This window comes from Nicotiana tomentosiformis, chromosome 9, assembly GCF_000390325.3.
Source record: "Nicotiana tomentosiformis chromosome 9, ASM39032v3, whole genome shotgun sequence".
Classification (NCBI taxonomy): domain Eukaryota; kingdom Viridiplantae; phylum Streptophyta; class Magnoliopsida; order Solanales; family Solanaceae; genus Nicotiana; species Nicotiana tomentosiformis.
In genome coordinates, this window is record NC_090820.1 from 94,258,303 (window position 1) to 94,330,391 (window position 72,089).

The following is a 72,089-nucleotide window of genomic DNA, read 5'->3' on the forward strand; positions in this document are numbered from 1 at the left end:
TAATTATGTAGATGACTAGTATATCTTCCCAGTGGATCGGGAGCCGGTGTTATCGGGGTTAAAAGTGTACATGGGCCTTTTAGCGCAAAGTGCAGTTAACGTGGGTCAAAGTGAATGAAGGCACACTTGAAAAAAATTTAGGGAAAAAAAAGGAATTATCGACATGAAATTTTTTGGGGTCAACTATGTGAATCCTTTGCATCCATTTTGCTTTCTTAAGGTCCTTTAGCTTTTAGAGGAGTAGTTATACTATTTTTACGTTGCTCTCAGCCTACTGCAATCCTTATCTCTTACGTAGGCTTGCAACGGTTGTGATGATGTGGAGGAATGTGTTAGAGAGATTCAAGGAAGAGGTAGATGTAGACCATACGGAATATTGAAGCAAATAGTTTTGAATTAGTTGTTAGATTTTTGTTAATTGGATATTGTTGTTGGCTGGTAGTTGTGTTGGAGCTATCTTACATGTTCATGTTTTTTGGGTGGATGTATATCCCGTTTAGTTAATGGTACTGGAAGGATGAATCCTACTTTGATTTTGCCTCTCAAAGTGAAAGAAGAGTTTGGGTTAAACCCCAAGGAACTGTTCTACGATTTGACTGAAAATAACTGGTTTCATTGATTGATGGAAGGTGTTCACTTAGATACAATTCAAGCTCTATCTTTTCGGTATTTAGTCATAAATCTTAAGCTTAACTGTATAGCTCACCCTAACTTGTTCATGGTTGAGGAATAATTGTTCTTAAACTTAATCACGGTAGTATAACATTTCTGAAAAGCATTTACTCCATTACAAAGTTGCATCTTCTGTACTTTTCTAATTTAAGCGAGTTCTCTAATTTCACGCTAGTACTGAGTATTTCTGTTGTAGCATCTATTTCAAATATTAAATTTTCCTGGTTTACATTTGCAGGTAAGACACGGTTTGTTTATATGATTGTTATTGAACTGATTTATTGTTGTAATTTCTGCACTTTCTAGGTATTCGCGCTCTCCTTCTCCTTGGGAGGAAAAGGCAAGATCTAGATCTAGGTCAAGGTCTAGATCATGGTCAAGGCCAAGAGGAAGATCCAGGTCCAGATCAAGGTCGAGAAGTCATGGGAGGTTCGTTGGAACTTGAGCTTTTCTCTGCCCAAGTCTTTCTTCTTGTAGTGCTGCTTAATATCCTATGTGTTATGTTTTCTTTGTATTAATATCTTGTTGTAAGTTGCTAAAATTTGTTCCTCCATAACTTATTCAGGGATGAACCATCTAATCCTGGTGTCACACTTTATGTGACTGGTTTATCTACAAGGGTGACACAAAGGGACCTTGAGGAGCATTTCTCAAAGGAGGCAAAGGTTGGTATTTACTTGTATGCAAGTTAGTTTCTTATTCATCCTTTTTTGCTCTACAAATTTCTATCCTAATGGATGTTAAAAAAAAGGTTTCCTCTGCACTTTCCTATTCCTACTTCATAGCTTTGAAGGTTTTTCAGTTTTCACTAACTGCAAAATAAAACTTTTTTGCGATATATTTTCTTTTGGTCTTTTTCTTCGAGAATAATTTCAATTCACTGAAAAGGCATGAATAAGCACGAAAACAAAAAGAAATTAGCTAGAGAGGATGTAGATCTGACAAATCTCAATATAAGGCTTTACTTTTCGTAAATCGACAATAATCCAATTTCAGATAGGCACATCTCGGTATCCAATCTCCCTGTGTTCTCTCTTGTCTTTTACTCTTTTTGCTTTTTCTCGATTGATATATGTCGTAAGATCTGATCAAGTCTCTGTCAGCTTATTTATTGTCGTTATCATGGAGAATACATGCATGTTGAAGTTGACTGAGAGTAAATGAACAATTACCACAACACCAACGGTATGCAATTAATTGGAAATAATATGATGTTAGAGTTGCTGTAAGAGTCGGGAGCTCCCAATATCACTCTCTCTTCTGTATCTGATTTTCTTAGCTCAGGAATAGTTCAAGAATTGTAGAAAATAATTCTTTTCTGAATTACGTTATCAACCAAAGAGAACATGAAGATGAACTTGGTCATACTAAGAACCGATCTCACAAGCTCAAGAGTCAGAAGTTGCATTCACTTTATAATCCTATTTGTGTAATTTTAATGTTTCCAAAGAAAGTTCTTTGATATTCTTGGAAATAACTGCTTATTTGTTTATTTAGTTTTTCTTAAGTTGATGATACGAGTAATGTCTTTAATATGTACACCAATGAATTGCGGTGTGGTGGCATTTTGGCTGGATTCACTTCCCTTTGTTCATCTCTCAAATATATGAACATGCTCTTAGTGTTTTCTTTTACTTTGTATCCACCAGGTGAAATCAGTTTTCCTGGTTGTGGAGCCGCGTTCCCGCATCTCTCGTGGTTTTGCTTTTATAACGATGGATAGTCTTGAGGGTGCTGAGCGTTGCATTAAGCACCTAAATCAGTCTGTTCTTGAAGGCCGCTACATAACAGTGGAGAAGGTGAGCTGCTTTGTATTGAGCTAGTGAACCATGTCCATTTAGATTGCTTTTCTGTCTTCTTAACTTGGAGGTTTTCTGGTTATATTCAGAAGACATTGCATCAGCTTTGTCAGCAGCGATCAAAGATGATCTGTTCTTCCCCTGCAACATTATATTCACTCAGCTTGACCAATGGCTCGCTTAAACAGCTTTCACATGCATCTGATCAACTAGACATAGCAACTATATTGTCCAACATCTATACAACCTCAGCAATTACTCTCAACTAATCTTCGGTCATTATCAACAATCTAATCCAGCATTGGTCTCTGTCTCCCACAAATTTTTGCTTGGATGGAACATGCCAAAATATCTAAGCTGCTTTACTGTACGACTAGCATGTTGTTTTACTTATTTATAAAGAACATAGTTATCTGTTTTGCCAACTTCCTTACCTAGCATGTAAGGGGAAGGTAAGCAACTGTTTTCTTTGCCGGATTTTAGAGAAATGTTATCTTCATGCTTACTTCAAACAAGGAGTATATTGTCTGGTCTAGATATTCCATCTTTTTCCTTGATGTAAATGTGAAAGTTTTTAGACTTCAGATTATGAAACCATGTCTATTTTTCAGTCTCGGAGGAAACGTCCGAGGACTCCAACGCCTGGTCACTATCTAGGGCTTAAGAACGCAAGGGGTGATGGTGAGTCTTTTTTCATTTTCTACTAGTTTATGTCATTTTGGGCTAAATATTGGATGTCCTGAAGGATTGTTTTTCTATGGTCAAAGGTTTTCGTGGTGACCGAGGTGACCGTGGTAGGTATCGCGGCCGTGATGACTACGGGCACCGAAAATCTCCAAGGCGTTCACCTTATCGAGGTGGACGAGATTATTCTCCTAGGCGCTCACCTTATGGGGGAAGGTCAAGAAGGGAACGATCCAGGTCATATTCCCCTTATGAAAGGAACTATGCTCGTGGTGCTAGATAGGAGGACGCCGACAAGGCATCTGGTACCCCAATTACTAGGGAAAACTGTTTGTAAGGATCTTTATGAGTTTGGTTGGACTAGATTTAGGTCTTATGCTACCAATCAACGAATGTATGTGTGCTGTAGCGCCTGATATGCTAGCATCTAGCTGACTGTTTAAATTATATTGTTGTTTATGTCAGTATTATTTGTGTTTTGCAATGTCATTTTCTTGGTTATGTGTGCCAGAGCCTTCTCTCTTACTCATGATATTGTGATTTACTTCCGTTGTTTTATCAAGTTAATCTTCAATGCCTGCATGCATATCTATTGCGCCGACGAAAGAAAAATGCTGTATTTCTTTTTATCTCTTTGGGTGTAATAGTAACCTCCTACGGCGGAAGAGGTTTAAAAATTTCTTCCAGCTGAATCTTGAACGGTTGAAAATTGATATTTTCATCAAAAGGATGGGTTGCTCCTAAAGTCTTTACCACCTATCAACACATTGACGTTGAAATTGCTGCAGACAAGGGTAGACTATTGTTATCTCCGTCAATTTTGACTAGCACACACACCGCCAGTTTTCACCTGGTGCACCCACTTCATTAGCTCTTGATTTATTCTGATTGCTGGCCTGAATCACCTTAACATCAATATATCTTTGAAAGTAGAGATTCAGACCAGGAATTTCTTGAAAACCATTGGTTTAAGTGAACAGAGGAGAAATATTTTAGTAGGCGTTTGGACATAAAAAATGTAATTTTTGGAAAAAAGTAATATTTGGAGTTAAGTTGAAAAATGATATTTGGAGTTTAAAATTACATTTGGACATGCATTTTACTTGAAAAAATATTATAGTTTTGTGAGTGGGAAAAAACTTTTTTCTGAAAGTTTTGATTTTGAAAAATTCATTTTCAAACTTTTTTCAAAAACTTGTAAAATTTCATGGATAAATATATTTTTGAATTTTTTTTTTTTTTTTTTGAAAAAAAGAATTTTTTTTATGAACAAATGAGGCCTTAATGTGGTTATTAATGAGGGGTGATGGTATAGGAGAAAGGTCTACAAAAAGGTGGTTGCTCAAGAGATTACCCAAGGTCTCGGTATTGGAGGCCGTGGAACAAGAAACTCCAGTAAATAAAAGAAGACAATAGGGGTCCTGTCAATAGCACACTTCCGTATATGCGTTTGCAAAAGGGGAAAAACTTGATTATCATAAATTAGACAATACACATGTGCAAGTTAATTTGCTTGGTTTGGAAGAGTAGTTAGGAACGAGAGAATAAGCATTTTAGTGGATATTCCTGCTACTTGATCAATTACTCTTCATGCTTTGTCGGCAGACATAGATGTAAGTTCACCTAAAGCATATATTTTTGCTTTTCTCTTCTTTAGCATAGGAGATGTTAGAAGTGAGAATGGTGACATGAGTTGGATAAAATTTTTACAATATGCAAAATATCTTCACTCTCAATCGTAACATACAAAGTCTATAGAACATAGAAAGCTGGAATGCCCATGACGTTTTCGTCTTTGGATGAACCAAATCCTCATTAAATTTGATTGTTCCATTAGATGGGGCTCACACATAATCCAATACCATGAATACTCCTCTAGCATAACAAGTTTTAAATACTCTAAATTCTGAATTCGCCTCTCTATTGACTGGTTCCATATTGGCGTCGGCAAAAAGAAGGAATTTTAGGAGTCCTATTAAAGCGAGGTGGATCTCTCTCTCCATCACCCCACAAAGCATAAGCTTCTTCTCCATGAACAGCATCATCCCCAATCACAAGATCATCCTCATGGAGTCTTAACTCAACTATTCGACTTATAAAAATACATATCAAACTCGTAGCTACAACATTCCATATTGTGATAAATGCAGCACCAAGAATCTGATAAATCATTTGGCGAACTCCACCCTTAATGTCTCCATCAATTATGCTGTAGAGAAAGCCTGGACCATATTTGTCTGAGCCATAAAACATTCTCAGAAGCTTAGGTTTAGCAAAGATTCCAGAGAGGATTCCTCCTAGGATGCCTGCAACTGCATGTGTGTGGAAGACTCCTAATGTGTCGTCAACTTTCTGGAAAAATGCTGATTTCTTGTGTAGAACCATCATGGTGAACCAGGGTATTGAACCTGATGAGATTCCCATGAGTATTGCTGCCCAGGACTCCACTATACCTGTCAACAGTAGCGAAACCAGCAAATTCAGGAATTTTACTGGGAGGTGTCTAAATATAATAAAGTAAACACACGAAAAGCTAAGGGGATTCAACATATAGTATATATGCATAAATTCTTTTTTGACCTAGTTACACTATAATTTTCCTTGAAGTGGCGTCAATTGACCCCCTTATACCTGCCAATGTGCATTGTTTTAGGACATTTTGCTCATTCTATTACTTGTGTGCTAACAGGCTCATATTTTATTTTATGATATTAGGCTGAGACGAGCTTAACTGGAGTGGCAGAAATAATGAGGATTCATATAGCCGACTTCGACTTACTTTGGATTGAGGCGTATTACTTATTAGTAGTATTAGCTGTTGTGGTGCTTACATGCTCATACTTGACAAAATCTGAGCTCTTTATACTCGCTCACTCTAGGCATTTGCTGTCAAAGTACTGGTATTCAAGTTTTTGCTAATCTATAGTTACTTTGATGTGACAAAAAATGATTTTTGATTCTACTGTTATATTGGTTAAAGTTCAGCCACCATATATGAACTTAACCCCTAGAAGTCTTCCTTATTATTCCCTATTACTTGGACATTTTGTAAATTTAGGGGTTGTTTGGTTGGAAAAAAAGTTATTCCACCATTAATTATACCAAGATTAGTTATCCCAGAGATTGTTGTTCCACCCTCCCATAGGAATAAAAACAACACTACAATCCCGGGATAACTAATCTTGTGATTAGTTATACCACTATTTTATCCCAACCAAACATGGGATGTACTCATCTTAAGTTTAATCTCGAGATTAATTATCCCTTATCTCTTATACCAAACGAGCCCTAAGCTAAAGCACTTTCATTAGTAACTACTAACCTGCACCAGGGGTAATGCAAACAAGTCCAGTGATCATTCCTTGGACAGCTCCAATGACAGAACTTTTGTTGTAAAATATCATGTCCATTGAAAGCCATACTAACAAGCTTGTGGCAGTGCAAAGATGAGTGTTGAGAATAGCTAATGATGTGATTAGATCAGAGGCTAATGGAGATCCACCATTAAAACCAGTCCAACCCATCCAAAGAAAACCTGCACCTCCAAGCATGTGAATTATGTTGTTTGGTGGGAAATGTTGTCTATCATTTGAATGCCTTGGTCCAACCTATCCCAATGAAATCCCAATAATCATCATGTTATCATCCTAGGTAAGCTCAAAATAATGTTACAAGTGTTGTTTCTATTTGTTCTATTTCTATCTTCTACCAAAATCTTTTAGATCATTTTTCTTTAATATTCGAATTATAGGTCACGGGTTCGAGTCGTGGAATCAGCTACTGATGCTTGCATCAGGGTAGGCTGCTTACATTACAACCCTTTGGGGTACGGCCCTTCCCCGGACCCTACGTGAACGCGAAATGCTTTGTATATCGGGCTGCCCTTTATTCAAATTAGAGCTTTTTAATTGAAATAATTTCCTATAATTTGAGAAATCTTTTCGGATGCCATCTTATTTATTACTCTATTTGTTTTATTTTATACGTCAACCTATTTCCCTTTTGACCCGTTCTTAATAAGATAGATGTGTTTCTATATTTAGAAAATTCATAGATATAGCCTTTCCATTTTACAACTTTAATGAAATGCTTGTATAGACATGACATGCATAATATCACAAGATTCTAATGGTACTTTTGGTAAGTTATACAGACACAAAACCACTATATTAATTGATGGAAGTCGGATCAATTGAACCCACCTTTTTTACTTAGATCATAAATATATATGTGAAAAATCGTAAAAAGTAATCTAAAAGATTGAGTTTTGAACCCATATTTCCAGTAAACTCAAATCCTTGAACATATTAAATTTAAATTCTACACGCGGGCACACACATACATACATATATCCAGATATTCATTTTTTTCTTAAATTTAGTATCGAGTCAAATAATGTCATATAGACTGCTTTTTAACATTATGTAGAATTGTTATTTACTTGAGTAAAATTGTAGAACTTTTTTTTTCCTTTCAATTGTAGGACTTCTAAAAAACAAAAAAAGCCCGGTGCACGAAGCATCCTGCCTTCACATAGGGTCCGGGAAGAGCCGCACCCCCAAGACGTGCGATGTAGGCAGCCTACCCTAATATAAATATCAGTGTCTGATTCCCCGGCTCGAACCCGCGACCTATAGGTCACATGGAGACAACTTCACCGTTGCTCCAAAGCTCCCCTTCACACGGAAGAGCCGCACCCCAATGGGTGTGATATAGGCAGCCTATCCTGCTATAAGCATCAGTGGTGATTACGCCGCTCGAACCCGTGACCTATAGACTTCCAAGGTTCCATTCAATTGTAAGACTTCTATTTTTTCAAATAGAAAAGGTAAAGAGAATGTCTAGTAGAATTACCCAATAAGCAGCAGTAAATCCAGCAACTCCAGATGAAAGATGAATCACATAACCACCAGAGAAGTCAATAATAGGCTCAAGAAATCCAGAACCCCAAATACTATAAGCACCAACTGTATAAGAAAATGTAATCCAAAGTGGAACAAACAACATCCATGCATAAAAATTCATTCTACCAAGTAAAGAACCAGCCAATAAAATCACAGTAATAGCAGCAAATGCAAATTGATAAAATACATAATCTGCTGTTGGAATATAATATTTAGTGTGTTTTGTTAGCAAAAAATCTTGAGTCATAGCTTGTTCTGGTTTGCCTATTATAGATATTAAATGTGTACCAAATGCCATTCTATGGGCCCATAAAACCCAACAAATTAAAACTGCTGCAAATGCATAAAGGGCCATAAAAGCTGAATTTACAGCCCATTTCTTTTTAACCATTGATCCATATAAAATTACTAGCCCAGGTACACTTTGTAAGCCCACCATTGCTGCTGCTGTTAATTCCCATGCATTATCTCCTTTACTTAACCATTGTGGTGTTGATTCATCTGGTTTTAGACCTTGTGGAAGGTATGAATAATTTGGATCCATTTAAAGAATAATCTGCCGACCCCAACTTACTCGGGACTGAGGCGCAGTTCTTGTTGTTTTAGAGAAATATAAAGAGGGAAGGTTTTGGTAATTTTTTTTGAAAGGTTAATGGGGTAAGATATTTATAACAAAAGTTTGAAAAATTTGGAGCCATTTAGAGAAAGAGAAATATGGATGATTTTGGTTTTTTTTTGAAAAAGGTTAATGGGGTATTAAGATATTTATGACAGGGTTTGAGAGAAAATCAAGGTAGACATAGGGATAATCTAGGTTTTTGGATGTAATTAAGGATTCTCTGATATTCTGTAGTGTCAGTTTTAGCTGGATATGTTTGTTGATTCATCTGAGAATCCAATAACAGGACATTAGTTGATTCAATGTTTGTTGATTTTAGCATATTCATTGCGTAAGCTAAACAAATAACTATGGTGGGATTCTTGAAAATTTGATTGGGCTTAAGTTAAAGTTTTGTTTTCACTAGACCAAGAATAATTGGCAAATCCGTTAATGGGCTCGCGTGTTCGATAGAACTCAACGTTTTGGGATCAAATCCTATTTATTCAGAGGCTGATCCAGGATTTGAAGGTTACGAAAGTTACTACTTATAATGCAAACCTACCGCTAGCTATCGAGATTGAATTGAGGTGTACGTTCTAACTGGTTCAATCCATTTGATTCGGTTTGATTTACAATTTTTTTAGTTCATAATTAAATCATGTTTAATTATTAGCGAACGAGAAAAAGTTTGGTTTATTCGATCAAGCTCTCTCCATTCGATTCAAACATATTGTACGTAAGTCACAAGCAAATTGTCACTAGTTAATGATTCCATAAAAACAAATAAAATAAATAAATAAATAAACCCATGTTAAATACAATTTGGAGACAGTGGAAAAGAAAAAGAATATAATTAAATAAATGTAAAACATGAGTTGTATGAGACAGAGAGAGGGAAAGAAAGATGGAGAATGTAAAAAATAAATAAGGAAAGAAAGAAAAAAGGAAAAAGAAGAGAAGGGAAAAAGAGGGAAAATGGCACATAGTAGCAGGCATTTTGAAGTTTAATAGGCAAAATGCCATTGTTATATATATGTCTATTTTTGGAAAAATAGCTATACATATTATGAATTTTAGCAAATTGATCGGGCGGGTAGCGCGCCAGCCCCGACCTCTCTCTCTTTCTATATATATTCCATATCCAGTAATGTGTTTATTGTCACGCCCTTTTTACCTCGAAAAGATATGTAATATGTGATGTGGATTGTGGATTAAAGAGTTTTTTTAATTAAAGTGACAAATCCGAGTAAGGATTATTTTATTTACAGAGTCGTCACTTGAAATTGAGTTTTTGGGTGTTCCAAGTCACCTTTTATTTGAATCCATAGTCAAATGAAGGTTTGACTCTATTATTATTGGTGTGCGAAAACAAAGTCCGGGTAAGGAATTTTGTTGACCGGGGAGAAGGTGTAAGGCATTCCGCGAGTCCCGTGGTTCTAGCACGATCGCTTTATTGACTACATTTGGCTTATATTATTTTTAATAAACTGTGATTTATTGGTTTTCATGTTTTATCTATCTGCTTTTAATCATTAAAATATTATCTTTGAAACAAATAGCGCGTGTGAATCCGTTTTGTTTATTGCGCCAAAATCATGTCACGCGTATGTGTACAAAATTATTAGCGTTCAAGATTATTTTGCCCAAAGTTGCGCAAACGCATGCCTCGGTTTTAATTTTAAAAATCACAATTATGTCACGCGAACGTATACATAATCGCGATAGATTAATTAAAAGCGCACCTAAAGCATTCTAACGGTGTTCATCACAACCTCTTATTACATTCACTACGGAGCATGCCCCGGATAAAATATATACAAAATCCTCGAGGCATTCTCCGGATAAAATAATAAACTAGAGGACGACCTCTCACATCAAAACTAAAATATAAATGTCTTAAAAATTTGCCTACCCAAGCGTGGTTGGTCTAAATATGCTACTAGCGGTCCAAACAAATAAAACATAATTAAACTTAGTATTAAACCCAATTATAAGCATAAACTATGACCAAAGTCTAGATTTCATTTAATTTCAATTAACAAGATTCTCATCTTTTCAAATATTGACCCCACAACCCAATTTACTATTTCAAAGTCAATAAAATTGAAGTGGAGTTCTTAAGGATTAGTAGTCTCATTTTACTTTGGCGTGCTAGCACTAAAAATCAAATTCAATCACTAATTTAATAAAAAGCAATAACTAGACTAATTCATCTCAATCAACAAACATACCACAACGGCTATTCATCCGTGGAGATCAATTAAAGCAAGCAAAGAAGGACAAATCCCATGAGATAATTCTAAAAAAAACAAGAACAAAGGAAAGAGGAAAGAATGGACCTCAAGTGGCTCTAAAACAATCTCTGAACTTGGATTAACGAAAATATTTTTAGCCGGATGATTAACGAAAATATTTTTAGCCGGGTGATTAACAAGAACTCAGTTATAACAAACTACGGCGAACTAAATCCGACCGAAAAATGAAACCGCAGCAGGAGCTCGGACCGCGAACCACGGAATTAACCTCAAACGATACCCCGAATCAACAGCTAAAATAAAATTTCGATCCTCAACGGATCTCCGAACCAAACACGGGCTGCAACTCCAAACGAGCTCAAGCAATGAACTTCGATTAAAAAAAGAAAATCAAACTCTAACTCTGAATCTCAAACTATTTCAATAATAAAATGGGAAAACATTTTTTGGTTTAATTTTCTTTAATCTGGATTTGGAAAATCAAGGATTTGGACCCCGTCCTCTGTTCTTTACTATGTTACCCTCTCTGTTTCTAGCTCTCAATTCTCCTTTTTTCTCTCACTATATCTGTCCGTTCCCTCTTTCCCTCTAGCTCTCTCGTTTTTTCTCTCTTTTTCTAGATCTATCTTCCCCTCTGCCTTTTTTTTTCTTTTTTTCCTCACGTGTGTACATATAATAAGAAAAGATGAGAGGAGTGTTGAAAATGAATGATGGAAAAAGGGATAGATGTGACAAGTGAATAATGTAGTAGGTGGTTGATATGACAAGAAAATAGTATAGGAAAAGTAGAAAGCAATTTTATTAGATTTGGTCCGTAATTTAAAATAAATTCTTCCCCTTTTATGTAATAGACTTTGTTAAAAATATTACATATTCTCTAATAAAATCTACTAATAAAATAATATAAAAGTTAAAATATCAAGATTAGACCAAGAAAATACTAAATACAAAAAAATGATAAAAACTCAAATATGGTCAAAAATTAGGTGCTCACAACATGCCCCTATTTGCTTGGAAACATAAAAAGTTTTCAGGCAAAGAAACAGGTGAGCTATGTGACTGATTTTTACCATATCATTATTCAAAAGGGAAGAATAAGAGAAAAGAGTGAAAGAGTGCAATCGAGTCCTGGATTTGGACAACCTACATATCCCGGGTTATAAGGGAATCAGGTCGCGTGTAGTTCAAGAAGAGTGATAGAATGATGAGTTAGAGAGTCGAGTGAGGTTCCGTCGAGGCTTTGGTCTGTGGTCTTGTTATTACATAAAAATCAAAAGAAACTAAACAAGCCTATAAGCTATGAGTTACAAGATTCCTATTTATAAGTCTTCTAAAACTTGATCTTGAGTCTTGACTGGTTATTCACACAGACTATGATCTGAACCTTGATGCTTGCTCGCTGCATGTGCCAGTTCATTCTTCTACGTCCTCTTATGATGAAAACGGGAAATGCAATGCTCGTGATTTCAGTCATGTCTTGAGCAGTTCACATCTTTTCATCCGCTTCTGCATTCTGGATTCACTTCTTTTTGTTTTCTTTCCTTTATTTTGGATTGAGACTTCTTCTTTTGATCGTATCGAACCATGTGCCTCGAAGTAAAACTTACTCAGACACCAAAATAAATAAACAAACAATATTTTTCTGTCCCAGTTTGCACTGGGAAAATTTCGTCAATTATTGTAATAAAATTCTAAACTACTTCTTTATTGAAAGCAATAAAAGGTCGAAAATGGTGTACCACGAAAAAAAAATAAAAATAACAAAAGACTAGGGAATGGAGACCTTGTCTAAAATGAAAGAAACTAGGGATTGGTGTACCTTGATACCGGTAAGGAAATGTAACCAGGAGTTGGTAGCATGTGTTACGGAAAAAGAATGTAATCAGGGGTTGGTATCCTGTATTACTGAAAGAACGTAATCATGGGATGGTGACCTATATTACTGAAAGAAAATGTAATCAGGGGATGACACCCTGTATTACGGAAAAGAAATGTAACTAGGAGTTGGTGCCCTATATTACTGAAATTAAAATGAATCCCCTTGGCGAAAAGGTTCTACCTGGATTAACTGCGAAAAGCGATCCTGGGCGAAGAGTATTTCTACCCGGAATATGAGTTGAATCCCCTAGGCGAAACGGTTCTACCCGAGTTAAGCTACGTAAAACACCATGAGCGAAGAGTACTTCTACCCGGAAATATGAGTTGGATCCCCTTAGGCGAAACGGTTCTACCTGAGTTAAGCTACATAAAACATCCTGAGCGAAGAGTAATTCTACCCGAAACTATGAGCTGGATCCCCCTAGGCGAAAAGGTTCTACCCGGGTTAAGCTACGTAAAACATCTCGAGCGAAGAGTACTTCTACTCGAAACTATAAGCTGGATCCCCCTGGGAGAAACAACTCTACCTGGGTTAAGCTACGTAAAACATCCTGAGTGAAGAGTACTTCTACCCGGAACTATGAGAAGGATCCCCCTGGGTGAAACAACTCTACCTAGGTTAAGCTACGTAAAAATAACCTAAGCGAAGAGTACTTTTACCCGGAACTATGAGATGGATCCCCCCTAGGAGAAAAGGTTCTACTTGGGTTAAGCTACGTAAAACATCCCGAGCGAAGAGTACTTCTACTCGAAACTATGAGATGGATCCCCCTAGGCGAAAATGTTCTACCTGAGATAAGCTACGTAAAACATCCTGAGCGAAGGGTACTTCTACCCGAAACTATGAGCTGGATCCCCTAGGCGAAAAGGTTATACCTGGGTTAAGCTATGAAAAATAACCTGAGCGAAGAGTACTTCTACCCGAAACTATGAGCTGGATCCCCCTAGGCGAAAAGGTTCTACCTGGGTTAAGCTGCTAAAAACAACCTGAGCGAAGAGTACTTCTACCCGAAACTATGAGCTGGATTCCCCTAGGTGAAAACATTCTACCTGAGTTAAGCTACGAAAAATAACTTGAGCGAAGAGTACTTCTACCCGGAACTATGAGCTGGATCCCCCCAGGTGAAAAGGTTCTACCTGGGTTAAGCTACTTAAAACACCCTGAGAGAAGAGTACTTCTACCCGGAACTGTGAGCTGGATCCCCCTAGGCAAAAAGGTTATACCTGGGTTAAGCTACTTAAAACATCTTGAGCGAAGAGTACTTATACCCGAAACTATGAGCTGGATCCCTCTAGGCGAAACGGTTCTACCTGAGTTAAGCTACGTAAAACATCCTGAGCGAAGAGTACTTCTACCCGAAACTATGAGCTGGATCCCCCTAGGCGAAAAGGTTCTACCTAGGTTAAGCTAAGTAAAACATCCTGAGCGAAGAGTACTTCTACCCGGAACTATGAGTTGGATCCTCCTAGGCGAAAATATTTTACCTGGGTTAAGTTACGTAAAACATCCTAGGCGAAGAGTACTTCTACCCGGAACTATGAGCTGGATCCCCCAAGGCAAAACGGTTCTACGTGGGTTAAGCTACGTAAAACATCCTGGGCGAAGAGTACTTCTACCCGGAACTATGAGCTGGATCCCCCTAGGCGAAAAGGTTCTACCTTGGTTAAGCTCCGAAAACATCCTGAGCGAAGAGTACTTCTACCCAGAACTATGACCTGGATCCCCCTAAGCGAAAAGGTTCTACCCGGGTTAAGCTATGTAAACTAAGCATGGATGAAGAGTACTTTAACCTGAAAATATGAGCCGAATCCCCTTAGGCGAACAGGTTCTACCTGGGTTAAGCTACAAAAAGCAAGCCTGGGCGAAGAGTACTTCTACTCAAAATATGAGCTAGATCCTCTAGGCGAAAAGGTTCTACCTGGGTTAAGCTGCGTAAAACATCCCGAGCGAAGATTACTTCTACTCGGAACTATGAACTGGATCCCCCTAGGCGAAAAGATTCTACCTGGGTTAAGCAACGAAAAAGATATGTATGAATAATAGTGATACATGCTGAAAATAAAAGAAAATGGAGAATTTGCGGAAACTTACCTTTGGTGATATTCGTCCTTTAAGGATCGCCATCCTGCACTGTTTTGTTTCTGCTTCAAACAAAGAAACTTTGTGAGTTTTAAAAGTGGTGGTCAGTTTGTGCCCTTGATGTCTTTGGCAGCTTGGCTTTGTGCCCATTCACTTCAGGAAGACTGACTGTATTGGTAGTTGGCTACATTGCTGGTAGACTTTGTTGTTGCTTTCAAGAGACTTTTGCTCTCTGTACCAACCCTGATTGTGTTTGTGGCTCAATCATCCTTATTCCAACTGGAGATCTTTACTTATGTGACCTTTTCTGATATCTTGAATGACTTCTTGCTTTTTGAGCAGTTTATTTGTCAGAGAGAATCGCAACTGGGTATGCGTAATATGTGATGTGAATTATGGATTAAAGGGTTTTTTCAATTAAAGTGACAAACTCGAGTAGGGATTAATTTATTTACAGAGTCGCCACTTAGAATTTAGTTTTTGGGTGTTCCAAGTCACCTTTTATTTGAATCCCTAGTCAAAAGAAGGTTTGACTCTATTATTATTGGTGAATGAAAATAAAGTCCGGGTAAGAAATTCTGTTGATCGGGGAGAAGGTGTAAGGCATTTTCCGAGTCCCGTGGTTCTAGCACGATCGATTTATTGACTACATTTGGCTTATATTATTTTTGATAAACTGTGATTTATTGGTTTTCATATTTTATCTATTTTCTTTTAATCATTAAAATATTATCTTTGAAACAAATCGCGCGTGTTCAACCGTTTTGTTTATTGCGCCAAAATTATGCCACGCGTATGTGTACAAAATTATTAGCGTTTTATTAATATTAAGATTGTTTTGCCCAAAGTTGTACGAATGCATACTTCAGTTTTAATTTTGAAAATCACAATTATGTCACGCGAACGTATACATAATCGCGATAGATTAATTAAAAGCGCGCCTAAAGCATTCTAACGGTGTTCATCACAACCTCTTATTACATTCACTATGGAGCATGCCCCGGATAAAATTTATACAAAATCCTCGAGGCATTCTCCGGATAAAATAATAAACTAGGGGACGACCTCTCACATCAAAACTAAAATATAAACGTCTTAAAAATTTGCCTACCCAAGCGTGGTTCGTCTAAACATGCTACTAGCAGTCCAAACAAATAAAACATAATTAAACTTAGTATTAAACCCAATTATAAGCATAAACTATGACCAAAGTCTAGATTTCATTTAATATCAATTAACAAGATTCTCATATTTTCAAATATTGACCCCAATACCCAATTTACTATTCCAAAGTCAGTAAAATTGAAATGGAGTTCTTAAGGATTAGTAATCTCATTTTAGTTTGGCGTGCTAGCACTGGAAATCAAATTCAACCACTAATTTAATAAAAAGCAACAACTAGACTAATTCATCTCAATCAACAAACATACCACAACAGCTTTTTATCCGTGGAGATCAATTAAAGCAAGTAAAGACAGACAAATCCCAAGAGATAATTCTAAAAAAAAACAAGAGCAAAGGAAAGAGGAGAGAATGGACCTAAAGTGGAGCTAAAACAATCTCTGAATTTAGATTAACGAAAATATTTTTAGACGGGTGATTAACAAGAACTCGGTTATAGCAAACTACGGCGAACTAAATCCGACCGGAAAATGAAACCGCAGCAGGAGCTCGGACCGCGAACCTTGAAATTTACCTCAAACGATACCCCGAATCAGCAGCTAAAATAAAATATCGATCATCAACAAATCTCCGAACCAAACACGGACTGCAACTCCAAACGAGCTCAAGCAATGAACTTCGATTAAAAAAATCAAACTCTAACTCTGAATCTCAAACTATTTCAATAATAAAATGGAAAAATATTTTTTGGTTTAATTTTCTTTAATATGGATTTGGAAAATCAAGGATTTGGACTCCGTCCTCTGTTCTTTACTATGTTACCCTCTCTGTTTCTGGCTCTCAATTCCCCTTTTTTCTCTCACTATATGTCCGTTCCCTCTTTCCCCTAGCTCTCTCATTTTTCTCTCTTTTTCTAGAACTATCTTCCCCTATGCCTTTTTTTTTTCTTTTCTTCCTCACGTGTGTACATATAAGAAGAAAAGATGAGAGGAGTGATGAAAATGAATGATGGGAAAAGGGATGGATGTGACAAGTGAATAGTGTAGTAGGTAATTGATGTGACAAAGAAATAGTATAGGAAAAGTAGAAAGTAATTTTATTAGATTTGGTCCGTAATTTAAAATAAATTCTTCCGCCCTTTATGTAATAGACTTTGTTAGTAATATTACATATTCTCTTATAAAATCTACTAATAAAATAATATAAAAGTTAAAATATCAAGATTAAACCAAGAAAATACTAAATACAAAAAAATGATAAAAACTCAAATATGGTCAAAAATTAGGTGCTCACAACATGCCCCTATTTGCTTGAAAACATAAAAAGTTTTCAGGCAAAGAAACAGGTGAGCTATGTGACTGATTTTTACCATATCATTATTCAAAAGGGAAGAATAAGAGAAAAGAGTGAAAGAGTGCAATCGAGTCCTGGATTTGGACAACCTACATATCCCGGGTTATAAGGGAATCAGGTCGCGTGTAGTTCAAGAAGAGTGATGGAATGATGAGTTAGAGAGTCGAGTGAGGTTCCGTCGAGGCTTTGGTCTGTGGTCTTGTTATTACATAAAAATCAAAAGAAACTAAACAAGCCTATAAGCTATGAGTTACAAGATTCCTATTTATAAGTCTTCTAAAACTTGATCTTGAGTCTTGACTGGTTATTCATGCAGACTAATCTGAACCTTGATGCTTGCTCGCTACAGGTGCCAGTTCATTCTTCTACGTCCTCTTCTGCTGAAAATGGGAAATGCAATGCTTGTGATTTCAGTCATGTCTTGAGCAGTTCACATCTTTTCATCCGCTTCTGCATTCTGGATTCACTTCTTTTTGTTTTTTTCCTTTATTTTGGATTGAGACTTCTTTTTTTGGTCATCTCGAACCATGTGCCTCGAGGTAAAACCTACTCAGACACCAAAACAAACAAACGAATCAAATTTTTCTGCCCCAGTTTGCACTGAAAATATTTCGTAAATTATTGTAATAAAATTCTAAACTATTTCTTTATTGAAAGCAATAAAAGGTCGGGAATGGTGTACCATGAAAAAAATAATAATAAAAGACTAGGAAATGTAGACCTTGTCTAAAATGAAAGGAACTAGGGATTGGTATACCTTGATGCCGGTAAGGAGATGTAACCAGGGGTTGGTAGCATGTGCTACGGAAAAAGAATGTAATCAGGGGTTGGTATGCTGTATTACTGAAAGAATGTAATCATGGGATGGCGACCTATATTACTAAAAGGAAATGTAATCAGGGGATGGCACCCTGTATTACGGAAAATAAATGTAACCAGGGATTGGTACACTATATTACTGAAATTAAAATGAATCCCCTTGGCGAAAAGGTTTTACCTAGGTTAACTGCGAAAAGTGATCCTGGCGAAGAGTATTTCTACCCGGAATATGAGTTGGACCCCCTAGGCGAAACGGTTCTACCCGAGTTAAGCTACTTAAAACACCCTAAGCGAAGAGTACTTCTAACCGGAAATATGAGTTGGATCCTCTTAGGTGAAATGGTTCTACCTGAATTAAGCTACGTAAAATATCCTGAGCGAAGAGTACTTCTACCTGGAACTATGAGCTGGATCTCCCTAGGCGAAAAGGTTCTACCTGGGTTAAGCTACGTAAAACATCCGAGCGAAGAGTAATTCTATCCGGAACTATGAGACAGATCCCCCTGGGCGAAACAACTCTACCTGGGTTAAGCTACGTAAAACATCCTGAGCGAAGAGTACTTCTACCCGAAACTATGAGCTGGATCCCCCTGAGTGAAATAACGCTACCTGGGTTAAGCTACGTAAAAACAGCCTGAGCGAAGAGTACTTATACCCGGAACTATGAGCTGGATCCCCCTAGGCAAAAAGGTTCTACCTGGGTTAAGCTACGTAAAACATCCCGAGCGAAGAGTACTTCTATCCGAAACTATGAGATGGATCACCCTAGGCGAAAAGGTTCTACCTGAGATAAGCTATGTAAAACATCCCGAGCGAAGAATACTTCTATCCGGAACTATGAGATGGATCACCCTAGGCGAAAATATTCTACCTGAGATAAGCTATGTAAAACATCCGGAGCGAAGAGTACTTCTACCCGGAACTATGAGCTGGATCCCCCTAGGTGAAAATATTCTACCTGGGTTAAGCTACGAAAAATAACCTGAGCGAAGATTACTTCTACCCGGAACTATGAGCTGGATTTCCCTAGGTGAAAACGTTCTACCTGAGTTAAGCTACGAAAAACAACTTGAGCGAAGAGTACTTCTACCCTGAACTATGAGCTGGATCCCCCTAGGCGAAAAGGTTCTACCTTGGTTAAGCTACTTAAAACATCCTGAGACAAGAGTACTTCTACCCGGAACTATGAGCTGGATCATCCTAGGCAAAAAAGTTATACGTGGGTTAAGCTACTTAAAACATCCTGAGCAAAGAGTACTTATTCCCAGAACTATGAGATGGATCCCCCTAGGCGATACGGTTCTACCTGAGTTAAGCTACGTAAAACACCCTGAGCGAAGAGTTCTTCTACCCGGAACTATGAGCTGGATTCCCCTAGGCGAAAAGGTTCTACCTGGGTTAAGCTAAGTAAAACATCCTGAGCGAAAAGTACTTCTTCCCGGAACTATGAGTTGGATCCTCCTAGGCGAAAATATTCTACCTTGGTTAAGCTACGTAAAACATCTTGGGTGAAAAGTACTTCTATCCGGAACTATGAGCTGGATCCCCCTAGGCGAAACGGTTCTACCTGGGTTAAGCTACGTAAAACATCCTGAGCGAAGAGTACTTCTATCCGGAACTATGAGCTGGATCCCCCTAAGCGAAAAGGTTCTACCTGGGTTAAGCTACGAAAACATCCTGAGCGAAGAGTACTTCTACCCGAAACTATGAGCTGGATCCCCCCAGGCGAAAAGGTTCTACCTGGGTTAAGTTACGTAAACTAAGCATGGGTGAAGAGTACTTCAACCCAAAAATATGAGCGGAATCCCCTTAGGCAAACAGGTTCTACCTGGGTTAAGCTACAAAAATCAAGCCTGGGCGAAGAGTACTTCTACCCGAAATATGAGCTAGATCCCCCTAGGCGAAAAGGTTCTACCTGAGTTAAGTACGTAAAACATCCTGAGCGAAGATTACTTCTACTCGGAACTATGAACTGGATCACGCTAGGCGAAAAGATTTTACCTGGGTTAAACTACGAAAAAGAAATGTATGAATAATAGTGATACATGCTGAAAATAAAAGAAAATGGAGATTTTGCGGAAACTTACCTTTGGTGATATTCGTCCTTTAAGGATCGCCATCCTACACTGGTTTGTTTCTGTTTCAAACAAAGAAAATTTGTGAGTTTTAAAAGTGGTGGTCAGTTTGTGCCCTTGATGTCTTTGGCAGCTTGGCTTTGTGCCCATTCACTTCAGGAAGACTGACTGTATTGGTAGTTGGCTACATTGCTGGTAGACTTTGTTGTTGCTTTCAAGAGACTTTTGCTCTCTGTACCAACCCTGATTGTGTTTGTGGGTCAATCAGCCTTATCCCAACTGGAGATCTTTACTTAGGTGACCTTTTCTGATATCTTGAATGACTTCTTGCTTTTTGAGTAGTTTGTTTGTCAAAGAGAATCGCAACTGGGTATGCGCCTTTTGCGTGATGTGCATATTTCATAGTATCTGTTCAGTATTACAGGGAACCCGTAATCAATCTTGCGGTCTTTTCTTTGCTTGTTTTTGACAAGTAGGCAGACATAAATCTCTTTCGGGAACCTTTGTTTATTGCGCCAAAATCATGTCACGCGTATGTGTACAAAATTATTAGCGTTTTATTAATATTAAGATTATTTTGTCCAAAGTTGCGCGAACGCATACTTCGGTTTTAATTTTGAAAATCACAATTATGTCACACGAACGTATACATAATCGCGATAGATTAATTAAAAGTGCGCCTAAAGCATTCTGACGGTTTTCATCACAACCTCTTATTACATTCACTACGGAGCATGCTCCGGATAAAATATATACAAAATTCTCGAGGCATTCTTCGGATAAAATAATAAACTAGGAGACGACCTCTCACCTCAAAACTAAAATATAAATGTCTTAAAAATTTACCTACTCAAGCGTGGTTGGTCTAAACATGCTACTAGCGGTCCAAACAAATAAAACATAATTAAACTTAGTATTAAACCCAATTATAAGCATAAACTATGACCAAAGCCTAGATTTCATTTAATTTCAATTAACAAGATTCTCATCTTTTCAAATACTGACCTCATAACCCAATTTACTATTCCAAAGTCAATAAAATTGAAGTGGATTTCTTAAGGATTAGTAGTCTCATTTTAGTTTGGCGTGCTAGCACTGGAAATCAAATTCAATCACTAATTTAATAAAAAACAACAACTAGACTAATTTATCTCAATCAACAAACATACTACAACGGCTATTCATCCGTGGAGATCAATTAAAGCAAGTAAAGACAGACAAATCCCATGAGATAATTCAAAAAAAAAAAACAAGAGCAAAGGAAAGAGGAAAGAATGGACCTCAAGTGGAGCTAAAACAATCTCTGAACTTGGATTAACGAAAATACTTTTAGCCGGGTGATTAACAAGAACTCGGTTACAGCAAACTACGGCAAACTAAATCCGACCGAAAAATGAAACCGCAGCAGGAGCTCGGACCGCGAACCACGGAATTAACCTCAAACTATACCCCAAATCAGCAGCTAAAATAAAATTTCGATCCTCAACGGATCTCCAAACTAAACACGGACTGCAACTCCAAACGAGCTCAAGCAATGAACTTCGATAAAAAAAATCAAACTCTAACTCTGAATCTCAAACTATTTCAATAATAAAATGGAAAAATATTTTTTGGTTTAATTTTTTTTAATCTGGACTTGGAAAATCAAGGATTTGGACTCCGTCCTCTGTTCTTTACTATATTACCCTCTCTGTTTCTGGCTCTCAATTCCCCTCTTTTCTCTCACTATCTGTCCGTTCCCTCTTCCCCCCTAGCTCTCTTGTTTTTTCTCTCTTTTTCTAGATCTATCTTCCCCTCTTCCTTTTTTTTTTCTTTTCTTCCTCACCTGTGTACATATAATAAGAAAAAATGAGAGGAGTGTTGAAAATGAATGATGGAAAATGGGATGGATGTGACAAGTAAATAGTGTAGAAGGTGGTTGATGTGACAAGGAAATAATATAGGAAAAGTAGAAAGCAATTTTATTAGATTTGATGCATGATTTAAAATAAATTCTTCTGCCCTTTATGTAATAGACTTTGTTAAAAATATTATATATTCTCTAATAAAATAATATAAAAGTTAAAATATCAAGATTAAACCTAGAAAATATTAAATACAAAAAAGTGATAAAAATTCAAATATGGTCAAAAATTAGGTGCTCACATTTATGGGTTTAATAGAATTCAATGTATCGAAATAAATCCTATATATATATATATCTTGTTACACGAGTAGAACAAGAATCATTTGCGCGCAAATACAACAATAGGATCATGAGTTCGGTAGAACTTAATATATGTGGTTCGAACCTCATATATGTGCAAAAAGTGGCATAAATAGACTTAAATTTATATTTCAGAATCCACTCTTTCAACTAACAACACACAATCTAAATTCTGAATGCGCCTTTAACAAGAATATACTAACTTGTTTTTGTGTTGGTGAATCATATTGATCAATTGGTATCTGGTTAAATTTGAATATTAAAGAATCATACTATAGAAGGATGAACCAATTAATCATATGAAATGGTATTACAGTTTGCTGATGCAATTATGCATAGGAAATGTCAATTTCAATTACAAGGAATATAAAAGAATGGAAATTCACTTGTTTCTAAATTAAAAATTTAAGAAATTCTATTTAAAATCGCTTCCCTTAGGAAGCAATTTTAAATAGAATATTTTTCAAGCATTTATTGATGAACAACAATAACAATAAACCCAGTGTAATCCCATAATAGGAGTTTAGGGAGGTAAAAATACTATTTTTGATAGACCCCTGGCTCAGGAAAACAAAAAAGGAAGCACTGACAACAAACAACAATAACGACATGAAAATAAGATAACTGAAGTGCTCGATACAAGTAGTAATAGAGATCTAAGAAAAGGAAAATACAAAATAATACTCAATTATTGATGCAAAACTACTAATATAAGTATAATAAGTACTACATATAAATTCTCAATGTCAATGGAATATAGAAAAAAACAAGAAAGATCATAAAATCGGGCAAAATAATTATAGAAATCCAAAACAAAACTAATTTTATTATATCCAACGTAACATTTACAATTGCTTATCAAACCTTTGTACTATCCCAAAAGTCCAAAAACACCATGTACAAATTAGACTAGTGGTGACAAAAATTCAACCCAAAATTGTTCGACCCATCCAATTCGAATCAACCCGCATAATTTTAGTCCCATGAAATATGTTCAAGAGCCGTTTTGCATTATATCTAAGGGATTGCTTGATTCAGGGGATGAAGAAGCAATTTTACTTGATCATTATCAAATTGACCGTAATATTTTTGACCCGTTTTTCTTCGACCCTATTTTCAACCCGCCCACCCTGCTCACTCTTTCGACCCCTTCAACCAATCTTGAATTAATACCAAGAAAAAGAAGCAAAGATGGAAAAATTAAGGGAGAGAAAAAATATCAAATCTTGCTATGCCTATGCCAAAAGATGAGCATAAAAACACATCTTCTAATAATATAGAATCTTGAACGTTGTTCTTTGATCATTGCATAGCAACCTGAAGCAGTAGAAACTTTATGTTTCTTATTCCCTGAGGCTTCTTTTTTATTACTTTTTGATGATACTGAAACATCTTTATTTCCATGCCTCCAAGAAATTGCCCTTCTATTTTCTTGACATGCAAACGTAGAAACACATTGACCCATATTTATATTCCCCAAATACGGCAACGACGATGACAACAACAACAAAAAGCCCAGTGAAATCTCCAAGTAGATTTTGGAGAGGATAGTGTGTACGTACACAGATCTTACCCCGATCTTGTGAAAGTGGAGAGACTGTTTCGGATAGAATCTCGGCTCAAGGATATATTTCCTCAAACACCAAGAAGGCAAAACAAACTTTATTTCTCGGATCAAATTTTTGAAAAGAATTAAATTTCTCAAATTTTTTTGTGTGTGTAAGAACAATAACCACTTCTTTTTGTCTCTCTCAAAGGAGAGTTGAGAAGAAGGCCAATGGCACTTGACCCTACTTTTGAGCCACCCTTTTAGAGCACTATTTAAGACTTTTTTCTATGTTTATTTCTCTGTCTACGTGTACATGTATGTATGGAGAATAATAATTGTTAATAATTTTATTTAAAAATTATTTATATAGAGAATAATGTGGTTATGTTGTCAACTTCAAGCAAATATTTTGTTTTTTAAAATATACTAGTATATATTTGAACGTAAAGCAACTTTATCTACAAGCAACCGTTTCGCTTGTGGAAATTGGAAATAGGTTAGACTATTACCACCGTACGTTTCTGATTTAAATTATTTGGATAGGGATCAAATGCGTGTTACATGGCGTTTATATTTCTTGAATTTACTCTCAACCATTCAATTATTGGAGGTCAACTTTTGCTTCAAAAATGGAAAAAATTATAATTATGAGATTTTTAAATAATAATTTGTGAAGGTGACAATTTACTATCACTTTATCTAATATTATCGCACAACCGTTACCATCGACTACAATTGTATAATTATTATCACCGTCATTGCACAATAATCACCATCACTAGCCACCTCAACCCACCACCACAAGAACGATCATTACCATCGGCCACCACCATCAACCAGCACCGTCAGCCACCATCTCATGACCGTCATCCTAACTACCAAACATCGACTTTTACTAGCGTCACTAGCTTTTAGTGTGTGTGTTTAACTAAAATATTTTACAATATCGTATAAATTAAATTTTTCTCTAATATTTTTGTAAATATAATAGGAATTTTTAATATATATATATATATATATATATATATATATATATATATATATATAGTGAGAACAAAATATCAATCTAGAGGGCGTTTGGCTAAATTTATAAGTTGGTCAAACTGACTTATAAACACATTTTGACTTATCTACGTGTTTGGTAAACACCCGAAGTGTTTATAGGCTAAAATCAGCCATAAGTCATAAGTTGGTCACCCCCAACTTATGGCTTTTCAACTTATAAGTACTTTTAGTTTGACCAAGGCTTTTACTAGTTTATCCTTAATAATATATTTGAATTCACAAAATATTTTTCCCAAAATAAATTTTCTGACTTTCTCTTCATACTATATTCATTATTCATTCTTTTCTTTACAAAGAATTTTTTTAATTTATAATATCTTTTGTAAAGTTTTAAGGGTATTTTAGTCATTTTAATAAAAAATAGCTTATGAGCACTTTTCTACCAAACACATCAACTGCTTATTATCAGTTTCAGCATGTCTATCGAAACACGTACGTACTTATTTAAAAAATTAGTTTCATCACTTAAAAATATTTTTCAGCATTTCAAACTTATCAACTATTTACAATCAGCTGTTCCAAACGGACTTTTAGTTATCTAGTCCTTAAGCTTAAATATATTTGGATTTAAATATATTATCTTAAACTTAGAAGGAAATAATGACCTTAAATTAGAAGGCAATTTGAATTTTTATGATCAGGAGAAAACCTCGCACCGTGTTTATCTGGATGTTGATTGGTCCAAAAACTGAGTTGTATATATGATAGGATAAGGAAGAATATACGTATTATTACGGCGTAATTTTTCTAACAAGACTTCTTTTCTGCGTTGTATATCTAATGGGAATGAAATACAAAAGCTTTTGATAGCTTTGGTTGGCATTTGGTGCTCATCTGCTTATTAATTATTGGAAAAAACTGGTTATTATTATGTCATTATGACAGCTGATTATTTAAATTTTAAAACGCGTTCTCTTAAACAAGTTTAAGGTTGGAGCACTTATGTCATCAGCTATCAAACATCTCTTTTTTTCTTTCAATAATTCGGTGTTCGATATTTATATTGGAGAACGATTAATTTAAATTTACGCTGTAAAGTCTCGCTTTGAAGTGCTTCCTACCAAAAACGAGTTTATACCCGAAATTTGAACCCGAAATCCCTGATTAGAAATAGAAGAGAGTCTATTCACCACAACCTTTGCTGCTGACTGTCATAGTACTCCAATTGGCTGTAAATTATAACTCCATATATATTGGCTATAACTAGTTATGTGGCAAATCTAATAACCTTCGAGGTCCCATACCAAACTGCTATATTCGCTCCATATTATTTGTTTTTTTCTTTAAAAAGTTTATTAAATTTTAAGAAAAATATTTAATAGTCTAATCATGAGGATATTCGTCTACACTATCCTTTATCTCCCTCTTACTTAAACATCACATTTCATTGGGTAGGAATTAATCATTCTAATTAGCTACCTAATTGTAGGTTCAATCTATGGGCCCATTCCATAAGTCAAAGGACAGATTGTGAGATGCGAAACAATATTACTGCTTAAAAGGTCTTAATCTTTCTAAATTTACCTTCAAATTCCGCCATCCCTTTCTCTTCAAGAAGCAAAAAAAAAAAAAAGAAAGAAAAAAAGATGGATTTTTACACAAATAATCGGTCATATTAATTGTTTAATTTTTCTAATTGGTATACATAAATTATATACTGATTATGCACAACTATACATTTATAATATATGGATTATGCACATATTAGTGGTGTTCGGCTTGTGCGGCTAGGTTGGATCCCTGCTTGAGCAGCGACGTCCTAGCCACATGCCATCTCAATCAAGGTACAAGCGCAAATTAGACTTGTTCGATGTCGGTTTCCTGTGTTGCATACCTAATGCGCAGGCATTATCAAGTACAATCGATTGCCTTTCGCCCCTCGTGTCCCACATCGTCTTCGCTTCGTCGTGTGATGGCTTGGTCCATGACTAGTATGCTCGGACTCTCAGATTCGGTAAAGGCAGTGGGCATGTGGTCTTCATTGGCTCCAATCTGCCCATATAATGCTCCTTACGAATGACGGTCGTGCTCGTCTTGGACTTGGCCGTGCCCTTTGGGTCGGCCATGCTCATGCATCGACGTCAATGAGGAATGCTACCTGATTGATCCTGACAGTATTCATATGCTTGTCTCAAAGATTAAGCCATGCATATGTAACTATGAAAAATTTCAAACTGTGAAACTCCGAATGGCTCATTAAATCAGTTATAGTTTGTTTGATGATATCTACTACTCGGATAACCATAGTAATTCTAACACTAATACATGCAACAAATCCCGATTTCTGAAAGGGATGCATTTATTAGATAAAAGGTCAACGCGGGCTCTGCTCGTTGCTGCGATGATTCATGATAACTTGACAGATCGCACGACCATCGTGCCGGTGGCACATCATTCAAAATTCTGTCCTATCAACTTTCGATGGTAGGATGGTGGCCTACCATAGTGGTGACGGGTGACGGAGAATTAGGGTTCGACTCCGTAGAGGGAGCCTGAGAAATGGCAACACACCCAAGGAAGGCAACAGGCGCCCGAATTACCAATCCTAACATGGGGAGGTAGTGGCAATAAATAATAATACTCGACTCTATGAATCTGGTAATTGGAATGAGTACAATCTAAATCCCTTAACGAGGATACGTTGGAGGACAAGTTTGGTGCCAGCAGCCGCGGTAATTCCAGCTCCAGTAGCATATATTTAAGTTATTACAGGTAAAAAGCTCGTAGTTAGACTTTGGGATGGGCCGACCGGTCCGCCCTAGGTGTGCACCGGTTGTTTCGTCCCTTCTGCCGACGATGTGCTCCTGGCCTTAATTGTCCGGGTCGTGCCTTCGGCGTTGTTACTTTGAAGAAATTAGAGTGCTCAAAGCAAGTCTACGCTCTGTATACATTAGCATGGGATAACATTAGGATTTCGGTCTTATTACGCTGGCCTTCGGGATCAGATTAATGATTAATAGGGACAGTCGGAGGCATTCATATTTCATAATCAGAGGTGAAATTCTTGAATTTATGAAAGATGAACAACTGCAAAAGTATTTGCCAAGTATGGTTTCATTAATCAAGAACGAAAGTTGGGGGCTCGAAGACGATCATATACTGTCCTAGTCTCAACCATAAGCGATGCCGACCAGGGATCGACGGATATTACTTTTAGGACTCCACCGACACCTTATGAGAAATCGAACTTTTTGGGTTCGGGGGGAATATGGTCTCAATGCTGAAACTTAAAGAATTAACGGAAGGGCACCACCAGGAGTGAAGCATGTGGCTTAATTTGACTCAACAAGGAAAAACTTACCAGGTCCAGACATGGTAAGGATTGACAGACTGAGAGCTCTTTCTTGATTCTATGGGTGGTGGTGCATAACCGTTTTTAGTTGGTGGAGCGATTTGTCTGGTTAATTCCATTAACGAACGAGACCTCAACCTGCTAACTAGCTATGCAGAGGTATCCATTCACGCTATCTTCTTAGAGGGACTACGACCTTTTAGGCCGTGGAAGTTTGAGGCAATAATAAGTCTGTGATGCCCTTAGATGTTCTGGGCCGCACGTGCGCCACACTGATATATTCAACGAGTTTATAGCCTTGGCCGACAGGCTTGGGTATTATTTGAAATTTCATCATGATGGGTATAGATCATTGCAATTGTTGGTCTTCAACGAGGAATTCCTAGTAAGTGTGAGTTATCAGCTCGTGTTGACTACGTCCCTGCCCTTTGTACATACCACCCGTCGCAACTACCGATTAAATGATCCGGCAAAATATTCGAATCGCGGTGACGTGGGCGGTTCGCTGCCCGTAATGTTGCAAGAAGTTCATTGAACCTTATCATTTAGAGGAAGAAGAAGTCGTAACAAGGTTTCCGTAGGTGAACCTGCGGAAGGATCATTGTCGAAACCTGCAAAGCAGAACGACCCGCAAACTTGTTTAAACACTGGGGAGCGGGGCGGTGCTCCGGCCTCCCTCTGCGCAGCTCCCTCCTATACCCGGTGCGCCCCCTCGCGTACGTTCTGAGTGATTAACGAACCCGGCGCGGAAAGCGCCAAGGAAAAAAAAACATATATTATACTTCCGTCAACTTTTTTACTTTAAACGGTTAAGTGAACGACTGTTTAGGTTAATTACACAAAAAAGTTAGTAAGCCCCATGATTTTGCTTTTGCAGTATTTTCCTGTATATTCTCAGTTCAAGGTTTTATTTTCAACAAACAAATGAAGCAAATTTATACATTTGATCCGCTCAAAATTTCTAATATTTACTTATAGAAAGCAAAAACCCTGACTTGCTCTTTGTGATAAGAAAAGAAACATCTATCAATTATTAATATTAACTCCTATAGATGGCGGACCTTACATCTCTTTTTAAATTTTTTATCTTGACCCAAAGTTGTCTATTACTGAGTAAGGAAGAATAATACAGACGTATTAAGTGTAAAACTGTAAGACAGACTTATACAACTATTTGAAGTTGAGCAATTTCGTCATTGTAAAATCTTATATCTACTCTTCACGTTAGGAAAGAATCTCATTTTTGCCTTTGACTCTAATAGAGCTCTAACGTGATGATAATTTCAAATATTAGTCAATAGTTAAGGGGTAAATATGGATAGTTTTTTCAAAGAATTTGGATACGTTGTGTGCACTACACACATTCTATGTTGGAGTTTCGTTAATGATTAGATCAAATACGAAACAATTTGCTAACAGTAAAAATATGAATGAACCAAAAATTTAATAATGATGCAATTAAGCAATTTCTTGGAACGAATTTACACCTTTTCTCTTGATCACATTACAAGCTTTTCCTATGGAGAAAGCATCAAAAGGAAATGAGCCAAACAGGCACTCCAGGGGTAATCTTATGTTCTTTTTTCATTTTTCCACCTTTGGTGTTTACCAGTAATTAAGTACCTTCTGCTGTTGTAAAGTGAGATTATAATAAATTTAAGTACAATATATATAAATACAAAATTTGCCATTATTTTAAACAATTTCATTTTAATATTAAGTGCATTGGGTATTTAAATCGATCCTCTTTTATTTCCAATTTTGTAAATATATTTATCGGAGTTTTAATTGACATTAGTTACATTTTAATTGACATTAGTAATTATCCGGCCAAAATCCAAATTAGTTCCGCATGGTTAAATTAGAAAAAAGTATGTTATGTTCTTATTAAGTGTAAGTAAGTCAGATTTTTAATATAATTATCTTTAGCTCTTTAATACTTTGATTTGCCGAGCCTAAATAGGAGCAAGATTAATTCCTTTTCAACTAAAATTAGGCAATAATGTTATTCTTGTGCAAGCGAGGTCTAGCTTAAAATACGAGCAACTTGTTTACTACAATATATTTATACATCGTAGTTAATTTTAGATTTCAATTTTTGTATTTCCAATTATAATGTGCAGTAACATTTATCCATATTAAAATATCACTTTTTTTTTGAAAATTTTTCACTTTTGTTTGGAATCCGTGTCTGACCATAAAAATTTCAAATTTTACTTGAATAGTTGAATTTCGATATTTTTGAAAAAACTCCAAAAGACTGTTTTTCAAATTTTTTTCTTCAAATTATTCACAAAAGTTCAAAAACAACTCTAAATTGTATTCATGTCCAAACGCAATTCTAATTTTTAAATAGTATTTTTACTAAAAAATTTCACCTTTTTTTTTTTCGAAATATCACAATTCTTATGTCCAAACGCCCACTAAGTAACACGTAATTTTCAAAGCCATAAGGAGAACTTAGTTAGTACGACATGAACCAGGTAGCCACATTAATTACTAGAACTTATGTTGTACGTAAGTTAAATTTAGAGACAGCAAATCAATTTATTTTTAATAACTCGCCCAACGTGTCCAAGTTTAAAATGATGGGTGCATCTTGGTGTCAAGAAATATTTTTTACCAAGAATATAAAGAATGCACTTTTTATACCATTAGTATTCTTTGTAGAGAGAGGCAGTAAAATATACACTTCAAACTAAAAATCAAAGCAAATATACTATGTGTCAGCCAAAAAGTAGCTAGACCCTACACATCATTATCAATCTATCTCTACTTCATCATCCTCTCCTCTCCCCCTCCCCCGCCCCCCAAATGTGACATTTTTCAATAACTCATTTCTATTTTGTTAATTTTAATATTTTACTATAATTAATTAAAAACACTAAAAGCAATGACAAAATTTTGTATAATACAATAAAGTGTCCACTTCACCTATAAGTAGATTTTTAATTTCAAATCCAATTTGGTGAGTATTTTCAAGTTGAGCTCTACCAAATTTTGTTCTCATCCGTATTCTTCTTTGAGATTTTTACATGGCTGAGCATTTATAAAAAATTATCTAACAAAGTAATATTACTTTTTGTTTTTACAATCTTAGCATATTGTAAAGATTATGTCACAATTAATAAATGCACATATCAAGAAATATCACTAAAGAAGGAATTTAATATACCTCGCTTTGGGATCTTAAATTTTTTTGTAACGACCCGACCGGTTGTTTTGAGCATTCGCACATTGCTCGGTAGTTTTCGGGCGTGAGTAGCTCTGTATGATGTATTTTGACTTGTGTGAATTGTCGGTTTTGGTTTTCAGGTTATTCGGGACTGATTTGAAAGAATGATTCTCAACTAGGGAGCTTTAAATTTGAAAGAGTTGACCAAGTTTGACTTTTTAGCATTTGACATCGGATTGGAATTTTGATAGTTCCGTTAGCTCCGTTGGGTGATTTTGGACTTAGGAGCGCATCCGGATTGTGATTTGGAGATCCGTGGTGGAATTTGGCTCGAAATGGCGAAAGTTAAAATTTTGAAAAGTTTGACCGGGAGTGGACTTTTTGATATCAGGGTCGGATTCTGATTTCGAAAGTTGGAGCAGGTCCGTAACGTCGAATGTGACTTGTGTGCAAAATTTGAGGTCAATCGGACGTGATTTGATAAGTTTCAGCATCAGTTGTGAAAGTTTGAAGTTTTAAAGTTCATTGATTTCGAGTTGGGGTGTGATTCGTCTTTTTGATATTGATATGTGTGATTTGAGGCCTCGAGTAGGCCCGTGTTATGTTATTGGACTTGTTGATATATTCGGACGGGGTCCCGAGTGGCTCGGGTGAGTTTCGGACGAGGTTCGGATCATTTCATTGCATTTTGAATTTTTGCTAAGCTGCTGGTTCTGGTGTTCCGCACCTGCGACTGGTATTGCACAGGTGCGATGGTCGCAGAAGCGAGAAGAGGCTGGGTGAGGAAGACCGCATAAGCGGATTTTTGTAGCGCACCTGCGTGCGCGCAGATGCGAGATTAGAAGAGCAGATGCAAAAATCTTTGCAGAAGCGGAATTTGATATCCGCAGGTGCGAGGGTTGCTGGGCAAGGCTATCTTTGCAGAAGTGAAGTTTTTACCACAAAAGCGGTGGTCGCAGATGCGACGAATAGGCCGCAAATACGGAATCACTGGGGCAGAAGCTATATTATCGAGGGTTTTGGTTCTTTCTTCATTTTGGGAGATATGAAGCTCGGATTGAGGCGATTCTTGAAGTAATTTTCACCTTATGAATTGAAGTAATTGTTCTCTACTCAGTTTTGGTTATATTTCATGAATCTATCTTCGATTTTAGCGTTTGGTTGATGAATTTTAAAGAGGAAATTGGGGGTTTTGGCCTAAAGTTTCATAATATGAATTTTTGAGATTTGAACATCGAATTGGAGTTAGATTTGAGTGAAACTAGTATGGTTGGACTCGTAATTGAATGGGTTGTTGGATTTTATAAATTTTGTTGGGTTCTTAGGTGCGGGCTTTTGGCCGATTTTGGGCTTTTGATTCAAGATTTGATCTTTTTCGATCGGGATTGGTTCCTTTAGCATTGTTTGATGTATTTGAGTTGTTTTTGGTTATTTTCGAGCCGTTCGGAGGTCGGAACGCGCGTGATGGCATCTTTGGAGCATCGCTTGGCTTGCTCGGCTTTGGTATTGGCTCGTTCGAGGTAAGTAACTCTTCTAATCTTGGAGCTGAGGGTATGAAACCCCGAAATACGTGTTATATGATTAGTGTTGAGGTGACGCACATGCTAGGTGACGGGCGTGTGGGTGTGCACCATGTGAATTGAGACTCTGTTGTTCCCATGGAACTGTATAGTGGTCCTACTTTGTTGATATCCGTATTTTCACCATGTGATAAAGTAGTTAAGCTGTCAATCATGCTAGATATCATATTTAGGCTTTATGACGATACTGTTTGGACCCATAATGGTCGTTTCGTACTGTCATCTCACTGATTTCATTAATATTTCATACTCAGTCATATCCATGCATTCATACCATATCTCAGTCTCAGATATTATTTATTGATACATCATATCATTATTGTCGGGCTAGATTCATGACATTGTGAACCCGTGAGTGATACTGGAGAGATTGATGACTGAGTGAGGCCGAGGGCCTGAGTGAGAGTGATATTTTGGGATCGGGCTACACGCCGCAACATGCTATATTGATTATATTTTATATGGATCGGGTTGCACGCCGCAACGAGCCTGAGGGCTGTATATATATGAATCAGGTTGCACGCTGCAACGAGCCTTAGAGCGTTATAATATATATATATATATATATATATATATATATATATATATATATATATATATATGGATCGGGTTGCATGCCACAACGAGCCTTATGACTATTTATATATTATGGGATCGGGCTGCACGTCGCAGCGATATAGCGATTGGGCTGAAGGAGCCCCTCCGGAGTCTGCACACCCCCAGTGAGCGCAGTCGACTATATATATGTGGATCGGGTTGCACGTCGCAACAGGTCTTATGGTCATATATGGATCGGGCTGCACGCCGCAGTAGGCATTGTACAATGCTGAGTGATTTAGTGAGCTGAGCATTGAGCATAGTGAGAGAGGATGAGAGATAGTGAGATTGAGTACTCTGAGAGTGTGAGTACATGATTTATCTCTGAGATACATGGCACTGGCATGCACACATGACATACAGGCATAGAGATGCATTTTTTTCTCATGTTGTACGGTATCACGTCATTCATGACTTTTTACACACATTGATATATGGGCATAAAGAGGTATTTCACACTTGTTATCTGGAAAGAAAATGAAACATCTTATTTATTTTGGAAGGGATATTTGGAAAAATCACAGTTTTCAAACTTACTCGTATTTTGGCTTTTTCGGTAAAAGATTTGGGTTTTTACTGAGATACTTGAAAGAAAACGCCTATTTTTCTGGAACTGTGAACGAACTGAGCCTTTTATCCCTGAGATAATATTTTGTTACTTGTACTATGCTGTTATGAACTGTTGTGGAATATTGGTGTTGGACCCGACCTTTTTGTTATCTCATCACTACTTTCAATCTAAGGTTAGGTTTGTTACTTATTGAGTACATGGGGTCGGTTGTACTCATACTACACTTCTGCACCTTGCGTGCAGATGTTGGCTGCTGATGTTGCTGTGATCGATGGGAGCTAGATTGAAGATGTACCTGCGTCCCGGTTGTAGCTGCCTCTTATTCGTGATAGCTTTAAATCTGTAAAATTCTGTTTATGTACTTTTCAAACAGACGATGTATTTATTTCATTTCAGCTTTGTAAATTCTATTCTTAGAAGCTCATGATTTGTACTACCAGTTCTTGGGGAATGTATCAGATTCAGATAATTTCTTTACTTAATTGCTTTATTGATTATTATTGGAATTGGTTAGTGGTTAGCTGGCTTATCTAGCGGGTTGGGTTAGGTGCCATCACGACTAGTTGGCTTTTGGGTCATGACAAGGTAGTATCAGAGCTCTAGGTACATAGGTTCTACAAGTCATGAGCAAGTGTCTAGTAGAGTCTTGCAGATCGGTATGATGACATCCATACCTATCTTCGAGAGGCTACAAGACATTTAGGATATACTTCCCATCTTTCTTTCTTATCGTGTGACATCGATTCAGCTTGAAGCGTAACTCTTTGAATTCCTTCCACACATTTGTATGCTCGGTATCGACTGTGCATCGCCAGCTTGTGATTCTATGAATGAGGTTCGAGATGTGTATTCTGTGTTTTGGTGATGGGCCAGCCTGGAGGACTTAATGCCAGGTTTTGACGGTAGCTTGAACACGGTGATTTCGATTGTGTGAGCATGAGCTTTTGGGACTTATAGGTCTGTTGGTATCCCTATTAGCGGAATTCGTGATTGGATAACTATGTGGTGAGTGTGATGAGACTGCGAGATGTGTTCAGATTGTTCGAATGTGACGAGAAGAGTTTACTTGAGATGTAGCAAGGACTATGTGGTGTTTGATTTCTGTCTTGATTTTGCGTATGGTCTTGAATTATGGGTGTGTTGAGGGATCTCTCGTGTTGTTTAGTTGTGGAGTGAAGTAGATTCTCATGTCTTGTTAATGAGTTAAGAATCAAGAATATTAAGTAATTGCGTAGTACTCGTGACTGTGGAAGGGTATAGAGAGATGTCAGTTTGAGGCAGAGCAGGTGGGTTATCTCCTGCGAGGTGTCCTGAGGTTTTTTGGTCCTTATGATGTTTTGTAGAGAGTTCTCTTTTACCAGTGAATGATATATGTTGCAATTTGAGTTTGGATCGCTTGTGGAAGTTGGCTTGACTATTACAAAGGTGAATGCGATATTTGCAGATAATTTGAAGTATTAGATGGTTTGTGTTCAGGAGCTCAGGAAGGATTTAGTTGAATCGCACTGTGGTATTATGGTAGTAAGGGGGTATGGTTATTGTAAGTAGTCAGATGTTTTACTCCATGGCTTTGAGCCAAGTGGGGGAGTCTGCTATCGACAAGTTGATTGCACGATTGTGTGTTATATTGGTTTCGGTTCGAGGTATACTGGTGAATCAGCTATGACTGCAAGGGTTGAGATTGAGGATGACCCGGGTAAAGGAATTTCTGGATACAGGTTATATTACACTCTATGGGTATTTGAGAATCACAAAATAATTGAGTGGTTATTTGCGAAGGATGTAGTGTACATGGAGTAGGAATTTGCTCGGTTGCTTAGGAGTGTGGGCTACTCTTTACTCCCTTGGGTATTGTTGTGCTAATGAGGCACAGGTCGTTCGGTCCGTTTGGGCGGTTTAATAGATTTGAGTAGAGTGGATGACTCTCGAGAATGGTTCTAATGGATTCAAGATTCATATGTAGCGATTTGGAATTTTCAAGATTTGTATATGGCTAGAAACTGGGAGTTGTGTTTGATGGTGTCGAGATTTGTGGCATTTTTATATCATTGTGGATTGTGCATTTCAGTATCAAGAAGGTGAAGGAAATAATTTTAGATTTACATAAGGTCTCTTTAGAGTGGGTGTCTCGGTTATGGTACCTTGGGGTGCTTAAGAGGGAAGTCAACGGCTTATGGGCCTTAGGGCATTGTAGTTTGATACTAAGGTCTCTTGTGTGATGAATTTTGGTTAGGGATCGTGGTGTTCTAGCAAGGAGAAGTATCAATTTGAAGGCAATTTGGAAAGGACTTGATGGAATATGACAACTTTGTAGTAGGTTGGGTTAGCACAGTAATGGATATAATCGGTTCTTTGGGTACTTATGATGTGGCTAGTCTCTACATGTGTTTTGTGGCAATGCTTTTGGGTTTTGGTGACCTGCGTGGCTGGGTTGAGTTAGAGACATTCGGTTCTTATAGCTTGGTTATGTACAAATGGACTTTGAAGGGTTCTCATTGGTTTCTACCACGGTTCGAGGAGTATATTTCTTACCGGCGTGAGGAATATATTGCGTATTGAGATTTTCTCCGGGATAAGATTAAATGGAAGGCTTCTGACTGATCGGATATGTATTCTTCTTGGGACTCAGAGTTGATTACGAGATTCTTGTACCCTTCACAGGATGACATGGTAGATGCGGTGTTGTATGGGATTGAGATTTGCATGTGCAAGGTCACATGTCAGTTTGGAAGGGAAGGGCATAGATTCGTAGGCAGCATGGACGGTTTCAGATGACTAGGTAACTGATATTACTAATCGGTATGGCCTGATGAGAGTATACATTTCAGAAGGGGCAATGTGTTTTGATTTATGGATACTTCACTGGTATTGCGACACTCTTCTGGTTGATCGACTGCTGATATTCAAATTTTACTAGGTGGCACGGAAGAATTTTAGAAGTATTCCTCATGGGATGATCGTGTATGAGAGATGTGTTAGACATTCGGGCGGTGGAGATGGAATCAGATATGGTGATTCGTGTGTTTTATGAATTTGGAGGCCGGGAGTTCTCAGGAGCAGATTGTTTCATGGTTGTGCACTGTGAGGTTGTGGCCGAAGCTAGCCAGATGACAGTATGTGTTATGATTCAGTCAATTGTAGGCTTTTAGAGGTTTATTTATCTATTTGTGGGTGCCCGGAATTGATTTGGGGGTCCATTGGTAGGCCCAATTAGGGTGTGTATTCTACACCGAGTCGGATTAGTTGGCTCCATACTGCTATTGTTGAGGGATGTGCCGTTCGGTTGTTGTTGAGCTTATTCGTGTTCCGATATGTTCTGTGAGTTACTCTTCTATGCTACTTGGAGTTGTGATTTGTTGGTTATATGCACATATGGTGCGGTTCTATTGGGGCCTTATAGTAGAATTCGAGCGAGAAGAGTGTTGGGTATTGCTTGGTTGATGGAGTATTGGTTATGTTCTTTCGGGTTTTGTATGACATTGTGTCATTTGCTTCTCCGTGGTTATGGTAATGCATTTTGAGTATTTGATGTCGAATTGCACATGGTTATTGATTTTTAGCAGGGTGGCTTGAGTTATTTTGTTGACCGGAGAGAAGTTGTAAGGCATTCCCCGAGTCCCGTGGTTCAAGCACAATCGCTTTATTGACTACAACTTGGTTTGAATTAATTTTGGACAAACTGTGATTTATTGGTTTTCATGTTTTATCTATCCACTTTTATTGCTTGATTATTCGTAATTATGGAATTATCTTGAAACGAGTCATGCGTACGTGTACCCGTTTTGTTTGGCGCATTAAAAATTATGTCACGTGTGCGTGTACACAATTGATAACATTTTTATTATTATTTCAGCTCTGTTTTTGGGGTTGTTTTAAGGTGGAGAGAGCTGGCTTTTTGCTGATTTTTGTGACTATTTTTTAGTTGGTTTTGGGTGTGGTTCGGATGATATTTTGGGTCGGTTTGGAGCTGGATTTTGGGTCATTTTTCAGCTTTTTTTTGCTGAAATTCAAACTATTTTTGAGGAGTTTTTGGCTGGGTTTTAATAGGATTTGTGAGTGGAGTTTTAGCTGAAATTTTAGGGGGACTAGTGGGAGGAGTTTTGGCTAGAATTTTAGTGGGTGTATAAATAATAAAAAGGAAGAGAGGAAGAGTATAGGAAAATGGTGATGAGACAAGGGAATAGTGAAATGGGAATGAGATGTGATAAGTGAATAGTGTAGTGAGTGGGGTGATGAGACAAGGAAATAGTGTATTGAGTGGGGTGATGGGATAAAGAAATAGTATAAGGAAGGTATGGAGTAATTTTATTAGATTTGATCCGTACTTAAAAATAAATTCTTCCGACCTCTATGCTGTCACACTCTTTTTTATCCCAAAAGATATGTATGTCATGGATTGCTGTGGGTTAAAGAATTTTTCCAATTAAAGTGACAAATTTGAGTAGGGATTATTTTATTTACAGAGTCGCCACTTGGAATTGATTTTTGGGTGTTCCAAGTCACATTTTATTTGAATCCCCAGTCAAAGGAAGATTTGACTCTATTATTACTGGTCTGCGAAAATAAAATCCAGGTAAGAAATTCTGTTGACCGGGGAGAAGGTGTAAGGCATTCCCTGAGTCCCGTGGTTCTAACACAATCGCTTTATTGACTACAACTTGTCTTAGATTAATTTTGGATAAATTGTGATTTATTGGTTCTCATGTTTTACCTATGTCCGATTTTATTGCTTAATTAGATTTATGAAAATTATCTTAAAATAAGTCACGCGTACGTGTACTCATTTTTGTTTGGCTTGTCAAGAATCATATCACGCGTACGTGTACACAATCAATAACACTTTATTATATTAAGATTGTTTGGCTAAAGTCGCGCGATCGCATACTTTAATTTTTTTGGTAATCTTAATTATGTAACGCGAACGTATACATAATCACGATGATTTGATTAATTAAGAGCATGCCTAAATCATTCTAACGCATCATGATTATTTATTTTCTAAGTTTGGGATTATTGTAAGGCCAAGAGTTATGGAATGGATTTGTGTAGAAGTGTAAAATTTAATTATTAGGATTATTTACAATGAATTGCTTTACTAAGTTATGAAAAATATTTGCAATTATTTATTATGGAATAGATATAGGCTAGCTTATCCATCAGGGTACCAGTGTTTTTATTGTGGCCTAATTAATTTAACTCATGGTGTATATGTTTAAATGAATACAGAAGGCCCAACTATTTTCAAGATCAAATACTAGACCATTAATATGAACGAAATTCCTTAATTCTAAATAAAAAATAAAATCTTATCTAGTTAATCTAGTTAGAAAAAAACTTGAAACAGACAAAAAGAATCTAAAGTCCTAATAAGTATAGACAAATGTAATAAACAAAATGGCATGGCAAAATCTCTGTGAATTCCAATTTTTAGCATACAAAATCAAGAGGCAATATCCAACAATTTAAACAAGATTCCATAAGCTTTACGTAAACTAATCAAGCGTGCATTTGAAAGCTTAAACAAGTAGAAACTATAAACTTAACAACTCAGTAAATATCTAACAATAACTTATAGGCATGTAGGTTAATAAAAATTGAAGGAAAAATAAAATAAAAATAAGAACGAACCTCAAATCAATAAACTTTCTTCAATATTCAAAAGGCGAATTTGTACAGAACAGTATCGTTCTGATAGCCAAAGTGAAATTTCATCAAGAGAATCCGGACCAAAAACCTCGTCGTAAACTTGGACGGCAACCTCGAACAGGAAAACTTCGAATTTTAACTCCTACATCGCTGAATAAATAGTCCAAGAGTGCATTTTGTGAGCTGTGTTTTTTTTTTAAGATTTGTTTGGAGCTGAAAATGGTGGCCTTTTGGTGTAAGTTTCCAGCTCGTACGAGATGGATTTATAGGAGGAGAAACTGAAGTGTTGATGGCTGTTTTTCAGCTGATTTTCAGTTCTGTTTTTGGCTGATAATGGGATTTTTTTGAGATGGTTTTTGGAGTTCAAAATGGTCTTTTGGAAGGAAGGAGAGGGTATTTTTCAACTGGAGACTTCCCTCTGGACAGTGATAATGTGGAGTGATAAGGGGTAAAAGTATACTAGTGTAAAGTGACATGAGGGAGTTGGGGGAAATAGGGTAAATGAATGTTAGTGTAAAGTGACGTGAGGGAGTTGGAAAAAAAGGGGTAAATGAGTGCTAGTGTAAATTGACGAGAGGGAGTTGGGGAAAAAGGGGTAAATGAGTGCTAGCGTAAAGTGATGTGAGGGAATTTGGGGAAGTGGGAAGTGAGGTATTGGTGAGATGAGTATGATATAATTTTCTTAAGTAACACCTATAAAAGATGAAATAAGAAATAAAATATGTAGATTAAAACTTAAAATATATTTACATACTAAAAGTGGTGAAAAATTCAAACATGGTCAAAAATTAGGTGCTCACATATGTAGTAGATTGTGTTAAAAATATTACGTATTCTCTAATAAAGCAAAATAATAAAAATAAAAGTTAAAAATATCAAGATTAAAAATAAAAAATATTAAATACAAAAAGGTGGAAAACTCGAGTGTGGTAAAGAAATTATATGCTCACATATGGTGACTTATTTTATTTTTTGAAAAAATATCTCTTAAAGTAGAACAGGTGGTATCAGAGCCATCAAGTTCAATGAAAGCTATGATACCATTATTATGACGTTTCTAGAAAATTTTGACTCTAAAAGTTTCATTAACTATAGAGGTTTAAAGATCCACATAAACAAAATAGTAGACTCCATGTATTTTAACCAAAATTTTTAGTCTTCATTTTTCAACAGATGATTTAATTCATGCCTAATTTTTGCTTTTTCTTTTTCTTCTACATTATATTTTTTCTTTTAGGATTATTATTGTGAGCACCTAATTTTTGACCGTACTTGAATTTTTTCACACTCATCTCCCCAATACCTAACTTCCCATTTCCCCCACTCACTTTCCACTTTCCCTCTCACACTCCTACTTTCACCACTCATGTCCCCCACTCTTATCCCCACTATCCCCCTCCATCATTCTCCAGACCTTCACTCTCATTTTTGACTATAAAAACTCATTGATAATTGACTAAAAGGGGAAAAGATAGAAATAGAGAGAGGGAACAAGAGGAAAAAATAAAGATCTGGGGGATACACAAAAAGAGAGCATATATAGAAAAAGCCCTAGGAAAAGCTAAGTAAAAGAGCTTTTATAAAAAAAGACAACAGTTTCTCACCATTTTTAGCCATTAAAACTCTATTAAATCACCTCACAAGCTCCAAAAATGAGTTGCCATTTTCTTCATAAATCCAACCATTAAAGCAACCTTGAACAACTCCATTATCCTCCATAAATAGCCATGGAATCCCTACTGAAAAGAACTCCAAAAAAATTACAATGAAACACCTAAAGTCGAGCTCTAAAAACACCATTAAAATAGCCCCCTTAATCACCCAAAACCACCCCAAAAATGTCACCCATCAACAACCAAAAATCAGCCATTAAACACTCTAAAAATTCACCCAAAAATCAGCCTTATAAACCCCTGATAAACACTGCCCTCAAACCACCTCAAACCAGCCCCTGTTTTCTGCTCAAAACACAACAAGACAACCCTCGAAATCCACCTCAATCACCATCAAAAATAGCCCAAAAACAAGCTGGAAATTCACCACCAAATTTGCCCAAAAACAATCGCTAACACCACCTGAAGTGACCCCAAACCAGCCGCAAAAATTAACCAAAACGTCCTTGAAACAGCAGCTCAAATTGCTGTCAATTTCGCCGCGAAACAGTCTCAAAACAACCCTGTAAAATCGGCGAGCTTGGAGGTTTCCATCGAGGTTTCTAACTCCAGTTTTAGTGTTTGTTCTATAGCCCGCTCAAGGATTATTGTTTGGAGTTTTCCCTTTTACTATACCTGTCGGAACATTTCAGCGACAAAGGTCCATTTCTTGCTTTATCTTTTACATTTTATTTTTTTCTATTTTGATAGCTTGATTCCCGTCTTGATAATTTCTGTCCCATTTCAATGTTTCCAGTTTGATTACTTGATTAAAAAGCATGAAACAAATTTGTCTAAATGCTTTAAGTTTGCTTGTTTATGTTTGAGATAAATAATTAGTTATTTGGTGATGATATTAAATTTTGAGATGTTATGTGAATTAAGTTTTGAGATGCTTTTTGATAATGACCCATTAACTGAGAAGTGAGGTATTGGGCCATCTGAAATTGAGCGAGCCATGTAAGTTTGGTCGGTCAGAATGATAATAGGTTTTGGGCTTTGATACCATTGGGTCATTGATTGTTTAGTCAAAATTGAAGAATGGGCCCGAAGGTGAGTCTTGAAACATAAGGAATTTGGGCCAAGTAATAGATCTTGTTAACTAGCTTATTTACTCCCCAATAATTATTTATCCATAATTCATGTGTTCTCACAAGAATCTCAAATTAATTTAGGAAAATAACTTATGAACATTCGTAGCTTGCTTTAGGCGCGATTATTAATAAATCATCGTGACTATGGGTACGGTTCCCCTGGCATGGTCACGATACGTAAATCCCAACTCAAGTGCGCGTTTCACGCGACTTGACCATAACTTCAAATAATAATAATAAATATGTTGTGAATCACAGGTACGTTTCACGTGGCATGATTTGTGATGTGTACAAAAATAACAAGTGCGCGACACCGCGACATGTTTAAATAAACTCCATAATTATTTAAAATAATTAAAAGCGGTAATGCACAAAAGTTTCTAAAATATGTAATAGTTCAGATATTTAAGCCATGTATTACTTGTTAAGCGACCGTGCTAAAACCACGGAACTCGGGAGTATCTCACACCTTCTCCTGGGTTAACAGAATTTCTTACCCGATCTTCTGTGTTCGCGGACCATAAATATAGTCAATTTCCTCGATTTGAGATTTTAAAATAAACCCGTGATTTGGGACACCATCATAATTTTTTCAAGTGGCGACTCTGATTAAATAAATAATACCATTTCGAATAATATCACTTTAATTGAAAAAACTCCCTATTCATCGGAAAAGGAGGTGTGACAATTATGTGTGTATTTGTTGGTTTTTTGAATTAGACTATAGTTTAATTAGTTGTTAAGGGGTTATAAGGAAAAGACATCTTTTACACTTTAAAAAAGAAGACACCACACTTAAAAAAGAAAGAAAGTCTTCTTTCACTTTAAAAAGAAGACACTCTACCACACTTAAAAAAATAGAGGGTCTTTATTTCACTTTAAAAAAGAACACACTCTACCGCACTTAGAAAAAGAAAAAGACATCTTTCACTTTAAAAAAGAAGACATTCCACCAAGCTTTTTTTTTTTAAAAAAAGGCATCTTTCTCTTTAAAATAGAGAGGAGACTCTATCACACGAGAGAGGAAAAAAATATCTTTTATACAAAAAAAAAAAGAACACCATTTGTGAGAGCAAAATATTAACTGAACATCAAAGAGGGAGCTGAAAATTTTGAGCTTTGTGAGTGTCTTTTAGAATGAAAAAACTTGAGAAAAATAGAAAAATACCTTAGGAGATTTGTGAAGTTGATAGCTACTAGTTTCAAGTATCTTTGTTAAATTTTCTGGATTATTTTAACACTTGAGTTGCTGTTGTTTCTACTATCTTTGCTGCTGAATTTCTATTGCCGCACTGCTGAATTTTATTATTCTACAAATCATGTAACTTCAAATTCTCATATTGCAGATTCTTGATAATAATAAGAAGGATGTGATCCTGATTTGGCTGATGAAACATGTTAGATTTGATTTTGTTTCAAGATGAATGTTATATTAGTGATATCATCATGTAAATATGTTAGAAATTAGTTAAATTATCAGTTCTTATTTATATATATATGATTGAAATTACATTATGGTAAGTATTTCATTTAAGGAGAAGAAATATTTTGTTGCGGGAACATCTGCATGTGCATCTGTAAGAACTGTTTTGGTCTTTTTTGCCTTCATTTTTGACTTTTTGTTTCCTTAAGTGGTCTTTTAGTGTCAGAAACGTAACTGAATAATATTTCTTTTCATGGTGGAGTTGATTGAAATTGTGGAATAGCATATGGTGAGTGTGCTGGTGAGAGTTTAAGTTAATGGAGAAAAACAGTGGATAGTGAATTGGAAGTAATATGAAGTTTGGAAAGTTGACCTGGTCAATGTGTTAGTTTCACCTCGCTTAACTGAAATGGGTTATTGGAGTTTCACCTCGCTTAACTGAAATGGGCTATTGGAGATGTAAGTAGATGCAAGTTTAATCATTTTTTTAGTTCTTGTTTAAATTAGAATTAGATAATGTAGTAATACTTAATAGAGATGGATTTTGGGATCAATATATGAGAAGTTGGGTTTCACTAAGTAAGCCACATAGATTTGTACATAACTAGTCTTGCTAGGCTGCACTAGTAAGCTTATCATGACCCATAATCCACTAAAGGTCGTGATGGCACCTAATACCGCCGTCATACAAACCAACAGTAATTGATCATTTAATTACTCATTTTAGTATTTTGAAATCATAATTTTTATTAATTAAATAGTATGAAATAGAATTTACAGGGTAAAGGGTGATATTTACACGAACTATAATAATGAACAACCTGTAGGAACCCCCAAAACCCGGTGTCATAAGTGCATGAGCATCAACTAGGAACAAACAACAACAACCAAGTATAATCCCACTAGTGGGGTCTGGGGAGGGTAGTGTGTACGCAGACCTTACCCCTACCTTGGGGTAGAGAGGCTGTTTTCGATAGACCCTCGGCTCCTTCCCTCTAAGAACTCCCCACCTTGCTTTTGGGGTGACTCGAACTCACAATCTCTTGGTTGGAAGTGGAGGGTGCTCATCACTAGAGTATCAACTAGGAGATATAATAAAATACAACATCTACCTGGAATACAAATTAGACAGGAGAATATAGATAACTCTGATGGAGACTCTGCAGGCTACATATCGTAGAATGAAATGCTGCTCACGGTAAAGTCTCCGCAATAGTCGCGCCTCGGCGCCCAAAAGACCACTAGACATATATGTACCTACACAAAAAGTGCAGCAAGTGTAGCATGAGTACGTAAATCAATACATACCCAGTAAGTATCTAGCCTAACCTCAAAAAAGTATTGATGAGGGGTCGACATCGACACATATTAGTGGTCTAATAAGACAGATATAGTAGGAGTAAATAGATGTGAGTCAGAGTAAATAAACGAAATAACAAGTGTAAATACATGGTACAGTCTCCTCTCAGCAATAACTCAAGCTCTCAGCTAATGGTTACCTTCTCATTCCGAGTATATATATAATGGACCTTACCAGATGGGTCGCCACAGTTTTATTCAGGAAACATTCATAGATATGCTGGCTTCTTGCCAATTATTATGCACGATTTCATAAGAGTATTTTGAAATGCCGAGGCGTACGACCCGATCCATCATAACATTGCCGAACCATAGATACATCTATTTTATTGCCGAGACGAACGACCCACTCTCATGAGAGTGTGGTACATAATCCTGTCGAGGCATACGACCCGATCCATCATAATGTGCGCACTTCCGAGGGTCGAACGGTACGAACCATAGATATATCTATCCTGCCGAGGCAAACGGCCCGATCCCATTAGAATAAGAAACTTTGATGGGTCCTTGACCCCACTCACGAATAGACGTGTGAGTTATAAAGTTTTAAGGGAAATCTTTCGATGAGAACGCATAACGCAGGAGAAATTCGTAAGAGGAGTACAATTATTTCGCGGTTAATCATGAAGCCCGTCGAATCTCTACAATAGCAAGTCTATCACTCTACACAAGTATAGTCTCAAGTCGCAACGTAAAATAAAGGAATTTAATAGGCAAGAGACAATTCAAATAGTACAGTTATAGCATGGCGGAATCTAAGTCTACCCGGACATAATATGAATCTAGATACGCATGGTCTCTCATCACCTTGTGCGTACGTAGCCCCCCGCAACAAGTAACACATAACAAATACATCTCCTAGAGATAGTTTTCCCCTCACAGAGTTAGACAAGAGACTTACCTCGCTCCGAAGTTCCAAAATCGGATCCAACGCCTCTCAAACATATCAAATCGATGCCCGTCTCTTCAAAACTGGCCAAACAAATATCCAAATCCATAAATATACACTCTATTACCCATAGTTAATCAATTAATAACAATCCCCACTCCGCTCGAAAAATCGATAAAATCAACCCTCTGGCCCACGTGTCCGGATTCCGAAATTTTTTGAAGATAAACTTTACCCATAACACCACGAACTAAAATATATAACTTATTCCATATTCCATGTCCAATTTCGTGGTCAAATTTTAAAAATACCAAATTCTAGGTTTTCAACCAAAACCCCAAATTTGTGCTAATTTCCATGTTTAAATCCATATACAAACAATGTATTTAACTTGTAATAGGTGGGAATCACTTACCTTATGTTGCTTGCTGAAAATCTCCCCTTGAAGCTCTCCAAAATCGCCTCAACCAAGTGAAAATAAAAAAAATGGGCCAAATCCCGTTCTTAAAAGAATACACTGCCCAACGACCTCTCGCACCTGCGGCCACATGACCGCTTCTGCGGTTCTGCAGGTGCGGCCAAAATACCGCTTCTGCGGTCACCCTTTAGCCACCTGACTTCGCACATGCGAACAAGACTCCGCTTCTGCGGAGTCGCACCTGCGACCAAGAATCCGCTTCTGCGATCCCGCAGGTGCGGTACAAACCTCGCACCTGCGCCTCCAGCCTGGCTCACTCCCTACCGCTTCTGCGACCACTGTGCCGCTTCTGCTGTCACGCAGATGCGGAAAAATCTTCGCACCTACGGCCACTGCCAGTCCCTTCCCATTTTTCTTTTGCGAACTCTATCTCACTTATGCGATGTCGCTTCTGCGACCAAGACATCGTAGAAGCGATCACACCAGTTGCTACGCAACCTCAACATTTCTTATGTCCAAAAATCAATCTGTTAACCATCCGGAATCCACCCGAGGCCCTCAGGATCTTAACCAAATATATCAACACGTCCCAAAATGCAATACGAACTTAGTCGAAGCCTTAAACTATGTCAAACAACATCAAAATCATGAATCGCGCCTCGAATCAAACTTATAAATTTTCAAATTTCTAAATTCTATATCTTGTGCCGAAACATATCAAATCAATCCGGAATGACTTCAAATTTCGCACACGATTTACAAATGATATAACAAAGCTATTCCAAGGCTCGGGACCCCGAACGAACATCGATAACATCAAAATCCACTTCAAATCAAGCTTATGAAATTCTTAAACCTTTAAAATGCCAACCTTCTATAATAAGCGCCGAAATGCTCCCGGGTGATCCGATACTCAACCCGAACATACGCCCAAATACGAAATCATCATACGAACCTATTGGAACCTTCAAATCCCAATTTTGAGGTCGTTTACTCAAAATTTAAATCTTAGCCAATTCTTCCAACTTAAAGCTTTCGAATTTAGAATTTTCTTTCCAAATCAATCCCGAACTTCCCGAAATTAAATTCCGACCACACGTAAAAGTCATAGTACCTGAAGTGAAGCTACTCAAGGCCTCAAACCGCCGAAGGACGTGCTAGAGCTTAAAATGACCGATCGAGTCGTTACATTTTCCCCCTCTTAAACATACGTTCGTCCTCGAACGTGCTACGGACTGCTCCAGAGTTATCCAAAATCACTGTTTAACACTTCGTGCACCTACTCGTGCCACCACAACCTAGTTGGGCACATTAGATCAAGCCGTATTGAAGGTCCTCCCTTTTATTTAATCTATAAGCTTTAGAACCAAATTCCAACCTCCGAATTTCTCTACAAGACCTGATTCTAACATACGAACATCGTACCAATCACCACATACTGTACCAAAACATGATCGTACACCTTTTGCTGAATTCAAACCATGACCCGCATAATTCACATGCCCATAATAACATCCTTCGACCACAATAGCTGTATTTTCACAAATCCGATGCCCGCAATACATCTCGTGATGTATATAAATCCCGTTCCAACTCTCGCAATACTTCCACGACGAAATAGACGTGTAGAAACTCATAATCACATGCCAAATCAATAATTCATGGAGTCTCTCCTCCTGACAAGAGCCATTACCTCATTCTGAACTTAATAACGATATTTTCCTTTAATGTACCTTATATGATTGCACAAATTTCAGGTCCAATAATCTCGTCTCACTCAGTACAAGCTGCTCAAGCAATAAGCTGCCTCAAACACTAACTCAGATCTCATATGACACAATCAATGCGCCGACAAGCTACAACTCGAATATGACACATAAGGAGGAACGAACTCTGGAAAAGAATTACCCATCCCCCGTAACGAATAAAACGGTCGAACAAATGTTATGAACCCTTCTCAGAGGATGAGAAACAAAATATTTAGGAATAAATATAGGGAACTGTACTCAACATAACACTGTTGCGGCGTGAAACCCGATCCAAATAATGTACCCGTGGCGGCGTGCCACCAAATCCACTCACAACAATAAATAAGGACATACCCCTCAAGCCATAATTCTTCTACATACGGAATACCGAATATCGGCCACAAGCACACCAAGTGCAAAAATACAACTCTGGGGAGATGGATAACGCAATATGCCACAAAACCCAAGCACGACTAAGGTGCGATAAATGACCTCTATCTCGAGAGCTATCCTTCTCATATGACACCACAAGCTACACGGGACCTCAACACATGTGTGAATAATCAAGCCGTCTTAATCCGGCACATCCCCCACAGTTCACAACCAAAGGAATATAGCACTTTCCAGGAATAAACTCTCACATTAACGATAGTACCAAAAATCTCTGTTCTTGGTTTCGATCTTTAACAATCAAGTGACTAGCATGTCACACTCATACAATTTACCTGTGGGGTACGCTCCCACGACCTTCCGCCCAGGTAGCCAAGTCCTCACCTTCATACTATTAACTGTACTAATTCTGTAAAGCAGATCAAGAATCCGCAAACCAATACACAATGCTCCTTCCATAGAACACCATTCCCAGGCGACACTAGGATAATGTCAGCTTACTCTGAACATCTAATTCTTCCTGGCTCCTCTGAGCTCGTGACATTTTTGTCAATATCGAGCTGCAACCTTGGTCCTCAACTTTCAAATTCCCATGCCGTTCACTGCACCTATCATGCCGCTATATGAGAATACACGAATTCATCATAACCCCTAAACTACCAGTAGAATGACACTTCATTGGCTCGAAATCTTTCACTTATCTCATTTCCGAAAAGCCCATGCAATATGCAACTAAATTCCCAAACCGCAGAAAATACAACCTCAAGCCGTGATCTAAACCGTCATAACTCTTCCGAAATCCATTTACACGACAAAGCCATTTGAATCAAATACCTCCCAAATCAATCAGGTCATGGTGGCTGTCAAGCCCGCACGTACAACCACAACCCACATGTATAACTTCACACACCGAAGGAACTGATCATTGCCACAACCATGCCGATTAACCATTACTAACTGACCCAACTTCTTTCAATGTTCTCTTGACCTGTCTTAGAAATAATAATAGCTCCATTCACAACATAACAAACTCAATCCGCACTCATCCCGAGTGACCCGAATCGCGAGACCACATCGTCTCAATATCCATGAATAATCTCATACCCTTTTCAAGCGCACAATAGCATCTTCAACTGGTACACCCATTCTGAAAGAACTTCCGCGAATCCGAAATTGTTCCTCCTATTTTTCCAATACTGCCCCGCAGACCCGATGATAACATAGAAAATTCCCCAAGTGTTCTTCACACTCTGCTGCGAAATTCAGGTCTCCAGCCACATAGCGATCCTATTAGAACCACTGTTGAGAGTCACCCACTCTGATTTGATCCCGAATATAAGCCAAACTCTAGTGCGCTGTCAGCACATGAACACTCCCAAAGAAGCAATCAGATGAATCACATCCACAAGAAGCATAAACTCTGAATCTTCCCAAAACCTGCACATGAATCGATAAGGCGAAATATAACACACATTCATCAATTTCTTTGCTCGAATTACCCCTGATGTTCCCTTCTCTTAGTCACAAATAATCTACCAATTCACCGATAACCAGAAGCTGCACAAGCCGACAACCACGCGATCCAATCGTAGACGGTGGGGCTCCCCCACTTAGATTTAAGCTACCATCACATAATGTAGAGCCCACAAATATTCCTCCTTCTCATTTACCATGATCCCGCACCGTTAACCCACCAAATTTCTTGAAGTTTTTTGTTAAGCTTTTCGTGAATATTCTGAATCATCAGTCACAGTCACACACTCGACCTCTTACCAAGTAGCAAGTAGTATTCTTCGTAGAAGCTTCATCAACATCACGCAACCGTTAACTTGCTTACAGGAGATAACCCACATGTGGAATTCCTTACCGACATCTTCCAACGACACTGCACTGGGTACAACTACCACGTAATCAGTAAATTTTCCTGAGCTCATGCTCGCCCACCAGCTATAAAAGTCTGTTCCTTCCCCATTGACATCAACTGAAAGTTCAACAATACCTTCTGAACTCAAGTCATATTGCGTCTGAAACGATAATCAAATCTTCACACCCCTCTTTATTTCAAGAAAACTCCTTTCTGCCATATTCAATCTTTCTTTGTACAGTGACCATCATTCCAAATAAAATCTTCCATTACGATTCCCAAACTATTCTACACTTTCACAAGGCACGCGACTATCCTACCACAGAATCCATATGCTAATCTGCCACTCTTACTTCGATTAAACCATCTTCTTTAAGCAACTTCTCAACCTCTGCTTCTCATACTTGACCTGCTAGTACTTCAACCACCGCGAAACACTTCCCTCCATGTCCTCCCTCATACTTTGCTGCCCAAATATTGCCTCAAATCAAATCCATACCTGTAGCACCTAAACTGATGAATTGCTACCAACTCTAAACTACCTAGAAGATCATATTTCTCGATCCATCAACATTAGAAATACCAATTCGATTCTGAACCATTGCACACCACTATCTCTGACAGCCGCCCCTCAGGCACCATTTCACAACACCCCGCCCCGAAGGCAAAATCAAGGAAGACCATAACACCGGGGACCCTTAATGCATCCAAACAAGGATGACGACACCACATCACAGATGAGAGTTCCACCACGCTCAAAAATACCAAGTCTCGTCACTTCATCAACCAAACCTGGACATCTATAATCCGATTGCCTTTCCTCCACAGGAATTTAATGTTGAACCCCTAAATCATGCACTGAGAAATCCTCCTTTTGAGTCATTCACTGCCTCGACACATAACCAAGAACCTTACCATTACACCAACATTGTGCGATAACAACACATAAACATCGTAGCAATCCGTGCACAGTCTCAAAACCATAGAAAACACAGATACTGAGCTGGAACAAAAGAACATCCTTCCACAAGGCGACGATAATAGCCTGCCCGAACACGCATGGAAAAATATCCTGCACTACGTCTGCAGTACCACCACAACTACTTGACGCCTATTTGATAACAAGAGCTTCACCTCACAAAAAATTGAGTAGGAAGGAAATAAGGGCATAAGCCTCAAAGGAATCAAACCGTCGTTAGGCAAGCCAATAGTAATTGATCACTTAATTACTCGTTTTAGTATTTTGAAATCATAATTTTCATTAATTAAATAGTATCAAATAGAATTTACAGGGTAAAGGGTAATATTTACATGAACTACAATAATGAACAACCTGTAGGAACCCCCAAAATCCGGTGTCACAAGTTCATGTGCATCAACTAGAAAATATAATAAAATACAATATTTGTCTGAAATACAAATTAGACAGGAGAATATAAATAACTATAATGGAGACTCTGCAGGCTGCGGATCGTAACATAAAATGCATCTCACAGTAAAGTCTCCGCAATAGCCGTGCCTCAGCACCCAAAAGACCACCAGACATATATGTACCTACACAAAAAGTGCAGCAAGTGTAGCATGAGTACATAAATCAATGCGTACCCAGTAAATATCTAGCCTAATCCCAGAGAAGTAGTGACGAGGGGTCGACATCGACACATACTAGTGGTCCAATAAGACAGATACAGTAGGAGTAAACAGATGTGAGTCACAGTAAATAAACAAAATAACAAGTGTAAATACGTGATACAGTCTCCTCTCAGCAATAACTCAAGCTCTCAGCCAATGGTTACCTCCTCATTCAGAGTATATATATAATGGACCTCACCAGATGGGTCGTCACAGTTCAATTCAGGAAAAACTCATAGATATGCTGGCTTCTTGCCAATTATTACGCACGATTTCATAAGAGTATTTTATAGAAATGCCGAGGCGTACGACCCGATCCATAATAACATTGCCGAACCATAGATACATCTATTTTATTGCCGAGGCAAACGGCCCGATCCCATGAGAGTGTGATACATAATCCTGCCGAGGGATACGGCCTGATCCATCATATTGTGTGCACTGCCGAGGGTCGAACGACACGAACCATAGATATATCTATCATGCCGAGATGAACGGCCCGATCCCATTAGAATAAGAAGCTTTGACGGGTCCTTGACCCCACTCACGAATAGACGTGTGAGTTATAAATTTTTAAGGGAAACCTTTCGATGAGAACGCATAACGCGGGAAAAATTCGTAAGAGGAGTACAATTATTTCGCGGCTAATCATGTAGCCCGTCGAATCTCTACAATAGCAAGTCTATCACTCTACACAAGTATAGTTTCAAGTCGCAACATAAAATAAAGGAATTTAATAGGCAAGAGATAACTCAAATAGTACAGTTATAGCATGGCGGGAACCTAAGTCTACCCGGACATAACATGAATCTAGCTACGCACGGACTCTCGTCAACTTGTGCGTACGTAGCCCCCGCAACAAGTAACACATAACAAATACATAACCTAGAGGTAGTTTCCCCCTCACAGAGTTAGATAGGAGACTTGCCTCGCTCCGAAGTTCCAAAATCAGCTCCAACGCCTCTCAAACACCTCAAATCGATGCCCGTCTCTTCAAAACTGGCCAAACAAATGTGCAAATCCATAAATATATACTTTATTACCCATAGTTAATCAATTAATAACAATCCCCAACTCCGCTCAAAAAATAGATAAAATCAACCCTTGGGCCCACGTGCCCGGATTCCAAAATTGTTTGAAGATAAACTTTACCTATAATACCACGAACTAAAATATATAACTTAATCAACATTCAATGTCCAATTTCGTGGTCAAATTCTAAAAATATCAAATTCTAGGTTTTCTACCAAAACCCTAAATTTCTACTAATTTTCATGTTTAAATCCATATACAAACTATGTATTTAACTTGTAATAGGTGGGAATCACTTACCTTGTGTGCTTGCTGAAAATCTCCCCTTGAAACTCTCCAAAATCGCCCCAATCAAGTGAAAATTAAAGAAAATGGTTCAAATCCCGTTCTTAAAAGAACACACTACCCAGCGACCTCTCGCACCTGCGACCGCTTGACCGCTTCTGCGGTTCCGCAGGTGCGGCCAAAATACCGCTTCTGCGGTCACCCTTCAGCCCTCTGCCTTTGCACCTACGGACAAGACTCCGCTTCTGCGGAGTCGCACCTGCGACCAAGAATCCGCTTCTGCGGTCCCGCAGGGGCGGTACAAACCTCGCATCTGCGCCTCCAACATGCTTCACTCCCTACCGCTTCTGCAAACACTGTACCGTTTCTGCTGTTACGCTAAGATGCGGGAAAATCTTCGTACCTACGGCCACTACCGGTCCCTTCCCATTTCGCTTCTACGAACTCGATCTCACTTCTGCGATGTCGCTTCTGCGACCAAGACATCATAGAAGCGATCACACCAGTTGCTGCGAAGCCTCAACATTTCTTATGTCCAAATATCAATCTGTTAACCTTCCGGAATCCACCCGAGGCCCTCGGGACCTTAACCAAATATATCAACACGTCCCAAAATGCAATACGAACTTAGTCGAAGCCTTAAACCATGTCAAACAACATCAAAATCATGAATCGCGCCTCGAATCAAACTTATAAATTTTCAAATTTCTAAATTCTATATCTTGTGCCGAAACGTATCAAATCAATCCGGAATGACTTCAAATTTCGCACACGATTTACAAATGATATAACAAAGCTATTCCAAGGCTCGGGACCCCAAACGAACATCGATAACATCAAAATTCACTTCAAACCAAAATTTTGAAATTCTTAAACCTTTAAAATGCCAACCTTCTATAATAAGCGCTGAAATACACCCGGGTGATCCGATACTCAACCCGAACATACGCCCAAATCCGAAATCATCATACGAACCAATTGGAACCTTCAAATATCGATTCTGAGGTTGTTTACTGAAAAGTCAAATCTTAGTCAATTCTTCCAACTTAAAGCTTTCGAATTTAGAATTTTCTTTCCAAATCAATCCCGAACTTCCCGAAATTAAATTCTGACCACACGTAAAAGTCATAGTACCTGAAGTGAAGCTACTCAAAGCCTCAAACCGCTGAATGACGCGCTAGAGTTCAAAACGACCGTTTGGATCGTTACAAGTTGGAATCACAGATTATTTGGGCCAAATGAAATAAAATTCGCCACGCCCATTAACACAATATGTTCGACCGACCCATTTATTTGTAAGTTATTTCTGCTTGGCCCATTTTATGATAAAAAAATTAAGGAGACACTGTCCAATGGATTTAAAGTTCAATTAGCCTATTTCTTCGTAAAAGTTGCTGGCCCATTTGTATTTAAGTCATAGCTGACACATTTTCTAAGATAATCATAAGCTAGCCCAAATGATTAAAAATCAAGTTTATTCAAATAGATCCAATAAAAGCGGATGCCTCTTTTAATAATAATTCTTTTTAATAGTTTAGTTATTTTTAATTAATTTAAACGCTAGACAACTAGTAGACGTTCTTTAACTTTTTCATTCACGGACTCGCTTGTGTAGCATGATGTTTAACATTCATTAAATTAATTCAATAATCTCATACCATATTCAATAATTTTAATTAATTTTTAATTTAATTAATCCTTTGCTAAAATCATGGATTCCCTTGCGTAGTGCGATAGTTGACATTTAATGATTTGCTAAACCTATTTCCTCATACACAAATGCAGTAATTTCTTAAAAGTACTACAAATATTTGACTATCATGATTTCAGATTCGCTTGCGAAGTGCGATTATGATAAGTTAATTAATTTTATTTTTCGATCATGCATTCGCTTGCGTAGCGTGGTTATGACAACATACTATTATCAAAATCATTATTTTATATTTCTAATAATCAAGAAATAAAAGTGGATAGGTAAAACATGAAAATCAATAAAACATAGTTTGTCCAAAAATAATTCAAGCCATTTTTTTAGTCAATAAAAGTGACCGTGTTAGAACCACGAGACTCGGGGAATGCCTCACACCTTCTCCCCGGTCAATAGAGTTTCTTACCCGGACTTTATTTTCACAGACCAAATAATAAAAGAGACAAATGTCACAACCCCTATGTACCTCCGTAGGATATCGTGATGACACCTAGTCTCTAAGACTAGGCAAGCCTAACAATTTGTGGAATAACTGAATATAAGACTGAACTTAAATCTAAACACATGAAATATAAATAGAAACTGCGATTCAAATAATTACAACTCCCAAAACCCGGTAGAAATAAGTCACAAGCTTCTAAGAGAAAATACTAAGTGTCTCTATATATCAGAGTCTACAGAGAATAAAGAAAACATCATATTAAGGATAGAGGGGGACTCCGAGGTCTGCAGATGCTGGCAGATATACCTTGAAGTCTCCACGTACGGTCTAGCTCACTGGTATCTGGTCTGGTAGGAAGAACCTGGAACTGCACAAAAAGATATGCAGAAGTATAGTATGAGTACACCACAATGGTACCCAGTAAGTGCCAAGCCGAACCTCGGTAGAGTAGTGACGAGGTCAGGTTAGGGCCCTACTGGAATAAAAGGAAATGAGGCAGAAAATATAATAATACAATGAAATGACTGAGAAATGAACAACGAGAAATTACAGAAAGGTAACAACACAACAAATAGAGGTAAACAATAGGGGCGCTCCCGAGGTATCGCCTTATAATCCCAAATATAAATACACAACAGGGGGATATCCCGAGATACCGCCTCGTAGTTTCAAAAGTAAATATGAAACATGGGATCTCTCGAGGTATCGCCTCGTAGTCCCAAAAGTAAATATGCAATAGGGGATCTCCCGAGGTATCACCTCGTAGTCCCAAAAGTCAATATGCAATAGGGGATCTCCCGAGGTACCGCCTCGTAGCCCCAAAAGTAAATACACGATAGGGGGAGCTTCCGAGGTGCCGCCTCCTAGTCCCAAAAGTAAACACACAACTCATAACCTATGGAACAACGACTTTACAACAAGGATTCATACAGTTAAAGACTGAATACAAGATCAGGGAGGCAAGTAATTCAACTAAGCATGTTGCACAAATTTCAAGTAAAAGTTAAGACACGCAGACATGCGATACTAGGCTAAACATGACAGCTACACATGCTAAGGCAACTCAGTAAGAAATTTAAAAGAAGACTACTCAGCAAGAACCAAAATTTCCACATTTAGCCATGTACGCACTCGTCACCTCGCGTACACGGCGCTCACATATAACAAATTGTTACAATAGTACCAAATCCTAAGGGATTTTCCCCACTTAAGGTTAGACAAGTTACTTACCTCAAATCTCGCTCAATTAGTCGATAAGAATGCCTTTCCCTCGAATTTCCGACTTCGAACGACTCAAATTTAGCCAAAACAATTACATACTATAAATATAACTACAAGAAACTAATTTTATTAATGAAACTATGACTTTTGCAATGAATTGAAAACTCGGCCACAAAATATGAACACCCATTCGACCACGAGTTCAACCATACCAATTTTACCAAAATCCGACATCAAGTCGACCTTCAAATCCTTAAATCTTATTTTTAAATCCCTATGCTCAAATCCTCAAATTTTACCTAAAAAATACATAATCTAGTCGAAATACTCAATGATAATTCAATATTATTGACTAACAATGATCACAAGTGACTTACCTCAAGTTTTCCCGTGGATGCTCGCTCAAAAATCGCCTCAACCCGTGTTTGGAAGGTCCAAAAATGACAAAATGTCGGACCCCTTCTATTTTTGTAGCCTGACAAGCGTTTCCGCTTTTGCGGAGTACTTAACCGCATCTGCGGTCTCACAGATGCGAGGTACTCCCCACTTCTGCGGCTTCTTTAGCTTCTGCGGACAAGAGGTCTGCTTCTGCGACCTCGCTTTTGCGGTCGCCACTGCCGCTTCTGAAGAACCAGCTGCCCCTCTTCACTCCGCATCTGCGACGCCTGGCTCGCAGATGCGGAAAGCTTCACGCACCTGCGACGCAGCCCCAGGCCAAGCCCCAAATCATCTTCTGTGCCTTTCCAGCCACACCTGCGACAACACACCTATGAGAATAGTTCTGCAGGTGCAATTGCACCAGAAGGTAGAAAATCCCAGCTTTGCTCTAAGTGCAATTTCGATCTGTTAACCATCTGAAACTCACCCGAGGCCCCCAGGACCTCAACCAAATAAACTAACAATTCCTAAAACATCATGCTAACTTAATCAAGCCTATAAATCACATCAAACAATGCTAAAAATATGAATTGTGCATCTATTCAAGCCTAATGAACTTTAAAACTTCAAACTTCTACATCCGATGCCGAAACCTGTCAAATCAAGTTCGATTGACCTCAAATTTTGCACACAAGTCATAATTGACATTACGAACCTACTCCAATTTCTGGAATCGGAAACCGACCCCTATATCAAAATGTCCACTCCCGGTCAAACTTTCCAAAAATCATCCAATTTTCCAACTTCCGCCAATTGACGCTAAAATGACCTACGGACCTCCAATTCAACATCCGAACATGCTCCTAAGACCAAAATCACCTTACGGAGCTATTGGAACCGTCTAAACTCTATTTCAGAGCCGTCTTCATACAATTCAAACTACGGTCAATTCCTAGAACTTAAACTCCCAATTTAGGGACTATGAGTCCCATCTCACTCCAAAACCAAAAACAATCCTCCCGCCTGGTCACGTAACCCAAAAATGAAATAGAGGGAGCGATAAATAGAGGTTCGGGACTAATACTCTCAAAATGACCGGCCGAGTCGTTACATCCTCCCCCTCTTAAAACAAACGTTCGTCCTCGAACGAGTATAGAGACATATTTGAAGTGGTGAGAAGACGAGGATAACGGCTGCGCATATCATGCTCGGTCTCCCAAGTTGCCTCCTCGACCGGATGACCCCTCCACTGAAACTTCACTGAAGCGATGTTCTTTGACCTCAACTTTCGAACCTTCCTGTCCAAAATGGCCACCGACTCCTCAACATAAGATAGATCCTTGTCCAACTAGACTGAGCTGAAGTCTAACACATGAGACAGATCGACGTGATATTTCTGGAGCATGGAAACATAGAACACTGGGTGAACTACAGAGAGACTAGGTGGTAGTGCACGTCTATAATCCACCTCTCCAACCCTCTCAAGAATCTAAAAAGGCTCGATATACCTAGGGATCAGCTTGCCCTTCCTCCCGAACCTCATAACACCCTTCATGGGCGAAACTCGGAGCAAAACCCGCTCCTCAACCATGAATGCAATGGCGCAAACCTTCTGATCCGCAAAATGCTTTTGCCAGGACTGGGGTATACGAAGTCGATCCTGAATCAATTTAACCTTTTCCAAAGTATCCTGAACCAAGTCTGTACCCAATAGCCTAGCCTCACCTGGCTCGAACCAACCCACCGGAGACCGACACCGTCTACCATACAAAGCTTCATACGGGGCCATCTGAATGCTCTAAGTCCTAAGGGGATTTTCCCCACTTAAGGTTAGACAAGTCACTTACCTCAAATTTCGCTCAATCAGTCGATAAGAATTCCTTTCCCTCGAATTTCTGACTCCGAACGGCTCGAATCTAGCTAAAACAATTGCATACTATAAATATAACTGCAAGAAACTAATTTAATTAATAAAACTATGACTTTAGCAAATAATTGAAAACTCGGCCCAAAACGTCGACCCAGGCCCACGTCTCGGAATCAGGTAAAAGTCACAAAATACGAACACCCATTCGACTACGAGTCCAACCATACCAATTTTACCAAAATTCGACATCAACTCGACCTTCAGATCCTCAAATCGTATTTTCAAATCCCTAGGCTCAAATCCTCGAATTTTACCTCAAAACATGTAATCTAGTCGAAATACTTAATGATAATTCAATATTATTGACTAACAATGATCACAAATGACTTAGCTCAAGTTTTCCCGTGAATGCTCGCTCAAAAATTGCCTCAACCCGTGTTTGAAAGGTCCAAAAATGACAAAATGTCGGACCCCTTCTGTTTTTGTAGCCTGACCAGTGTTTCCGCTTTTATTGGTACTTAATTGCATCTGCGGTCTCACAGATGCGAGGTCATCCTTGCTTCTGCGACTTCTTTCTCTTCTTTGGACAAGAGGTCCTCTTCTGCAGCCTCGCTTTTGCGGTCGCCACTACCGCTTCTGCGGAACTAGCTTCCCTCTTCACTCCGCATCTGCAGCGCCTGGCTCATACCTGCGGACTCGCAGATGCGAAAAGCTTCATGCACCTGCGATGCAGCCCCATGCTAAGCCCCAAATCTGCTTCTTCGCTTTTCCAGCAGCACCTGTGGTAGTACACCTGCGAGAATAGTTTCGCATGTGCGATTTCACCAGAAGGCAGAAAATCCCAGCTTTGCTCTAAATCCGATTTTGATCTGTTAACCATCCGAAACTCACTCGAGGCCCTCGGGACCTCAACCAAATACACCAACAAGTCCTAAAATATCATGCTAACTTAGTCAAGCCTATAAATCATATCAAACAACACTAAAAACATGAATTGCACATCGATTCAAGCCTAATGAACTTTAAAACTTCAAAAGTCAACATTCGTTGCCGAAAACTATCAAATCAAGTCCGATTGACCTTAAATTTTGCACACAAGTCATAATTGACATTACAGACCTACTCCAACTTTTGGAATCGGAAACCGACCCCGATATAAAAAAGTTCACTCCCGGTCAAACTTTCCAAAAATCATCCAATTTTCCAACTTTCGCCAATTGACGCTACAATGACCTACAGACCTCCAATTCAACATCCGAACACGCTGCTAAGACCAGAATCACCCTACAGAGCTATTGGAACTGTCGAAACTCCATTAAAGATCTGTCTTCACACAATTCAAACTACGGTCAATTCCTAAAACTTAAACTCCCAATTTAGGGACTATGAGTCCCATCTCACTCCGTAACCAAAAACAAATCGTTCTGGCAAGTCACTTAACCCAAAAATGAAATAGGGGGAATGATAAATAGGGATTCAGAGCTAATACTCTTAAAACGACCAGCCGGGTCGTTACATCAAATCTTCCTTTAAATAGGGATTCAAATAAAAAGTAACTTGGAACACCCAAGAATCAATTTCAAGTGACGACTCTGAACGATAAAATAATTCCTATTTCAAAATTTTTACTTTAATTGGAAAAACTCTTTAACCCACAACTATCCATAACAAACATATCTTTTTGGGGTTAAAAAGGGGTGTGACAGCTTTGACGACTCTGCTGGGGAACAGGGGCCGAGTTCTGTTTTAGGACTGGTACTTTATTGAGACTATTATGTTCATGTTATGTGCTACGTGTTACATTATTTGGGAGGCCTGCATGTTGACCTGCTTTAGGGTAGATCAGTTGAATGAACAGAGAGAAATTAAAAGGAATGATTTGGTCTAGTGCGTACGGTTTTTAAAGATTAATTTTCATAAAAATAAAAAAAGGAGAAAAATAGTCTGTTTTATCGAACTATGCGGGTTTGATTCTCACCGAATGTGAGATACGTAGGCAACCTCCATCGGGTTCGGCCCCTATTTTTCAAAAATAAAATAAAATTACGTATGTGCATGAAAATTTTCAAGAAATAAAAGGAATAAATATAGCTATTTGTGGTCACCTTTTACCGTTTTGCTCTCGTATCCGGCCGTTTTGCCAAGACAACCTTAAAATCTTCCTTGAAAGTGCTGAAGGGTCATTTTGTCAGAATGACTACTTTGTCCAATTTTTTGTTCGCTTTTTATCATTTTTCCTTCTGTACGACTAATTTGCCAAAGACAGCCTTAAACCTTCTACGGAAGTACCGAAAGATTGTTTTCGTAAAAATAGCCATCATTGCTAGTTTTGTCTAGTCGTATTCGTCAAGATAACCTTTCGACTTCTCTCGGGAGTAACAAAGGGTTGTTTTTCGTAAAAATAGCCATTTTTTATCATTTTGTCTCTATGTTTGGTCATTTTTGTCGAGATGGCCCTTTAAGTCTCTCGGGAGTACCAAAGGGTCATTTTTGTAATAATAGCCATTTTTTTACTTTTTATCATTTCACCTTTTGTGTCCTGTAATTTCAAAAAATAATAATGAAAAATAGATTGAGTACTAAATTGGCATTTTACTAAAAAATATGTTGCATATAGTTTAGGTAGGCCCTCATCCCTTTTATCTTATTCTTAGGTTCTCATGAATTCTCAACAAAAAAGCAGTCAGAAAAGGCTGAGGGACGAGACACCTCCTATGTTCTTAATCAGAGATAAGACCCCGAGTAGTCTCAGTAATTGGTGGGCCAGTTTCGCCACATAGGAAAGTAATCAAGTTTTTAAACAACTCAAGTTTCTTACGAACATTATGAGAGTTAAGCCTAATAGAGATTTAATTGAGGCCCTAGTGGGTTTTTGGGACCCTGTGAACAATGTCTTCAAGTTCAAAAATTGTGAAATGACGTCTACATTAGAAGAATTAAGGGGGTTTACAGGATTGGGGAGAAACCTTCGTGGGAAGAAGCTTGCGGCTCCGAGAAAAGTTGGCTTGAACAACCTTTTGAAGAAGTTATGCCTCCATCGAATTCCAATGGGCCGCTTGAACGAAGGTTGGGTTCCATTGGGATATTTTTATGATAGATTTGGATATGTGAAAGGGTTGAGAACTTCTCGGGCTCAGAATTCGTCAACCAATTGAGTTACTACGCCTGGAGGGAGTTGAGAATCTTCGCGTTTATGATATCATTTTTGGGAATCATGGTCTTTCTAGAGCGTGGTGGGCGCATCATAATTCGATTGGTTGCGATCGTCTCGTTTCTGCAAAGTAGAGTGGATCATACTATTCTTCCGATGATTCTTGGAGATATTTTTTGAGCTTTGACCTGTTGCCAAGAGGGCGAAGATTACTTCATAGGATGCAACATCCTGTTGCTGATGTGGTTCATAGAGCACCTTTATCATTATACAATAGTAGCAAATTTTAGTGATAATTGACTGAATTACATTGGATGTCACCCAAACAGGGCCGCGAGTTGTAATCTTCCAGAGGAGGTAGGGGCCTGGCGGACACTACTTGGTTCATTGACTACTGATAGAATCACTTGGAACTATAATTGGTTTATTTCTGCTAGGGTCATGTATATGTCGACGTATCGCCCATTGTTTTTACTCATGGGTTTTAGAGGTTTCCAAACCTACGCACGCCTACATGTCATGCGCCAGCTAGGGAGAGAGCAAAAGAGGCCCCAGATTGAGGACATGCGTCCGTTTGTGTGAGAATTCAAGGGAGAGGAACTTCCAAGGGAGTCATATGCACAAAAGGTTTGGTTCGGTAGCAGGTTTTCTAACTTGGACAAGATGGTAGCCGATTGTGAACGTGGAGAGGTGAGCCTCACGTATCTTGAGTGGTTTCACAATCAGGCAATCCCAATGCGAAGTCCAGAAAGATCCATAAGAAATGCATTTGATTGGGAGGCTTAGATTCATAACAAAGATGGGTTGGCTATGGAAGAGATGAAAATGGATTATGAATCAACCTTTGGAGCAATACAAGAAGAGCTAGGCATCGCTAAAGTGGACATGGATCTGTAGTATGATGCTTTCGAGAAAGAGAAAGCTCAGTGGGAATGAGAGAAGCAAGCACTCAAGGCCCACATTAGGCTGAAAAATAAAGTCATAACCATTCAGCAACAAGACGAAAGAGAAGCCCAGATCAAGGTGGTCCTTGATCATGAGCGCAGAGGTTTTGCTCCATTAATCCAAGATCTAAGGGATCAGATAGGGGAGTTGAGTCAAATATGGAGCGTCAGATCGTCGAGTTTGAAATAGAAAGACATCACTACCAAAAGGTAATCGATCGGTTAGCGGGGGAGTAACTAGAAGCTCGGCGCTAGAGAGATATGGCCGTGGAGCGCGAGAACATTGCTGTGGATCTAGCCGAAACATGTGGTCAGAGAAATCAAGAGTTACATTTGGCTCAGGAGCACATTAAGGGAAAGATCCTCGAGGTAGCCACATATACCTCCCGAGCATGCAGGATTTGCTAGGGAATGACGCCTAAGCGGTTTGCAGAAGTATCATTAAACCTCGCACGTCACATATCTACATACTTAGAGAAGATATATCGCGATGTTAGGGCTCAGCCACAGGAATAAATGCCTTGACTTCAGTGATGCCGGCAGATTCTCCTGTAGAGATCAGAGTTTTCTTTTAGTTGGCAGTCCACTTTGATTGTTCTTTTGTTGTCTTTGAGTCTATAAGAGTCTTTTGGTGTTTTGAGTCTTGTTGTTCTTCCCTTTATCTTAAAAAGTCTGTTTGAGTCAAGTCTGGTCTTGTTTAAATGTTTGTCTTTATGTAAATTTTGTTTTTGAGTTCTGTATCAAAAACAAAAAATCTGGAAATCAATGAAAAAGATATTGTTTTAGAAAAATTCGAAAATGAACCAAAAGGATTTTTTTTTAAATATAAAAAAGAAATTGGTCATGTCCTGATTCATGCGGTGACATGATACGTAGGCAACCTCCAAAAGGTTTGATCGAAATATTTTTCAACAACTCTAAAATGAGGGATCAAATTGTGGTGAGTGAAAAAAAAATGAAAAAAGAGAAAAAAATAAGAACGTCAATAAGCATCAAACTTATAAGCCGGAATAAAATATGAAGCCTTCCAAAAGTATGTTAGAAGTGGTGATAATGTTAGGAGCCTGATATATTACGTGTGATTCATATCTATAAAATGCTTAGCCCTAACACGTTTGTTGTCTCTTAACTAATAAACTTAAGATGGTTGATATGTGGTAAAACTGGCAACACTTCATTACTTCACCAGATCTAAGAGAAAAGTAGCAATGACTAACAATGATAAAATCGAGTTGGTTAGTGACAACCCCTAGGGTCAGTCAGTTGAGCATGAGTCGGAGGAAGCAAGAAGATTGAAACAACTACTGTTTGATATGTATCAGGCTTGGGTCTTCGATCAGCCTCCGTCTCAGGGTCCCTCCGAGGGAACTTCCACCCTACCCCTGGCTACTTAACCGCCACTCCATGCAACGAGCGATCACATTTTACCACTAGGGTAATTGCAAAATTACAGCTTCCCTACTACCCCTGGTACCTCTAATGTTCGACCTCCAGCCGCACCTATCAGGAACAACCCCCTCGTCATGTCTGGCACGCCGACATATATAGTCCTGCCACCACCTCCTGTGACGAGGACAAACAATGAGCCACTATCCCATGCTTATGATAGCCAGTACTACTCTCTAAATACGGCTTCAGGGTCTCAACTCCATATAATCAGACTCCTCAGTATGAGTCACCAGTGGAAAATTAAAAGCATGTCAAGGTGGTAGATCCGGATGAGATGGCCAGAAAAATGGAAAGTCTTGATCAGAACATAAAGAACATACAAGGACTAGGTGGTCACAAAAGCGTTTCCTTCAATGATCTATGCATGTTCCCTTACATCCATTTGCCACCGGGGTTCAAGATCCCGAAATTTTAAAAATATGGCGACCCTATCGCCTGCTTGAAAAGGTATTGCAACAAGCTGAGGGGTGCAGGAGGAAAAGAAGAACTGCTGATGGCTTATTTCGGGGAGAGTCTGGTGGGAGTAGCCTCTGAATGGTTCATTGACCAAGATATCTCCCACTGACATGTTTGGGACGACATGGCCCAGGCCTTCATAAAATAATTTAGGTATAACATGGATATTGCACTAGATCGCAATTCCCAATCCAATATGAAGAAAAAGTCGACTAAAAGCTTTAGGGAGTATGCCATCAAGTAGAGGGAGCAAGAGACTAGAGTTAAGGCACCCATGGATCACCACGAGTTGATCACTGTTTTTTTGGAGGCTCAAGATCCTGGTTACTTAAAAACTATGATGTCCTCAATGGGTAGACCTTTTGCAGAGGCGATCAAGATAGGGGAGATGGTCGAAAATCGCTTCAAGACTGGCAGAATTGTAAGTCAAGCTGCTCTCAAAGACACCACCCAAGCAATCCAAAATGGGTCGGGAAGTTTGGCAAATAGAAAGAAGAGATATGAAAGGTCCATGATGACTTCGGGGTTTAGAGAAGTTCAAAGAGGGGTTTCATATCCAGCAGGGGCAGTCCAGCTACCCTGAACATTATTATCTCCCACCAATTCCTCAATACTCTATGGGCCCTCCACAATACAGAGTGTTTAATGCCCAGTCTTATGCTCGACCGCCCAATCAATAGGTTCGGGCACCAGCTCCAAGGATCCCCCGACCTCAACAGCAAAATTTTCGGGACCCTACAATGCTCGTCACATGCAAGATTATGGTCGAGAGTACAGGTTGGTGGAAATATTCACTCTAATGGCTGAATCATACTCTAGTCTGTTCCAGAAGGTAAAGCAGATGGGCGTGATTGGACCCATCGCTCCCCACCACATGCATCCTGATTCACATGGATTTCAAGCAAATTCTAGATGTAAATATCATTCAGGTGCTCGGGGCATATCACTGAAGACTGTTGGACTCTGAAAAGAGCCATAGAAAGACTTTGCGCTGAAAAGTTGATTGTGATGACAAATGGTGAGGACCCTCCTAATGTGACAAACAACCGGTTACCATCACACAATGTTCTTCATTTTATGGGAATGATTAGCAGAGATCAAGAATACAAGCTAGTTGGTCGAGCAGAAATGATAGTGGGAATGATTCAAGAAGGAACAGGACTGGAATTAAGTCCAAACCGAGATGTGCCGTTGAACGTGAAATGCGCGCACAGCTCAAAGAAGGCAACTTTATTTGTTCCAAAAATTTCAAGGTTGGAAGTCCGCTCCTGTGTTCTAAGCACGAGGTTGTATGTCCTGGGAGGCCACCCCATCATGAGTCAGAATCAAGGTGGTACAAAAGGTATAATAGAGCCGATCATAATAAAAAAAGCCGTGCAACCCCGTGTGACAAACATAAAAGCCGTTCCTTGGAACTATAAAAAACTGTGGTGACCTACAAAGGTAAGGAAATCATAGAAGAACTGGGGGGAAATAGGAGGTTTGACTCGATCAGGGAGGTGTTACTCTCCAAAAGAGTTGAAGAAAGCCAACCAAATCCGAGAAGGCCAAATGCCAATAAAGAAACCAGCCACTGAATAAAAGGCAAAAGAGTTTTTGAAAAAATGAAATTTCAGGATTACTCAATCATTGACTAGCTTGATTCCTACCCAACTATCTCTTCTATCTATGCTCATACATTCAGAAGAGAATGCCTATGTACTAATCAAGATCCTGAACGAGGCACATGTCTCAGAGAAGACCACAATGAATTGGCTAACAACCTTTTTGAGGTGAAAAATATCTCTTTTACTGATGATGAACTCCCCGAGGAGGGAGCCGGGCACAATAGGGCTTTGCATCTGATTGTCAAATGGGAGGGTCACTATGTAAAGTGAGTCATGGTTTATGGAGGCTCGAGCGTAGATGCATTCCCTCTCTCTACCTTGCAAAGCATGAAGATCAATATAGACATAATCAGACCCAACAATGTCCGCATTCAAGCTCTTGATGGCTTAGCGAGAGACACCATTGGGGAAATCAGCCTCACCATGACAATTGGGCCAGTTGATTTTGAAATTGTCTTTCAATTAGTGGACATGGAAACTTCTTATAAATTTCTTCTTGGAAGACCATGGATTCATATGGCTCGAGCTGTGCCATCCACCTTACATCAGATTCTCAAGTTCGAACATGACATGTAAGAAATTATTGTTCACGGAGAAGACGAGTCATCCATTTATAAAGATCCATTAATCTTGTGTATTGAGGCCAAGGAAGGGTGTGAATCTATTGTCTATCAGGTTTTCAAAATGATTGTTGTGGACCATGTTGAGGAAGGAAAGCCCATTTTTCATCCTTGTCTTTCCGCCATATCTTTGATAGTGGCTGTACTTATGCTGAGACAAGGTTATGAGCTAGGAAAAAGCTTGGGGGCATCATTGCAAGGAATTTCATAACCCATTTCTCCGTTCAATAACAAGGGTACTTTTGGCATAGGTTTCAGGCCAAGACAGCAGATGAAGACAAAGCCAATATTCACAAAACTAGGCAAGCCGATATTCACAATAAAATTAGGTAGTTTGTATTAAATATTAGATGAAGCAAGTTTAACAGTAATAACTCTCATAAATAGCCGATATAAACAACCGTGACTCGAATACAATTTATCCAAAACCCGGGTGTCACTGAGTACATGAGTATCTATAAAATAACATAGTCTGAAACACCGTCTAGAAAGGTAGAGTAGCATAAGTAAAACTAAGAGATAGAGGAGGAGAGTCAAGGTCTGCGGATGCCAAAGCAACTACCTCGATGATCTATGAACGAGCAAAAACTCCAAGATTAGCAACCACCGTGCCCGAAAACACATGGATCTGCACACGAAGTGCAGGGTATAGCGTGAGTACAACCAACTCAATAAGTAACAAGTCTAACATTTGGACTGAAAGCAGTGACGAGAATAACCAATACAACAAAAATACGGAGTTTAATAATACAGAAAATGTAGACATGCTTTCAGGTTTAACAGTTAAGTTCAACATAGATAAAATATGCCAAGTGTGACTGATATGAGGAATATGACATCTCTATATCTATATTCAAATATGAATAATGTATGTAATGCAACACAATGAAAGCCTCAAGTACTCACAGTCTCAGAGCACTCAATTTGTCTGTCTCAATTCTCGCTCGTCATACTCAGTCACTCAGCACTGTGCGATACCTACTGGGCATGCAGCCTGATTCACATCTAGCCATAAGGCCTGGTATGGCACGCAACCCGATCCACATATAGCCAAAAGGCTTGTTGCGACGTTCAACCCAATCCACATATATCCATAAGGCTTGTTGCGATGTGCAACCCGATCCACAAATCTCACTCATAGCACGACTCTCAGGCCCCAACTCAGTCATCAATCTCTCCAGTCTCTCGGGCTCACAAATCTCATGCCAATTAGCCCAAATAATGATATATAACACAACAATAATAGTAACAAAGACAGAGATATGATATGCAAATAGTGGATGTGGATGAGTACAAAATTGCCAGCTAAGCAAATAATTCAACATCAGAAATGACCACAGTGGGTCTCAACAGGATAAACATATAGCCTAACATGATTTATAACATGAATTGGTAGCGCAATTACTCTATCACATAGAGATCACATGAATGGCTACAAAGTCTGATGACTGACTACACAGTACCACAGAATCAACCGGATCACAATTTCTATGGTGCACGCCCACGCGGTCGTCACCCAGCATGTGCGTCACCTCAAGACCAATCACATAACACGTAATTCAAGGTTTCCTACCCTCAGAACCAAATTTAAAAGTATTACTTACCTCAAACCGTGCAAATCTCTACTCCAATATGCCCTTGCCTCGTGAATCGGCCTCCGAACGCCTCGAATCTAGTCACAAACAACTCGATACAATCACCACAAGCTATAGGAATCAATTCCATATGAAAATTCTAAGTTTTTAATCAAAAGTCAAAAAGTCAACTCAAAAGTCAACCCCGGGCCCACGTCTAGAATCCAACAAAAGTTACAAAATTCGAACATCCATTCAACCATGAATCCAACCATACCAAATTTTCTAAATTCCGACACCAAATCTTCATTCAAATCCCCAAATTTAAGTCTCCTATCCCTAGCCTAAAACTCCAAAAATTCCACCTTAAAAACACATAAACTAGGTGGGAAATTCAATGGGTATTCAATATTATTGAATAAAAATGATCAAAAGTGGATTACCTCAAGAAATCACTTGAAACCCCTCTCAAAAATCATCTTAATCCGAACTTGTAAAGTCCAAAAATGATTAAAACCTTGGAACCCTTCAAATTTAAAGTCAACTCTCGGTCAAACTTCTCAACTCTCCAAACTTCTAATTTTCCAACTTTTGCCATTTCAAGCTAAAATCACCTACGGACCTCCAAAACAATATCTGGACACACTCATAAGTCCAAAAATACCATACGGAGCTATTGGAACCATTAAAACTCCATTTCGAAGCCGTTTACACATAAGTGAACATCCGATTAACTCTTTCAACTTAGGCTTCTAACCTTGAAACTAAGTGTCCAAACTCATTCTGAAACATCCTGGAACCAAACCAACTACCCCGGATAATAGCAATTGAGCAAAGAATAAGCAGTAAATGGGAGAACAGGGTTATAACACTCAAAATGACCGATCAGATCGTTACATCCTCCCCCTCTTAAACAAACGTTCGTCCTCGAACTGGTCTGGAATCATACCCGGAGTCTCAAATAGGTGTGGATATTTGCTCCGTATCTCCCGCTTGGTCTCCCAAGTATCCTCCTCGACTGGCTGACCTCTCCATTGCACCTTCACTGAATCTAGGTTCTTTGACCTCAACTTTCGAACCTGCCGGTCCAAAATGGCCACCGGCTCCACATCATAAGTCAAATCACTATCCAATTGAATTGTGCTGAAATCCAAAACATGAGACGGATCGCCGACATACTTCCGGAGCATGGATACATGAAACACTTGATGACTACTCAATAGATTAGGCGGCAATGCAAGCCTGTAAGCCACCTCCCCAATCCTCTCAAGCACCTCAAACGAGCCAATATACCGAGGGCTCAACTTTCCCCTCTTCCTGAACCGCATAACACCCTTCATGAGTGAAACTATGAGTAGTACCTTCTCCCCCACCTTGTAAGCAACATCATGAACCTTCCGATCAGCGTAGATCTTCTGTCTAGACTGCTCTGTGCGAAGCCAATCTTGAATCAACTTAACCTTGTCATAAGCATCCTAAACCAAGTTAGTACCCAATAGTCTAGCCTCACCTGACTCAAACCAACCCACCGGAGATTGACACCGCCTTCCATACAAAGCCTCATACAGAGCCATATGAATGCTCGATTGGTAGCTGTTATTGTAGGAAAACTCGGCAAGTAGTAGAAACTGATTCAAAGAACCCTCGAAATCTATGACACAAGCACGTAGCTTATCCTCCAATATCTGAATAGTGCACTCGGAATGCCCGTCCATCTGAGAATGAAATGTTGTACTCAACTCAACCTGTGTGCCTAACCCTCGTTGCACTACTCTCCAAAACTGTGATGTAAACTGCGTGCCCGATCTGAAATAATGGACACCGACACACCGTGAAAGCGAACAATCTCGTAGATGTAGATCTCAACCAACCGCTCTGAAGAATAAGTAGTCCTAACAGGAATGAAATACGCAGACTTGGTCAACCGATCCACAATAACCCAAATAGCATCAAACTTCCTTGAAGTCCGTGGGAGCTTGATTACGAAGTTCATGGTGATATGCTCCCATTTCCACTCCAGAATCTCAAGTCTCTGAAGCAATCTGCCTGGTCTCTGATGCTCATACTTCACCTGCTGACAATTTAGGCACCGAACTACAAACCCCACTGCATCCTTCTTCATCCTCCTCTACCAATAGTGCTACCTCAAGTTCTGATACATCTTTGCGGTACCCAGATGAATGGAATATCGCGAACTGTGGGCCTTCTCAAGAATCAACTCACGTAGTCCATCGACATTGGGTACGCAGATCTGACCCTGCATCCTTAACACCCCATCATCACCAATAGTAACCTCCTTGGCATCACCGTGCTGAATCGTGTCCTTAAGGACAATCAAATGTGGATCATCATACTAACGCTCTCTCATGCGATCATATAAGAAAGACCGAGAAACCACACAAGTTAGAACCCGACTGGGCTCCGAAACATCTAAATCTCACGAGATGATTGGCCAGGCCTGAATTTGATTCAAGCGATCTCTCACCAATCGGAATAAAAACAAGGCTTCCCATACTCACTACCTTCCTACTCAAGACATCGGCCACCACATTAGCCTTCCTGAGATGACACAGAATGGTAATATCATAGTCCTTTAGCAGCTCTAACCATCTCTGCTGCCTCAAATATAGATCCTTTTGTTTGAACAAGTGCTTGAGACTCCGATGATCCGTAAATACCTCACAAGATACACCGTAGAGATAATGCCTCCTAATCTTCAATGCATGAATGATGGCCGCCAACTCCAAATTATGAACAGGGTAGTTCTTCTCATAAGGCTTTAACTGGCGCGAAGCATATGCAATCACTCTACCCTCCTGCATCAAGACACATCTAATACCAATCTGAGAAGCATCACAATACACTGTATAAGATCTTGACGCTGAAGGCAAGACTAGAACTGAAGTTGTGGTCAAGGTAGTCTTGAGTTTCTGAAAGCACTCCTCACACTCATCCGACCACCT

General features: G+C 38.5%; 2 protein-coding genes, 2 long non-coding RNA genes and 1 pseudogene across 4 annotated transcripts; 3 read left to right on the plus strand and 2 right to left on the minus strand.

Moving 5' to 3' along the window:
• Nucleotides 1-3,665, plus strand: part of LOC104107385 (serine/arginine-rich splicing factor SR45a-like) — a 4,813-nt pseudogene extending 1,148 nt beyond the window's left edge.
• A 1,276-nt stretch (nt 3,666-4,941) lies between these two features.
• Nucleotides 4,942-8,945, minus strand: LOC104107384 (ammonium transporter 2 member 3-like). Its single transcript, XM_009616171.4, has 3 exons — nt 8,010-8,945; nt 6,478-6,763; nt 4,942-5,608 (listed from the first exon to the last, which is right to left on the minus strand). Exons 1-3 carry the CDS (start codon nt 8,601-8,603, stop codon nt 5,076-5,078), a joined length of 1,413 nt encoding a protein of 470 aa, XP_009614466.1. The 5' UTR covers nt 8,604-8,945; the 3' UTR covers nt 4,942-5,075.
• An 8,394-nt stretch (nt 8,946-17,339) lies between these two features.
• Nucleotides 17,340-40,420, minus strand: LOC104107383 (uncharacterized). The gene is made up of 3 exons (XR_011411028.1): nt 39,906-40,420; nt 20,255-20,650; nt 17,340-17,894 (listed from the first exon to the last, which is right to left on the minus strand). It is a non-coding gene; the product is annotated as an uncharacterized lncRNA (long non-coding RNA).
• A 1,001-nt stretch (nt 40,421-41,421) lies between these two features.
• Nucleotides 41,422-44,184, plus strand: LOC138899594 (uncharacterized). The gene is made up of 2 exons (XR_011411329.1): nt 41,422-42,236; nt 44,016-44,184. It is a non-coding gene; the product is annotated as an uncharacterized lncRNA (long non-coding RNA).
• Nucleotides 44,185-67,205: 23,021 nt separating this feature from the next.
• On the plus strand, nt 67,206-67,508 carry LOC138899208 (uncharacterized). The gene has a single exon (XM_070185346.1). The coding sequence runs from the start codon at nt 67,206-67,208 to the stop codon at nt 67,506-67,508; it is 303 nt and encodes a 100-aa protein (XP_070041447.1).
• The last annotated feature ends 4,581 nt before the right edge of the window (nt 67,509-72,089 follow it).

Bases quoted from the DNA above. Each gene is read 5' to 3' on its own strand.
- LOC104107384 (XM_009616171.4), bottom strand. From the start codon at position 8,603: ATGGATCCAAATTATTCATACCTTCCACAAGGTCTAAAACCAGATGAA. The intron at 6,764-8,009 runs GTAATTCTACTA...TCATTGGGATAG, and splicing joins GATTTACTGCTGCTTATTGG to GTTGGACCAAGGCATTCAAA. The intron at 5,609-6,477 runs GTTAGTAGTTAC...TACTGTTGACAG, and splicing joins TTGCATTACCCCTGGTGCAG to GTATAGTGGAGTCCTGGGCA.
- LOC138899208 (XM_070185346.1), top strand. From the start codon at position 67,206: ATGGTTTATGGAGGCTCGAGCGTAGATGCATTCCCTCTCTCTACCTTG.